General features: G+C 36.6%; 4 protein-coding genes across 6 annotated transcripts; all 4 read left to right on the forward strand.

Moving 5' to 3' along the window:
• Positions 1 to 7,552: 7,552 nt before the first annotated feature.
• On the forward strand, positions 7,553 to 23,074 carry LOC147410422 (phospholipid:diacylglycerol acyltransferase 1-like). Of its 2 annotated transcripts, none has more exons than XM_086435282.1 (7): positions 7,553 to 8,238; positions 11,120 to 11,342; positions 11,512 to 11,795; positions 14,360 to 14,687; positions 17,893 to 18,152; positions 19,202 to 19,725; positions 22,700 to 23,074. In XM_086435282.1, the coding sequence occupies exons 1-6, from the start codon at positions 7,811 to 7,813 to the stop codon at positions 19,683 to 19,685; spliced, it is 2,007 nt and encodes a 668-aa protein (XP_086291408.1). In that variant the 5' UTR covers positions 7,553 to 7,810; the 3' UTR covers positions 19,686 to 19,725; positions 22,700 to 23,074. The 2 variants fall into 2 exon arrangements, with proteins under 2 accessions (XP_086291408.1, XP_086291400.1); XM_086435274.1 differs by having other exon boundaries at positions 22,705 to 23,074.
• A 3,303-nt stretch (positions 23,075 to 26,377) lies between these two features.
• LOC147410423 (uncharacterized) lies at positions 26,378 to 29,382 on the forward strand. The gene is made up of 2 exons (XM_086435294.1): positions 26,378 to 28,432; positions 28,548 to 29,382. The coding sequence occupies exon 1, from the start codon at positions 26,534 to 26,536 to the stop codon at positions 28,190 to 28,192; it is 1,659 nt and encodes a 552-aa protein (XP_086291420.1). The 5' UTR covers positions 26,378 to 26,533; the 3' UTR covers positions 28,193 to 28,432; positions 28,548 to 29,382.
• Positions 29,383 to 31,442: 2,060 nt separating this feature from the next.
• Positions 31,443 to 43,405, forward strand: LOC147410424 (nuclear transcription factor Y subunit A-3-like). The gene is made up of 6 exons (XM_086435302.1): positions 31,443 to 31,671; positions 34,718 to 35,128; positions 38,316 to 38,428; positions 38,507 to 38,578; positions 42,025 to 42,192; positions 42,646 to 43,405. The coding sequence occupies exons 2-6, from the start codon at positions 34,828 to 34,830 to the stop codon at positions 42,997 to 42,999; spliced, it is 1,008 nt and encodes a 335-aa protein (XP_086291428.1). The 5' UTR covers positions 31,443 to 31,671; positions 34,718 to 34,827; the 3' UTR covers positions 43,000 to 43,405.
• Positions 43,406 to 45,459: 2,054 nt separating this feature from the next.
• LOC147410425 (PHD finger protein ALFIN-LIKE 3-like) lies at positions 45,460 to 56,930 on the forward strand. Of its 2 annotated transcripts, none has more exons than XM_086435313.1 (5): positions 45,460 to 45,770; positions 45,886 to 45,918; positions 49,373 to 49,601; positions 55,213 to 55,342; positions 56,460 to 56,930. In XM_086435313.1, the coding sequence occupies exons 1-5, from the start codon at positions 45,671 to 45,673 to the stop codon at positions 56,730 to 56,732; spliced, it is 765 nt and encodes a 254-aa protein (XP_086291439.1). In that variant the 5' UTR covers positions 45,460 to 45,670; the 3' UTR covers positions 56,733 to 56,930. The 2 variants fall into 2 exon arrangements, with proteins under 2 accessions (XP_086291439.1, XP_086291448.1); XM_086435322.1 differs by having other exon boundaries at positions 45,461 to 45,770; positions 56,463 to 56,930.
• Positions 56,931 to 72,089: the final 15,159 nt, after the last annotated feature.

The raw sequence follows: 72,089 nt of genomic DNA on the forward strand, positions 1-72,089 counted from the left end.
GTGATTGGGAAAGTTTTGATTTTTTACATTTTTTTCAAAAAAATGTGTTATTTTGGTTAAGTACAACTAGATTAGGGAAGTGGAGTCAAATTAGTAGTATAAAACTTTATTTAAGGTGTGGAAATTGAATTGCAAGGCAGGGAGTTTCCATTGAGCATGTTTTAGAAATTGAACAGGTTTGGTCAAAAAATAACCTTCGATTGTTGTTTTGTACTAATTACCGAACTTCCGATTCACAGATTTGCACTTTTTTGTTTCAAATTAACATTCTTGTGATATGTTCTCTTGTGTGTGTGATTATGTGTTATTGGTTTAAAGGTGACGTCGTCGTAAAGTGGACATACCAATAGATAAAAGTTGGATTCAATTGCCTAGAAGTACCCTTGAGTATGATGAAGAAGCTATTAAGTTATTAGATTTTGCATTTTCTTATTCAAGGTTTGGTAACATGATTAAGTGTCCATGCGTCAGATGTCTCAATGCGATTTTAAAGGATCGAGATAACATGCATGGTGACTTATTATGGTATGGGATGAATAAACATTATACTCGTTGGACTTACCATGGTAAGAAATTTGAAGATAAAGATAATAGTAATGAGTCTGAAGAAGGTGATGATATGCAAGGGATGTTACAAGATGCATTCAGAATCCCTAATTTTGATGATGAAGAGGTTAATGAGTCAAATGATGATGGTCCGGATGAGTCAAACGATGATGCAAACAAGTTTTATGAAATATTGAAGGATGTTGAGACTGAGTTATACCCGGGTTGCACTAAATTTTTAAAACTATCTTTCATTGTAAAGTTGTTACACCTGAAATGTCTTAACGGATGGAGTAATAAATCATTCGATATGTTGCTTGAGTTGTTAAAAGATGCATTTCCTGTTGGAGAAAAGTTGCGAAAGAATTACTATGAATCGAAGAAGATTTTGCGAGGACTTGGTTTACATTACAATAAGATAGATGTGTGCCCGAATGATTGCATGTTATTCTGGAAAGAACATGAGAATGCAAATGAATGCACAGTATGTGGTGAGTTTAGGTGGAAAACTATTAAAACCCAAACGAAGAACAAGACAAGGGTAACTTTCAAACTGTCCAAAAAACTGATTGCCCTAGTTTGTTTTTCCTTTTTATGCTTTCTGTCAAAAAAGAATGCTATATACTTGATGGTTACGATCATCCTATTAAGTTGATTTTTACTTTACAAGATCTCCTAGGTGGGACCCATTGGATGGTTCTTACCCTCTTGCATGTGCAACGAGTGTCCTAAAGTTGTGGGCAATATTTAACTGTTCATAAATGCTCAACTAATAACATTCCCTATTCTAAAAATTGTATTACATTCTCAGGTTGTGAATGACAGTCTGAATCCAATTTGGAATCAGACTTTTGACTTTGTTGTGGAGGATGGGTTACATGATATGCTAATTCTGGAAATTTATGATCACGACACATTTGGGAAGGTAACATCTTCTACCAATCTCATTTATTTGTTCTCCATTTGATAGTTGAGAATTTATGTTCCATTGATCACTGATGAAAAATGTGCCTACCACTACCATAATGACATTATCCAACTTTTTACGTGTAATCATTGAATTGCTTCTTGTGTAATTAACTACTCGACTACGTGGAATATGAAATATAAATCATTGGCATGTCTTCCTCTCATTGAATGAAGCTGAAGACTTCATATGGGTTTTCACCTGTGATTGTGTTGAGTTGTAGAAGCCAGTGAGGGGGCCTTTTGTGGTTAGAGAAAGGAGATGGTTGAGATTAGTATCGTAGGTGGTGGTGTTAGTGAATTTAGATGAGTCTGAATATTTAGAGAAAGGAGATGGTTGAGATTAGTATGGTAGGTGGTGGTGTTAGTGAATTTAGATGAGTCTGAATATGTGTAAGATGTAGTTTGCTTTTGTGGGTTTATAGGTAAAGAGTAAGAAAGAGAGACAAAGAAGAAGAAAGCTCGATTGATTTGGCTGATGAACTCTTCATCAACCACACCTCCAATTATTATTATTGTTTGACTGTCACCACTCCATTTATGATCTGCAGGTCCAAAACAACGATTACAAAAAGAAAGTTCGTCGGGTAGAGGCTTTAGAGAGTCTATTTGAGAAGCATGAAGTTGCCAAGTCTCCACTTATTGAGCAAAAGCTGAAAGTTTTATACTTGAAGAAGGAATTGAAAGGAAAGATCAAGTCAATTAGGGAAACCATGTGGTCCTCCACAGCATTGGCTTTTAAAGATGAACTAAAGGCGAGAAAATGGGTTCTTCGAAGGCTAGGGTAATAATAGTTCCCTATTTTTATTTTTAAAGATAAACAATAGCCATTTATTATAATCAATAATGGTTCTCTATGGCAAAATTTTGATTTAATGCTCTAGCTTATTTTATTCAAAGAATGATTTAAAAAATGCTTAGGGTGCTATTAATTTGCAGATATGTTACAAGTGATGATGTTGTGGAATTGAAGGGGAAGGTTGCTTGTGAGATCAGTAGTGCCGATGAGTTGACCCTGATGGAACTCATGTTCAATGGGGTTTTGTGTGGCAGGAAAAGCTTCAGGATTCCCAAAAACCCAGGGAAAAACTTGGTTGCCAAGGTTCAGCTTGAGAGCAATGTAATTATCGAACTACCTTTTTATTTTGTTAATAAAGATTTTGGTTTACATAGCTTCGTAGCTTCCATATCTTGGATAAGGTACCAGATTACCAGGTTCACTAATATAGTAGTGAACCGCGAACTGGTACAAATCGAACTAGCTCATAGTGGGTTCATAAAAAACAACAAACCTAACGAACCCCCTTATTTTGATCTTAATAGGTTTATGGAAGTGGAATTGATGGGTCGGACTGGAGGTGGAAGTGGAATTTTAGGAGAGAATTTACAGTGGGCTGGGCTGGCATTTCAAAATTTTTTTTTAACGAAATAACATATACCGACGGACTTACAAAGTCTGTCGGTATAACATATAGCGTCGATAAATAATACCGTCGGTAAATATGTAAACAAGTAATGAAAAAAAAAATTTCGCACCTTTTTTTTTTTCCAGAAAATAAGGATATTGCGACGGTAAATTTATTGCGTCGTCGGTAAAACAATTACCGATGCAATCAACTCCGACGAGTGATGACGAAAAACTAATCCGTCGATATAGTATTCTGCAACGGACTTATGGGGATTTAGCGACGAATCTAACCATCGGTATAAGTCTCTTTTCTAGTAATGAAAACATGGAGGGGTATCTCTACATCCACTCATTTTATTGCTATTTATGAGCCTACAAACTCTAAAGTGGAATCAATTTAATGGTGCGGGACCCAGAAATAAGGGTATATCTACATCTACTCATTTTACGGTTATTTATGAGCCTATAAATTCTAATGTGGAATGAATTTAATAGTGTGGGACCTAGAAACAGAAAAAAGGGCTATATATATATATATATATATAATATATATATATATATTATAGTTATATATATATATATATATGGATAGCGTTATTATGACCCCTATTACGACTCACATTGCGACTCACCGTTTGTCTTATATGGGCAAAAATGTTTGGAATGGGCTGATTTTTTGTGAGGATGATCTTTGTGATGAGGGGATCATCCTGACAAAAAATCATCCCATTCCAAAACTTCTAACCCCATCAAAATTGATTTACAAAAATTGGACGGTTTAAAATTTTTCAACTTGTAAACATGGGGCTAGAAGTTTCATAATGAGCTGATTTTTGGCAAGGATGATCTCCTCACCATAGAGATCATCCTCACAAAAAATCAGCCCATTCCAAACATTTTTGCCCATATAAGACAAAACGATGTGTCGCAATGTGAGTCGTAATAGGCGTATACGGAACCCGACCCTATATATATTCTTTTTTTTTTAATATTAAAGGGGGGTTAGGCAGACCCCCAACCAGAAAAAGAAGAACTACATTCTGACATATCTATGCTCGGAGGCGTCCTTACATACAATGTCCCTAAGATGACTTGAGAGATCCCTATACTCAAAGAGAATTCTGTCCGTAGCAAGAAGGAAAGAAGCTAAAAAATCTACTACTTGGTTGCATTTTCTAAAGTCTTGGAATTAATTTGTTGGAAAAGCGAAGCTCTAACTTTTATGGCTTTGACCAACCTCTCTTTCCTCTATAGAGTAGCATACTTCCTCTTGATGTATTCAATAGTCACTTTTTACTGCTATTTACATCTACTCATTTTACTGCTATTTATGAGCCTATAAACTCTGAAGTGAAATGAATTTAATGGTGTGGGACCGACAAATATATGTAGCCGTAATCAAAAGTTACAACGTTGGCTATTAACATTCAACGTTAGCACCCATGTTATTCGGCCCAGGTTCATTAAACACAATAGAATATACAGTGTGCAACTCCTACACTTTAATCTTTTTATCGATGCATCACCATCGTTCGAATATAATTTTATTTGATACCACCACTAGGGGAGTAAATGAAGTTGTTTGATAGAGTTACTAGGCCCACTAATTAATTGGCCAAGAACATTTCTAGGTCCATTGATGATGAAGTTGTTTAGTAAAGTTATTAGATTCAAACTCAGCCCGACCGCTTAATAGTCCTAATTTCTTTTTCATTGATTTTTGCGTGGCATTTTTGGTAATATAAGCAGATTCAGTGCCCTTTTTCATCATGACATTTTCTAATTCAAATTAGATATCATCACGTGGAATATCCGTTCCCTGTCTAGAAAAGTAGGCAAGTGTCTCCTTTTCTTTCTTTTTCTTTTTGTTAGTCTTTCTAGCGTACGATGGTGTTGGACCATGAGTATCCAACGGAATAGAAATTCAGATTTCATATGGATTAGTAAATTTGAGTTTAAACTCTCTTCCAGTTACAATTTCCTTCGGCTCGCCAATGAATTTCTTTAATCTAATGAATTGTCAATTATTTTTTTTTGCATTATTTTCTTTATAAATACAAAGAAATATATATAATTTTTTTTAATAAATATACATCAATTCAAGTAAATTGAACCAATCCGACCGTGATCCAACCAATTTAACAAATATTCAGTCTAACCGCATTGATTTCACTTGTGTTGGTGGCAGAGAGGTCGATGCATGTGTTCTGGCTCAGGGGGTGTTCCCTTTCTCTTATGCGGTTAGGTTGTCAGATAGGTCTTGATCAGGGATGATTTTTAAAATTTTGATCTTATTCTTTTCTTCCCTTGATTCACGATCCTTGCAACTTAATGAATTCTTGAGGAATCCTGACTTGAACTGAGTAGAATTGAGAAAGAAGCATTTTCAACTCGAACAAGATCGGAAGAATTGATGCCTTTCAACAATAATAAAATAATTATCTACTAATCGTGTTTTATTTTTACTAGTAAATTGCATGTGAAATATGTTGTTATTATTATTATTATTATTATTATTATAAGAATAAAATCAATAAAAATAATAATTAACTTTTAGTCAAATAAAGGTTCAAATTCAATCAAAGGGTATAGTACAATATGGTGATGATAGGCATAATCATACATTTCCTCATAAAAAACTAAAGTTAAAATAAATATTACTAGAATGACATAAAAAATAAAAATAAAAATAAAAATCTTCATTGGTGATTCCTAACCATTGAATTATTGTGTATTTTGCCATTGACTTGAAAATTACACCCTTAAATAGGTCCAAAAATTATTATTAAAAAGATAAAGTTATAAATAGAATATTGGATCTCTCTCACCAATTTTCTAAGAAAATTTCTTGTTGTGTTGCACATCTTGAAAGGAGTATCATGTGTTAAAAAAAAAAAAAAAAGGTTGCTGCTTCTTTATTTATATGTTAAGAAAAATCACAAAACATGAATCTTAGGGCATTATTTTCAAATAATTTTTTATTTAAAAAATATTTTTTCATTAATATTTTATGAAAAATTGCAAGAAAAATAATTTGATTCCAAATAAAGACATAAGTATCACTTAAATGTCTTTGCATCTAACTTTCAAATTAACAATCTACTAAGGATGTAAATGGATCGAATCAGAACCAATTTTGTCACGTAGACACTATTCCTATTTTGTAGGAATGGGGTACATTATCGGATCCTAAGTCTAAAAATAGTAGAGAGATTCTATTGTCACACCAACTTTTGCTAATGCCATCCCAAATCACATGTAAATCATGATAGGATCAACGCACATGTTTGGGTGGAGTTAGCAAAAGTTGGTGTGGCAATAGAAGGTCTAAAAAAAATATCCCTCAACAAAGCCTCCTATGATAAAAAATTCTAATTAGCAAAAAAAAAAAAAAAAAAAAAAAAAAAAAACGAGGAAATAAGAGAGAAAACTTACAAAACAACACAAATTTGAGCCAAAAGTATAAACAAGAGAAAAAGAATAGTTGTGCGCAAAAACTCTCACCCTTAAAGAGGAAGATCGATTTGAAATACAATTTCTACGTTGAAAATATCTAACCAGTAAAAAAACAAAAATAAAAAAGATAAGAGAGAAGACTTATGGAAAAAATATAAGTTTATAGAAAAAGAGGAGCTGTAGACAAAAACTCAACAACTCTCATCCTCAAAGAGGAAGATCAATTTGAAATACAACTCTTATATTAAAAGATCTAACAAATAAAAAAAAAGAAGAAATGTGGAGATAGAGAAAAGACTTACAAAACAACACAACTTTGTGGCAAAAGTAAGAGAAAGAGTTGTTGTGGGCAAAAACTTTCACCCTTAAAGAGGAAGATCGATTTGAAATACAACTCGTACGTTAAAAGATCTAACCAACCAAACAAAGAAAGCGATGAGACAAGAGAGAAGACTTACAAAACAATACGGGTTTGTGGCAAAAGTATAAAAAAGAGAAAATGAGTTGTTTTGTGCAAAAACTGTCACCCTTAAGGAGGGAGATCAATTTGAAATATAAGGGGAGATCATGAACATTCAAAAAACTCGAAGAAGATTTCTAAAAGGATATAATCCAATATTGAATCCGCTTGGAACTTTTCAAAAATAAGAAAAAAAATGAAGAAAAGAAACCGTTTCGAAGATAACGAGCATATGACTTGACGTGACAATTTTTTATTTAAAAAATTATAATAATTTTTTATTTAAAAAGTAATTAAAAAATATTAATTTTTAGTTTTTTTTATAAAAAAAAAATTTAGAAAAATAATTACTTTTTAAGAAGGTATAATGGTCCCTCACGAGGTCTAAACAATTGTCAAGTTCTTGCATTGTTATATGTATCATTCTTTCTTGTCCTTATAGTAAGTTTATTGGGCAGTATATGGATATCTAAGCTTCGTCGGACACGTAACGTCCAACAACATCAGACACTAGAATATCCTTTACGTAATACAAGCTGGTCGAGAGTTCGAGACTTCTACCATCTTTACTACAGCGTTAGATTTTAGATATGGTTGTTTCGACTTCATGAAATGTTTCCACGTGTCAAGATGTCCTTCAACAAGAAAATAATGGGCCCCATCTTACGTGAACGCAAAAGTCCAAATTACCCCTAACTCTATAAAAGCATCAAATGTGTTTCACGGTTCCGGCCAATTTCAAGTTAAACACACCGTTCTTTTGCTGGAATACTCATTCCACGGTCACCGCTGCAACCAAAAGCAAACATTCCAACAAACAAACAAAATTAGGGTTAGGGTTTGAGAAGATTAAATGGAAATAAATAAAGAAACAAAAATAATGAATTAGCAGAGAGGCTCAGGTTCAGGAGCCATTAATGATCAATCCGAGCTACCAGAGCATTTAAAGATCATAAAAAAAAAAGAAATTCTCGATGTTGAGGCGTAGAAAGGGCTCTGAAATCGAGAAGGATTCGAGTTCTCCTATTGGAAACGAGATTGAAGACAAGAAGAAATTAAAGGAGAATGAATCGAAGAAGACAAAAGAGAAGAAGAAATGGTCTTGTATCGATAGTTGTTGTTGGTTAATTGGTTTCATCTGTTCGATGTGGTGGTTTTTGTTGTTTCTTTATAATGCGATGCCAGCTTCGTTTCCTCAATATGTGACCGAAGCGATTACAGGGCCATTGCCTGATCCACCTGGAGTGAAATTGCAGAAAGAGGGATTGACGGCTAAGCATCCGGTCGTGTTTGTTCCTGGGATCGTTACAGGTGGGCTCGAGCTTTGGGAGGGGCACAATTGTGCTGATGGATTGTTCAGAAAGCGATTATGGGGCGGTACATTTGGAGAAGTTTATAAAAGGTATCACCTTTTCGAATTTTTTTCGATAGTAGTATTAGTTAAGAAAGTTTATGTTGTTTTGCATTCCATTAGTGTAATATTGGGATTATTTCCATTCTTTGGTTTAATGATTTTTATATGATTGGATGTCGAATTGTAGAGTTTTGAGGGTGACATGTGAAAGTAGTGTTGTAGTTGATTCTTGGTGGGTAAAGTTAAGCATATATCTATTTTGGGTTATAAGAGCAACTCCAATGGCAATGCTTTATTTTCCTCTCTCAATTTATTTTTTGAAACAATAAAGTGAAAAAAATGCTTTATTTTGCAAGTGCCTCTCCAATGCTTTGTCTAAAAAAAATTCCATTGATATGCTTTGGATGGTAATTTGGGGAAAAAAAATTCAAAAGACATTTTTTCTAACCCAAAAGACACTTTTATATTTTGAAATATATTAAATCCAATGCCAAATCAGACATAGGATCTAACTTATTTTGTATTTAAGACAACTTCTAGCACATGTTTTTGGGCACGATTTTCGGTGACTATGCCAAAATTTGGCTTTGTTACCATCAAATAGCATGCCATTGGAAATGCTCTAAAGAAATAAAAGTGGTTCCGATACCAGTTTGAGTCCTAACATCCTTGCTAGATACCATATATCCTTACCTTGTTATTGAAAGAGATTGATACCTTTCCCCAGGTTTTTAAAACAGTCCCTAGATCTCCTCAACCCTTATCAAGTCTCTTTGAATAACAGTCCCTATGTCTATAGTTCTTTCAATCATTTTTTTTTCTTTTTTCAGATAGATCTATCTTATCATAGAGACTTGATAAGGGTTGAGGAGATCTAGGGACTGTTTAAAAAAATAAAATAAAGATCACGTTGTAAGTTTAAAACCATAAAGAATCCTTGATCTTGGAATAATCATATAGCATTTAAACTTCTATAGAATTATGTTTTCACAAGTGGAAAAGTTTGGCTTAGATGAAAAAGGAAGTCCTTGGGAGGAACTAGATTTTTTTGTTTAACTAAGTCGTTAAACAAGATTTTGGGGACTAAGAGAGTGCCTAGTAAATGGAGTATGATGGTACTTATTTATAAAAACAAGGAGATGGGAAAAATCATATGTATAATTGGTGGATAAAACTTATGTGGCACAACATGAAATCATAGGAGAGAGTGATGGTTAGGCTTGTACATTGAAGACCAATGGCGACACTAGTGAGAAGGTCTTGAATGGTAAAAGGAAAACTGACAAAGCCAAGGATTGGTTTGCTAAGAAAAGATTGGAAAACACATGCCTTGATAAAGATGGAAATCTGGGGACGTTTGAATGGCAGACTAGGATTCATGCTGCCAATACCATTATTTGTGTACACTATAAGGCATACTACTTTTGGTGGGTGAGGTCATGTTTGCAAAGTAGGTTTAGATCAACCACTTGAGCTAGGAACTTGAGTGTAAAGTTTTCCATCTACATGCAGTCGTGCATTTCAATCTAACCATTAGTTGCCTTTTTGATGCTTGTAGAGAAAATTTCATTATTGACAAAATTGTATATCTTTGAGATTGTTGAGGAAAATGTTTCTATCTTTTTATGGTTATTTGGCTTCAGCATACTAGTTCAGGTAGAGTAACGATCGAAATAAATTAGTCCTCATTTAGGCAAAGCTGCACGGCCTGTAACTCTGATCTTTAGTCCTCCTTTTATACTTGTGGAGTTAAACAGTGCTGATTGAGATCAGTTGTCATACCACAGCTCTAACCATACTAGTTTCTTTTATGTTTTCATAGTTTCCAACTTGGTAAGTTGTTAAAGTCTTTGAATGGTAATGTTGCAGACTTGGGATCGTAACCTCACCTTCACCCGTATATCTATCCTCCACCCTCGCTCCCCCCCCCCCACCCCAAAAAAAAAAAAAACCCACAACACACATGCACAAAAAAAAACCCTGTTATGTTTCTTACCTAATCCAAGATTCTGAGTTGATATTATCTACGTAACAAGGACGCCACCATTTCCCCCCTCCCCTTTTGTTGCTGTTAACAAGTATCGGCAGTACCACACATGTTTTTGCTATTGGTATTTTGGTTTTTTTCTCTATTGGTGTAAAATATCGAGCAATTTTAGAGGTGTCTTCTTTGAGGACCTCCTTATTAGATGGGATTTGGTTTGTAAAAGTTATTGTTATACTTGTTGTGTGTTTCTTTTGGAGGGTTTTTCCTCCTCTTCTTAATAAAGAGCTTTATTTATAAATAAAAAATAGAAATTATGCAAGTCATCTACACATATATCCTGACATATATGGCATTGTGACCCTTTATTTGAATGAATTTTCCGGAAAAGAAATATTTCTAAAAGGGAGCTGGTGTGACATACATGCATTATGAAGTTGTTAAACACACCTATGATTGTTTGATAGTCTTTGCCCTTACAAGAGTACTTAAATATGTTAAGTTATCCAGGGGGATCTTTGTTGTATGAAAATGTTCATTTTACTTTTCACATAGTTCTTTTCCTCATTTTATTTAAAAAAGGAAACATCTTGAGTTAAATATAATAAATGTCATAAACATAAGAAGGGACATGTCTACATTTCGGGCTTCTCGAATGCACCTTTGTAAGACACCTCCTATCCTTGTCGAACATCGACATATCTGTTTGTGTCATTGTTATATAGACTAATTAGTATTTTTGTGGAAAGTGATGCAAGACCTAAAATAATCCTGAACGATAAAAAATAAATCTAGACCCAAATAATGACAAAATTTTCGCTGCAACCCATGCCTGTTGTCTTGATTTGCGTCCCGCATCAAAAGGTCTAATTAGGTGTCATTTTTTATCCCCCCCCCCCCCCCCCCCCTTTTGTTTGTTCTCTTATTGATTTGGACATTCTGCAGACCTTTATGCTGGGTTGAACACATGTCACTGGACAATGAAACTGGGCTAGATCCTTCTGGTATAAGAATTAGGTCTGTCACTGGACTTGTGGCAGCAGATTATTTTGCACCTGGCTATTTTGTCTGGGCAGTTCTGATTGCTAATTTGGCACGCATTGGATATGAGGAGAAAACCATGTACATGGCTTCATATGATTGGAGAATCTCATTTCAGAACACTGAGGTAACCATTTGACTTCACACACTTGTTTTCCTAATGGAAGTCTATATGGCATGCCATTGATTTATATTTGTGGAAATCACATTTCCCCTTTGTGTATTTTCACTTCCTTTCAGCATCTCTTCTTCCAACTATAATATTTTATGGATTTCTCTGAAACTGAATTGATCAGGTTCGCGATCAGACCTTAAGCAGGATTAAAAGTAATATAGAACTCATGGTAGCTACAAACGGTGGGAAAAAAGTGGTTGTTATTCCACATTCAATGGGAGCTCTATACTTCTTGCATTTTATGAAATGGGTTGAAGCACCAACTCCAATGGGTGGTGGGGGTGGGTCAGATTGGTGTGCTAAGCATATAAAGGCAATAATGAACATTGGTGGACCATTCTTAGGAGTTCCAAAAGCTGTTACAGGACTTTTCTCCTCTGAAGCCAAGGACATTGCCATTGCCAGGTATTTTTGTTTTACTACTAAGCAGTGAATTATAATAGACTTTTTTTATATGATTTGACTTTGTCTTTGCTCTCGGTTCAAAAAATTTCAGTAACCAAAAGCTTTGTCTGGTGTAAATTGCGATTTATCTATGTGTTTAAATGCATAATAGTGCTTAGGACAGTGAGCAAGAGCTGAATTTAAAACTAGAGACGTGGGTAGAGGCACTTCAATGGTATAAAGAGTGAGGTGCAAGTTTCCCGAACAGGCTTTTGTAAATGAACACTAAAATAAAAATAAAATAATAATAGCCTAAATTTAGTAAAAAGAGAAAGCGACTAAATTCTTTTATATAATTAGTGTTTATTTGCGAAGGTTTGCTAGAAAAACATTGATCCGTTTCGTGTAGGGGAAAGAAATGTTTTTACTGATGTTATTTAATCTATAAATGTTACTGCTATTGTTATTATTACCCTCCACATTGCAAGTAAGGTGCAATGACGCGATACATTGAAAAAGGCGTACAAAGTGTGAGGCATCCACAAAAGACATGTCCGGCTAGCCCTAGATTTTTGGGATGAGACTTTCATGATGATGATAATGGTGTATCAGGCCGGAATTGTTACCCCACAGGAGTGGATGTGCCACACTGAACTGTACCTCAATAAGCCTTGTGAAGTCCAATATTCGTGGCAATTATTTAAGTTCATTGAGCCATTCAAGTTTTTTTCCTTGTCAAGATGTGTCATTTGAGGGAGGCATTATTAGAGTAAGCTCGATTATAGGTTGATGCAGATATATTACCTTTTAATGGTTACTTTTTAAGATATGGAACACTCCTTGTAGGATATCATCTTGTCAATCACGTGTTGTTGTTTTTTTGGGGCAAATTGTTTAAAGAATTTAGAGGAGTTTTCTTCGAAGACTTCTTAGATTATGCCCGTTTACAGGTTGATGCAGATATATTACATTTGAAGATATGGAACACTCCTTGTAGGATATCATCATATCAATCATGAGTTATCGTTTTTATGGGGAAAATTGTTTAAAGAATTTAGAGGAGTCTTCTTTAAAGATTTTTAGTGGGATGGGATTGGGTTTGTAATTTAGTTCCGTCATAGTCTTCTTGCTTGGGTCTTGTTTTGTGGTTTCTTGTCCCTTGTTTGTGGGCTGGCCTTCTCGACTGCCCTCCTTTGTTTCTATAATAAATTTTACTAATAGTAAAAAGAGAGAAAGAGGAAGACCAAAAAGTTCATTCTTAATTTCAAATTTCTTATATACTGGTTGGATTTGCTTTCACTCTTGTCATGCAGCATTACTAGTGTTTTTGTCCCAGATTCGCACAACCTCCAACCAACATCCTTGTTAAGCCACAAATTCCTATTTTTTGACTACTGAGTAGTTCTTTGTAGTCAAAGTTTTTCCCTTTTCATGAAATATGTAAATTTTACTTTTAGAATTTGACACTATTGCATCATCAAGGCCTTATCCCAAGAATTGGGATCGACTAAGCCTTACCATTATTTTTTTTTGTTTTTTGATAAGTAAGCCGTACTGTTGTTTCTCAGCAGGAACCCTTTTGGTCCCATGAATAACATCATACGAATAATACATTTTTAGTGGTCAACAAGGTAGGTGGAGCAAGGTTCAAAAAGGAAAAGATCTTGAACTAACAAAATCAAGGTTCAAAAGCAGGAGTGGCATCCTTGGTAGAAAGTTTAGGACATTAAGCGTGAAAAAAGTGCAAGTATTACATTATATAAAAGATCGGTGCAACATTGGGGACTATGTCGCTCCATTTGCAAGACATTTGAACTTATTCTTTTGATCACCTGCTAAGTTTTCACCAGACACTGTTTGCATCAAATATTCAGAAGTAAAGTGATGCATATTTCTGCTCCCCCCCCTCCTTCCCACCGTGTGGTGAGATTGGACAAATGTTGTCCATTTATTTCCCAAATGCTTATTCAAAATAAGAATTTATTTTGATCTGTGGCACATTTAGAGACTAGGCTCTCATTACTACATTTTGTATCTTTAGACAGTGGTTGCATTATTCTAGTTTGATACGATGCTTCATAATTGGCATGCATTTGTGTACGATCCAATTTACAAAGTAAAAAATCTTTAATTTTATTTGGCAATTGATTTCTTGTCCAGTCTCTATGAATCTCAGGGCTTGTGAAGAGGTTTATTAAAGCAGTACAAAACAGTCCATTGCCATAAGTGCAGTAGAAATTGGGGCATATCTGTTACGAACTGGTCTGATTTTCCATTATATATATTTTTTCTTTTGTTGAACCTCAGTCTGTCCTGGTTCCTTTTTTTTCCTGATTAGCGATTGTCCTTGTTGGTTTCTAAAGCATCATGATTTCTTTGATTTTTTGTTCTGTTTCCATAATTCCAAAGTCTAGCAATCTTAACAACTTCATTTTCATTTGTAGAGATGTCAATTATGTAATTAATGCCCTTTCTTTGACCAAGTAGGCACTTGTTCCTCTAGATATAGTTAACAATTCGCTATCACCAACTAAATGCTTCATTTGTTTGTTGAGTTCTTGAATGAAATGCTTCCTCTTATACAGGGCAATTGCACCAGGTGTTCTGGACATGGATTTATTTCGTTTTCAAACTTTACAACATGTAATGCGGATGACACGCACATGGGATTCAACCATGTCTATGATACCTAAAGGCGGAGACACTATTTGGGGTGGTCTCGATTGGTCACCAGAAGAAGGTTATGACTGTAATCCAAAAAAGTATAGAAACAATGATACTCATGGAACAGGCAGCAATGGGATAGAGAGTTTGGATTCTCATACAAAAGGTGTGAATTATGGAAGAATTATATCATTTGGAAAAGATGTTGCAGAGGCACATTCATCCAAGATTGAGAGGATGGGTTTTAGGGTAATTTGACTGGACTTGCTCTTCTTTATTAAACAAAATTTTATTAGAAAAAATAATGATAAATCTGCTCATCTATTTCATAAGAAACAATTCCGTTGAAAGCTCTTGAAACTACTTTGATTGCGAATTATCTTATTTTTGTCTATGATTGACTTTTTGGTTTGTTTTAATAACACATGTTTTCTTTGATTTGTTTCTTGTTGTTCAAATTTTATTTCAGAATTTTATTCTGTTTTATTTTTATAGTTATTTGAGATTTTTCAGATTTCTTCATTGTTTTAATAAACATTTATTATTTATGAATGAATTTATATGATTAATTTGCATATTAGGACTATGATTTAGAAATGTATATTTTTTACTGGGTAACTCCATTGTTACTCACCCTACCAATCATCCTTTCAAGATGTTTCGGTGATCGTTGATAGGTTTGTGCATTGTGAGCATCGCTAGATAGAGTAGGTCGGTTTGTATAAAGAGAGTAGGTAAGTATATTTTTGGCAATAGGTGCCATCATTTCTTTCTGTTATATATAAATAAAGGGTGTTATGTGGAAGAATTTTTGCCTTTGTTTATTTATTGTAGTTCTTTTTTGCTTTTGTTTATGTATTGTATTTGGTTATGCTTCCGCTGCAGTATATTGTACTATTGTGGGTAATTTAGTCTTACCCCCCTGTAAAATTGGCGAAATTAGTGATACCCCCTGTGAAATGCAAGATGAGGTCTGCCCCCTTGAACTTTGTTGAGTTGGTCATACCGTTAACAGGAACATTTCTTTGTTAACATAGAACGTGAAATGATTGTAATACCCTCATTTTAGTGAAATGACCAAAATATTGTTTGTGTAAAATTATCTCATTGAAACATTAGTTCGAAACCCTAACAGAGATTGACGAAAGAGGGTAATACGATCTTCCATTTGCATCCCAATCTCATCGTTTTCCATCGTAATCGCATCGTTTTGAAGGTATCCTTCGACTTAGTCTCAATTTTGCATCGTAATCCCATTGTTTTTAGACACTTGCACAACTAGGAGTCCTGCAAAGCAGGGTAACCCAAGGTCAGTCTTTGACCCAGCTGAAACAATGACAATGAAACGAAGAAGAAAATGAAACTAGTGTTACCCCTCCCGGGTGCTGCAACGCCAAAAAAAATCATTTTTTCCCTTTATTCTTTCCACAAAAATTAATCATTGAGGTATAAAATGTTCGAATGATCTCACCTGAGAGTTCAAACCTCCACCCATTGCACGAAATATACGATCTTCAACTTGAACATCCAACCCTAAACCCAAAAATAGAGTTTGAAGTCGTTAATATTAGGGATTCAATGTAATGGGTAGTGAAGAACAAGAAATCGATTAGAAAAACAAACCCTAATATTAACGAGATTGAATGGGTAGTGAGATTTAAGCACAAACCCTAGTTACGTCTTCGTTTACTTAAAGAAGATGAAGTTAGAGATTTGGAATGAAACGAAACGTCTAAATTGGTTTAATCCAACGATTTAGATCGTTTTTATTTTATTTGTTTGATTTTAAAAGAATGGCGTTAGAGGGGTGTTTTGGGTATTCAATTATTTGCACGTTAACTGAATAGTTTCTATTAACAATTTGACCAAGTCAACAAAGGTCAAGGGGGGGCAGACCTCATCTTGCATTTCGGGGGTTGGGGGTGGGGGGGGGGGATGGGTAAGACTAAATTACCCTATTATTGTCAGAAATCATTGTATAATATGTGTTTATCATTGTATGGAAAATGTCTCACCTCGAGATTCTAATACTGAATAATGACGGTTAGCAACCTAAAACTCACATAAGGTCTGTGAAATAGACAATGAAAACTCAACAATACCCTCTTAGAGGTTCAAGTTACTGCATGCTTAGGTAAGTCATTTTCCTTGCCATTCATCTCTCTGTCAATATGTGCACCCCGAATGATGTTTGCTTGAGAACTGGAGATTGTATTTCAAAACAAATAGTTCACTAGCTTCCTATATTATTGTTAGTTTCATACTAGTTATAAAATTGCAGATGGAAGAAAAATATTCCCTTTAGATTTTGGTTGGGATACCTTTCTTGGGGAAACAAACCGTCTTCCAATCAAGTAAATGAAATTTGGTGCTCTCTTAACTTTCTATAAAAAGCTTCTTATCAAAAATTTTATTGGCTTAATTACAAACTTATGTAGAAATGAGAGGCTAGAAAAAAAAAGTGGAATGAAGTATACTGAAATGGTAGTGTGATGGGAAACTATCTACCCCGAGTTCATTACTGCAAATGTGTGACCGGGCTTGGAAATACACATTTTTGAATTTTTTTCAAGCACTCAAACGCTGTTCTAGGTTGATGTTATCCATTGAGTGATGATGCCCACTGCTTAATTCCTCATTCTATTTAGCACTTTTATGTAGCTATTGTTAGACAAGATCGAGCTTGGTGTGGGATAGATAGAAAGGCACAGGACAGGATGTTTTCTGCTTCATAAATCCAAACTTCTTTCCAGTTGTACTAGAAGCCTTCCCTTCGAAGACACTGCATTGGTATAATCATCATAGAACACAACACCCATCTGAGTTTATTCAATGACTTGTTTGAGAACTGTCTTGGTATTTTATTAAAAGAATATAAATAAATGAGAGTAAAGTATGGGCAATACCACAATACCAAGTAGTTGGAAATGATTAAATAAATACAAATAGTTGGTGGAATGAGAACTTCTTTAGCCCTTTAAGACAGTAAGAAGTGAAGGAGTATTTACTATTATTAACTCGTTATGCGGTCCCTTTAAACTACAAAGTCGAGGGGCATAAACATAAAGAAAACCTCTACATTTGAATCAAGTATGAACTGTTGTGTCTTTATGTCTATTCAAACAAATATTGAATTGTTTGGTCTAAGTCAATTTAAACTGAATGGTAATTGATTGAAACATGAGGTGTATCATTCAGGTTAACTTGACCGAGCTTCCAGTGTAATAGGCATGAGTGAATTGTTGTGCATGATGTAATTACTGGGTGGAGTCATGACACTTTCCTTCCACAAAATTTTGAACTTCATATGTATTTAGTTGTTGAAACCAAGATATTATCGCCTGCACATCATATAAAAAATCCTGATGAGTACTTATCCCACTCCTTTCATACAGAACTTTGTTACATTTTTGTGAAAAGGAATAAAACCTGACATGTATTTCGAAATGCGCAGGGTGCTGTTAAGGGTAATAACCTTGCAAATTCATCTTGTGATGATGTATGGACGGAGTACCATGACATGGGATTTGGGGGTATCAAAGCTGTAGCAGACTATAAAGCTTACACAGCTGGATCAATTTTGGATCTGCTTAATTTTGTTGCTCCAAAGATGATGAAACGTGGAGGTGCCCATTTTTCTTATGGGATCGCTGATAATTTGGATGACCCTGAGTACAAACACTACAAATATTGGTCAAACCCATTAGAAACAAAGTAAGAATCTAGACATTTGTAGTTCTGTTTTTTTCTTCTTCTAATCAATTTTGGTGTGGAACAATGTTCCCTTTTTCTTTTTGAGAGCTTCTATTGCCACACCAACTTTTGCTAACGCCACCCAAGATATGTGCTAATTCTTTGGTGATTTACATATGAATTGGGGTGGCATTAGCAAAAGTTGGTGTGTCAATAGAATCTCTCTCTCTCTCTCTCTCTCTCTCTCTCTCTCTCTCTCTCTCTCTCTTTTCCTTTTTAGACAATATTACTAATAGTGTATGAACCTTAATCACTTAAGGTGGTTTTCTTTTAAGGAAAAGCATTGGATTTCACCACGCAAGGGTGGTTTAATCATTTCACAACAATAAAAAAGTTGGAAAATTTTCGGGCAACTCTACTCCGAGATTTTCCGGGGTAAAATAGGTCCAGTCAATTTTTTCAGTACTCGTAAATGGGCTAAATCCAAACATGACATTTCATTAAAGATGTAGGGAAAATATATTTATAAACCATTTTCAGTATAGAGTATATAATTTCTTCGAGATGTGCAGAGATAAACAGGAGAGCACCATGATTCTTATTAGTTGTGTAGCTGAGGTCAAGCCATAGGTCCGTTTCAGTGCAAGCTCTGTCTTCGCAAGCGGTGGCCGATAGGCCCTTTGAAATGAGTATCCTCTCCGGCCCTGATGGAACTACACTATAAAGAAATAGGCTGAAAAGCTGTAGTGCGTTACTTGCGAACGGAGACTGAAAAGCCGTAATGCACTTGTAGCAAGCGTAGTCCCCTTAATCACAACTAAGAGAACAAACAGAAGTACATCTAAGCGATCCACGAGGATGATATTATGAACAATTAGGAACTTGGGGTGCCAATAGTTGTTTATCATTCACTTATTTTCTTTTTATTTAATTGGGGTGTAATAAGTAAAAGTTGGGGTGCCAATTGCAGTTCTCTTACTTTATTTGGTAGTTGGTTGAAGTCCATTAATTTGGAAAATTGAATTTTCCATTGTTGTTACTTCCTTTGATGGAATGGAATTTGTTTGCAGATTACCGAGTGCTCCTGGCATGGAAATTTATTCAATGTATGGAGTCGGAATCCCCACCGAAAGAGCATATGTGTACAAGTTAAGCCCCACTGCTGAATGCTACATTCCATTTCAGATTGATACCTCAGCTGAGGGTGGAAATGAGGGGAGCTGTCTGAAAGGTGGAGTCTTTTCAGTTGATGGAGACGAGACTGTGCCTGTTCTAAGTGCAGGTTTCATGTGTGCAAAAGCTTGGCGTGGTAAAACGAGGTTCAATCCTTCAGGTATCCAAACTTATATTAGGGAGTATGATCATGCCCCTCCAGGAAATCTTTTGGAGGGCCGGGGCACTCAGAGTGGCGCTCATGTTGACATAATGGGAAACTTTGCATTAATCGAGGATGTTATAAGAGTAGCAGCCGGGGCTACAGGAGAAGACTTGGGTGGTGATCAAGTTTACTCTGATATCTTCAAGTGGTCTGAAAAGATCAATTTGCAGCTTTAGTTTCAGCTGGTAATTTCCAAAGTTGCTCATAAAAAAAAAGGTAATTTCCAAAGTTGGTTGATTTTATCTATAAGATGATTATGTTAACCAACCAACTACTCCAAAAGACCAATCTGTTGGATAGGGGGAGAACTATGAATATAAGAGGGTCACGAGCTTAACTTGGATACGAGGCACCCAAGAGTGGAGGAAAATATACACTCAACACTCCCCCTCACCCATAAGGGTGGAAATAATCAAACCCGTGACCTATACGAACCTAGCATTCTAATACCATGTTAACCAACCAATTACTCCAAAAGACTAATCTGTTGGAGAGGGGGAGAACTATGAATATAAGAGGGTCATGGGGCTTAATTGGGGTATGACACAGTCTAGAGTGGAGGAAAATATACGATGACTGGTATCTATTAGACCATCACTTACAATGCCAAATTATTGCACTTAGGGCTTAAAACGGGTCGGCTTCGGGCCAGATATGAGTGTGTCCATATCCATATCCGAATTTTTTTTATCTGGATTCATATCCGAATTCGACTCGGATCATACTAGCTAAGACCATATTTGAACCATTTTATTTTCATTAAAACCATATCCGGATTCGATCCAACCGAATTAATTGATTCGGGTCGGATAATGTCAAACTGTTTAAGGTTCTTTCAAATAAAATAGTTAAAATGTGACTAAATAGTGACTTGAACTAAAGACCTCTCCATTTTGAAGAGAGGCCTTCACCACTACACTCAACCACTGTTGGTTGATAAAAGATGACTTAAAAAATATAAAAATACAACTTTCAAAGTAATATATCATTCTGATCTTGACGGATATAGGGATGGATCTGTATCAAACCCGGATCCGATTTGGGTCAAGAGACATCAACCCATATCCGAACCATATTTTAATTCAGGTATACTTGATGAAACCAAATCCGCTAAATTTGGATTTGGATTACTTGGATTTCAAATAAAATTTGTACCATTTTAAGCCCTAATTGCATTGGTCTCTTCTATTTGTTATAAGCTTACAATTCATTCCATTAGTGTATTAGGCAACCTTTGTTAGACTTCTTTACCAATTGTGTAAAATTTTGTTTATTTCAAGGGAAAATTACTTTAAGGGCCCTCGTGGAAGGGTTTCTTTCTAAATAGTCCCTAAGCTTTGCGCGGTAGCTTGATAGGACATTTAGTAAATTTGTTCTTTCTTAATGGTCCCTCGTTACTGGTGAACTCACTGCTTTTTTATTTTTTATCGAGTTCACCACTTTTTATTACTGACGAACTCGACTCTTTTTTATTTAGTGTCAAGTTCACTATTTTTACTGTCTAGTTCACCACTTTTTAAATAAAAAGTGGTGAACTCAACACTGGTAAATATCTCTTTCTGCTACACTTCATTGTCATTAGATTGCTTTGTTGGCCTCAATTTTGACTAATTTAGCGTTCAATTGTGGCCAATCATCTAAAGAAGGAAACACTGGAAATTTACTTACTCATACATGGTTACTGTGTTGAGTTCTGAGGATTGAAAACTCAAAGTTACTCACCAATGGCATTTTAACCTTCATTTTCTATTCAGTGGAATTTTTATTACAATGTGCCAAATTTTCTTCCTGTGTCAAGAACTCACACGTCACACCTTGTCTTATTTGAGCGTTTTCATTGATATCCACTGATTACCCGAATCCTTTTTACATTGGATCATTTTCTGCATGGCTTGCTTCTAGTGTAGCTAGTTACCTTAGTCTTACCAGTATGGCATTTTTCCAGGGTATGGTTGTTGAATTCCGACATGGGTACGAAGAAATAGGACTCTAGGAAACAATTTAGAACAAAGTAATTCTCTTCAGGGTATTTTAGAAATACCCCCTGTTAAATTGGTGATATTATGTTTACCCCTTGCAAAATGCAAGATTAGGCTTACCCCCCGTTGACTGTAAGTCAACTTTTCGTTTTCTTGATGATTTAACAGTGAAATTTTGATTTTATTCAAAATGCCCTTCAATTACTTTCATTGCTAAATCAAATTTTATTTTATTTTATTTTTTTTGTGCGGAGGGTGGGGATCAAAATTTCACTTTTAAATCATCAAGAAAAAAACATACTTGACTTACGGTCAAGGGGTGTAAACCTAATCTAGCATCTGGCAAGGGGGTAAAACTAATATCACCAATTTAACAAGGGGTGTTTCTAAAATACCCTTGTTTTTATATTATAGTAAGAACAAAAATGGATTGTGTGATGACATATATTTAAAACTATATTTGCAACGAAGGAAATTTATGTCGATGAGGGTGGAGGTTATTATCTTGCATAGATATCAATCATTATCTTGCAATTAGAACAGAAAAGCCTAAATTAAAAGTGGAACTGTGGCACTAGAATCTGGAGTGCTGGAATTCAACATGTCAGATACTTCACCTTTTTATAAGAGTTCATGCTGCATGGCCCATAACTCAATTGGATGGTGCAGCGACTCGTGATTGCAAGTTCACAGCTGTCCTGGATATATACTCCTGATCATCCCTCCACTAAGGACAACATAGACTATATGTCTGTATATAAATTTTATCTTTTTTCTTGTTCAAATTTTTTCTTTTTGATAGATAAAGATAAGTTTATTAGAAAAAGAGGATAAAAAAAGGGTGGTCCAGGTGACCATACCAGAAAGAAAGAACCTAAAAAAAGAAAACCCCCACAACAAGTGCTAACCTGTAAACAAGTTACAAACCCTTTCTCATCTAACAATAAAATCTCCCAAAAGGATCCCTTTGAACTCCACGAAGAGTTTGCTCAATATAGTTCTCTGAAAGGGTAATTTTTTGGCCTCTACAATTTTGATATGTTGTACATTGGAGTTATTTTACCTACTTAATTTCCCATTTCAAACTTCTTCGCCATTGTCTTGTCAGGGCCAACTCCAAATGCCTCCTGGCATTGTTGTTGATTCTTACTTATCCTACTTTTGTGAATCCCCTTAACTCAAAGTTGAAGCTATAATTTAATCCTTGTCAGTGCAGGATCCGAAACATGGAGCATGGCAGAGGGGGACATTATTGTGGTGATTTTTCATGTTCTCAATGTGCATCTTGAACTGGATAGAAGAACCAAATCCTCTGGCAATCAGCTCTCATCTGCTTTGGATATTGTACTTCAATCAGCATTATGGCTATGAATATGGGGTAATCACAGGTTCTGGATTCGAGAACTCGGATCTAATGTTGTACTTCGATTTTGCTCGTTAGTATGGTTTTTAGTTACAATTATCTTTTTCCCGATCATACTAACAGTTCATTAATTATTCCTGTGGTTAATAATGTTTAATATAATTAAATTAAAATTCTACGTTGTACATTACCTGTTCAATGCACTTGTTACTTTATGCAGTGATGTTGTTGCATTTATTTAGAGTGATAATCTACTGTCTTCAATCTCATTAAACCAGAACATCTATTGATGACATTGCTATATGCATGGTGAACATATTGGAGGGTTGAATCTAGGATGGTTGCACTAAATTTCTTCTAAACCAGATGACTGCTACTTACAGGAGCATTTTTTTTTTGTTTGGATATCTTTATTCATACATTTCTGATCATTCAAATCAGGTGGTTTTTGTTTTTTTTACTTTTGATATATTTATACTTATTTGCTTTGGTGGGATAGGGTTAGTAGTCAGTAGGTGGAGTTGGTTTTAGGCCCTGTTTGGTTTGTTGAGGGCTTTCTGTTCTAAGAATCACAGAAGCCGGAGTATTGGGGGCAAAAGCAGTGAAAGGGTGGATGCACAAATTAGTGTTTGGTGACTATATCTAGGAGGCACTTTATGAAATGGTTTCTTTGACATTTGGTTATTATATTAAAAGTTTTTGCTTTTTTGTTCATTAATTTGTATCATATATTATTTTGTGAGTGTTTTAGTTAGGAGTTGTCATAATCTGACTACCCCACATGGCATACTCAATCGACTACCTGACGTGACAAGTTCAGGAACCGTAGATCTGTGCTCCTTGGGACACGGTTCCCTCGAGATACTCTTTTTATGGGGAAGTACAGCCATGTATCCTGAGGAGTGCATATCTATGGTTTCCGAACTTGTCACGTCAAGGTAATTGATTGAGTTTGCCACGTGGGGAAGTCAGATAATCAGGATTCTTTAGTTATTAACTAAAGATAACAAGGGCATTTTGGTTTTAAAATGTTGTAATGTTAAGTTCTGTCATATTCTTACAAAAACAAGTGTTGGAAGTAGAAAGTTGGTCTGTACAGCTTCTTGCTTTTGGTTATTTTGCGAAAAGCAGAATACTCAGCTTTCCCAAACCATAAATATATTTTGAGAAGTGCTTTTCAACACTAGATGTGCTCTTCAAGCTCAAACACAAATATAGGTTCTCTGGCCTTCTTTTCCATTGGTGTAAACTTTGTACTGAATTCAGAGGGGGTTTTCTTTAAGGATTTTATTTTTCGTTAGGATTCCTTATGTGAGGGTTAGGTACTTTTGCTGTTTTTTTTTCCTTTCGGTTGGTCACCTCGACCGATTGTCGTATATTCTTGCTTTTCTTATTCTCTTTTTGAATAAATTTATATTTATCATTAAAAAAAAAAAGCCCAAACACAAATGGGTATTTAGCACTGCTCGAATCTAGAAGAAGAAAACTGGCCTTATCAGGTTTAGTTCTGGTTTCAACTTGAGTATTTCTTTGAATCATTTTTGTAAGAATTACGATTGGAACTTAGTTGTTTCAATGATGGTATTTAGAATATTGTGGAAGAAATTTTATTGAGAATTCTTGGATGATAATTACACAAATCCTAGTAGGATATTTATAAATATTACATCAGCCAAGATATAAAAGATAAGTCTAATATAAAAATCTTAATTAACATAAATAACTCTTAATATTTAAATTTAATAAGCTCTAACAGCTATGAGATGTTTGGTGAAATCGACTAAAAACAGTTTGTAGGTGTAGATGGAAGAGAGATGTATATTCAATTTCGACCCATAAAATCAGTGCCACATAACTTTAAACCAGGAGCCAAACATGTCCCATAAAATTAGTTTGTGAGGAGAGATGTATATTTAGTTTGAAGTACCTTCCTAGGTCAAATGATCAAACAATCTCAGCCATCAAACTCTCATGGATAATGGTGTTGAATGATCCTACAATCCAAAAGAACCATGAAACATTCTCTTTTAGTGATTTCTAGAGAGTGGATTGGAACATTTTTCATTACCCATCCATGGGCCAATCATTGATCCATATTGAACTAGTACTCAAATCGGATAGGATTTTGGTGTGTGGGCCGGAACTGTCAATGGATTGTATCAGACCCAAAATCTAATCCATTTCCATTCTATAACTTCAGATTTTGGATTGAGGATTTAGTTTGCAATAAGGATCCAATTTGATATCATGTAAGATTGATTTTGGATCAATCATCCCCCAATTCCATAGGGGCTGAATTCAATAAAATAAATGTGAGAAAGTGTAGAAATCAATTTTGTGATAAATCGACTTCGATTACAATTTCATCATTCAATCCACAAAATAATAAAAAGAACATTAAAAAAAAAAAAAAAAAAAATAGAGAAGACAATAATTTTTTACGTGGTTTAGCAAACATGCTTACTTCCACGGATTCGGAAAGTTGTTTTACTATAAATCTCATGATTACATGGTTTCCTCTTCCTATTCTTCTACCTTTTCTCCCCCTTTTTACAAAGGCCTCAAGGCCTTTAAATAGAAAAATCCTAAAAAGAGTCTTAATCCTAATTAAGTTACAATTGACCACATTGTCTTTTATCCAAATTAATAATTACATAAAAATGGGAAGAATTCTCTTAAATTGAGATTCTTTCATTATAAGATAGAGTTATTTTTAAATGATGCTATATGTCTGTCCTGAGATGCATGTTGATGGTACGAATGAATGATCCGGATGAGAGATGATTTTATCTCTCCACAGAAAGTGTGTAAATTATTTTAGTAATTTTTAAAAATATATGGCGTTTATTCAAATTCGAACCAATTATAATTTTTTTAATCAGTAAACATGTTTCTAATAAGTTCAGTAACTCGGTATTGACAGGATTTGAAACTAGATCTTTGATATCATCACCCAAAGATTTTACCAACTAAGCTAGGTGACATCTTACCCGAACCAATTGTTCATGGATTGAATTTGAATTATAATATTGAGATCTGATAAAATATGTACTAATGCTCGTTGAAACCATATTGGGTTCAATCCTGGATTGGTCCCAATCAACCCAATCCAAACTTGAACCGACCCATTAACAACCTATGCAAGGTCCATCAAGAGGTGAGATGAAATTCATAATCGTCATGGTTTCAAATATCATTGGTATTATTCACCAACGAAACTGATTTACACGATGTCTCAGGCTTTACACCACCTCAAGAGATAAATTAGATGACTTTGGTAATATTTTGAAAATCTCAATCAAGTTAATAAAACTCACTTGAGTAAATTATGATTTTGTATTTTTTATATATTATAAAATAATTATTCTTTATGATTTAAATTAAAAAATTGATCTTATAATCTTCTTTATTTTATAAAAAAAATTTATAATTATTTATATGTGAGGAATAATGATCCCAACCGTTTAAACACAAAATCAAATGGTTCCGAGATATATTTTATTAAATCTCAATTGTTAGATTTTGCTTCTAAACGATTGGGATCATGTGTTCTATTTCACGAGTCAACGGATCCTAACCCATGTTGTAAACCGAGTTAAATGGTTTGTCTCATCCGAGACGGACGACTCGTTCGAGATATCCACTACGTAACAGCGAAGCTCAGAAAACCAGAGCAGCAACAATGGCGATGACAGCTCGAACTGTAACAAGAAACCCTCAAACTCTACCTCTGGTAACCTCCATCTCCTCAATTCTTCAAACCCTAAACCCCCCAAACCCTAATTCTGTCTCTTTTTCTCTCAACCAATTCTCCCCAAATTTAAACCCTTATTTGGTAATCGAAGTCATTAAATCCCAAACTAACCCTCACAATGCTCTCTTCTTCTTTCGATGGGCCTCAAAACCTAACCCTAACCCTAACAACTACTCCCACACTCAACGCTGTTACTCTGCCATGATCGATCTTCTCATCTCTCACAGTTTGTTCTCCACAGCTGTAAATCTTCTCGAAAAATCTAACAATCTCTCCGATTTCATGATTGGTAAGATCATCAAAGCTTATGGAGATCGAGGTGATATCAGAGGAGCTATCCATTGGTTGAATCGTGCAAAGGTGATTGAATCGGGTCGTTGTTTGTTCTCTTATAATGCAATTTTAGGTGTTCTTGTTAGATCGAATCGTATTAATTTAGCTAGGGCTTTGTTTGATCAAGTTCTGAAAGAAGGTTTAGTTAAACCTGATGTTTCGACTTATACTGTAATAATTAAGGGTTTTTGCAAATTGGGTATGATCGAAGATGCAAAGAAGGTGTTCGATGGAATGATTTGTAAGCCAAATTTAATTACGTATAATACCATTATCGCTGGATTATGTAGAAAAGGGCAAATGAAGAGTGCACGAGAGGTTATCGATCGAATTATAGTGAGCAAGGATTGTTTGCCCGATACAGTGACGTACACCACGATGATAGATGGGTATTGTAAAAGGGGTGAATTGACGGAGGCGGAGAAATCTTTGGAGGAAATGGTTAAGTGGAATTGTGAGCCAAATGTGTTGACGTACAATTCGTTGATCAATGGTTTGTGTTTGAATGGGAAGATTGATGAGGCAATGAGAATGATGACGAAGATGAGGTTAAATGGTTTGAAAGACGATGTTACCACTCACACGGCTTTGTTGAAGGGTTTCTGCATTGTGGGGAGATCCGAAGATGCCACAAAACATCTCAAAGAGATGATAAATCTTGGATTGAAGCCTGATGTGAAGGCGTATGGGGTTGTGGTTAATGAGTATTGTAAGCTTGGGAAACCCATCAAGGTATTATCCCTTTTGAATCAAATGAGAATGGGAGGCATCAATCCTAGTGTTTCCAGCTTCAACGCTCTCTTTAGGTTACTTTGTGATTTGGGTGAGCTCAATAGAGCCATTTATGTTCTGACGGAGATGCCAAAATGGGGTTGCTCGCCGAATTTCATATCCTATAGTACAGTGGTTTGTAGCCTTTGTAGAGTTAGAAGTAGGATGAGAGATGTGGAAGAACTTGTCGTTGACATGCTTCGGCGAGGCCATCAGCCGGACACGTCTATGTATAGTGCCATGGTTAAAGGGTACTGCGAGGAAGGTGATGTGGAGATGGCAATGGGCATGTTTCATGACATGATGGAGAAGGGCTTTACAATCAATCTTGAGAGCTTTTTGGTGTTTGCTAAAGAGTTGTGTGGAAAGGGAAAGGTGTCTGAGGTCAAGAAAGTTTTCGAGGAGATGTGTAGGAGATGCCCAGTACTCGATGTGGATAGTTATAGAAGGATAATGAATGAGCATCTATGCGATGTGGGCTGATGCAAATTTTTTGAGACTTGAGATGGAAGCATGGATGATAAGTGTTGGTCTTAAGTCTACCGAATATAAGTGTTGGTCTTAAAGTGTACCGAATATAAGTGTTGGTCTTAAGTGTACTAAATAGAACCATTGATGTAAAGGATTTACTCGACTCACCATGAAGGGTACATAGCAACTCAGCCAAGTTGGTACCAAGTCTACTAAGACTCAAGAATTGGCTGAGCTACACTTCAAAACTAGGTGTATAAGCTTTGCCCAAGATATGATATTGCAAATGCCTAGGAAAGAAACTTCATTCTAAATGAGGAGATGGTTCTAATTTGGGGAAACTAATAGAAGATTTTTTGTGTCGTAGGAGCGTAGGAGCACGACAAGCATCCTTGTCATCAGGACAAGACTTGGGGTATCTTAGAGCCAGGGTCGGTCTAATTTGCTTGAACTTTCCAAGCCAGGGCGGTATGGCTTCTCCTTTAGCTCATAAGTCTATAGTCGACAAGCCAAACTTGTGCAGTATGTAATGTGAAGTAGTACTTTAGATGCCTAAAAATACTTGTCATCATTGATTTATCTTGACTTGAACAAATGCAGACTACTAGGATTTTTGTTTTTTCTTTTGAATCTTCATGAATCTTCATGAATTGACCAAAATGAATCCTCTTCTATGTTGAACTAGTAGTGTTTGTAACTGGTAACTACCAGCAAGGTTTACGAGTTCTCGGTCCTTCTCATAAAAGATTGCCATTGACCTCCAATAGGGGACTCTTGAGTTATAAGCCAAAATGATGGTTGCATGCGCTTTAAACAATAGACGACTAATCACATAAGACACCACATGCTTTGAGAAGTTTGGCAAAGGGGAGGCATTATTGAGACATGCATTGGGCTGTCTCAATAAGCTTATTTCTTGTTTGGACTACGTCAAATGATTGCAATTCGGTTGGTGGTGGTGATTTTCTCATTACAAAAATATATGATATAGTCAAAGATCAGCTTTCACTATATATAAATGACTTCTAAAAGTAAATGTGTATCATATTTTATTTTAAAACTCGTTATTCTGTCAAAATTATCACTAACTTAATCGAGTAATAGATATAAGATTCACATGCAAAATTAAAAAATAAGTACAAAAAGAATTTGAAGATTATTTATTTGAGATTTGTGATTTTTTACGACCTCATATATTCCTTTGACCCTGATGTGGCATGTGTTAGAATTATAGATCTTTTTCCTCAGGATACATAATTATACATTTTCATAAATGTGCAATTGTGTATCTTGAGAAAAAATATTTATGATTCTAACACATACCACATGTCAAGAGAGTGTACGGGACATATGCAAATGGGCTTTTAAAAAAATCATTATTCTTTTATTGGGCACTTGTTAAAGTGCAATAAATACGCTTTGAAAATTGGAATCATTAGTGGTTTGTGGGTTTAAAAAAAAACTTTTTAAAGGCATTTTCGGTGCTAAATTCAATTTTGGAAGTGTATTTATGTCACTCTAATGTGTGCCCTTAGGGCACACGTTAACAAGAGTTCGATAGTTATTAGTTGTCTTGTGGTGTATGGTAGTGTGTTTGCAATCGGGAGTACCGTAAAACGATGTCTTCATGTCTAAGACAAACAAAGTGGATATTTTCGTAATTTTATGCATTGATTTGATGGGTTTAAGCGCGCTAGGTCAATGCGTCAACCAGGCTTGACTGCCGTCTACAGCCTAGTTTTGAAGTGTCAAAGGCTATCATAGTCTCTGTTGTAACAGTAGAGCCATAGAAACCGTAATTTGCGTAAAGATTATTGCCCTTCGTTCGCTTTAAAATTACAATTTCTACTAAACATCCCCAATCAATTCTAAAGGGTATAAAATGGGCCGGATTTGACCCAAGATCTGAGTGAAAATTGAATATAACGGGTCTGGATCCATGGAGTAAATCAAATTTGAAAAATGGGTCAAAATATAATTTAACATCCCCTATAAAAAAAATTCAAGGATTTTTTATATTTTTCATTGGCCATTAAGAGGAAATCAAGGTCTATGGGCATACGTCAAGGTTACTCAAATATTCTCCAATTCATGTAAAAGAAAATAATTCTTTCAATTGTTCGAAGTGATTCATTCAGGTCAAGTTTTTTTTTTTCCCCATCTATAGGTAATTAATCTCTTAAGTAGGACCATAATTACAATGTTTGAATTCGATATATTTCTGATGGGGCTTTAATTCAGTTAGTTTGACTACATTTAAAAAAAGTCGGTAAAATTTCGAAGGTTATAAAAAAATATTTTATTGAATTTTTTACCAAAACTTATCATCTTCAATCTCTCAATAAATCTGATCTCCTTTTTAATGTTTGAATGTTGGAAAAACCTAAAATTTTGGAGGTGAAGAGTAAAAAATATTATCATATTCCATGATGGATTAAGGATTCGTCGATTAATTTGTTAATTCATTGAACTAATCTATTAACCCCTAATTAGGAAAATTTTATGATTTTTTTGAAAAATTTGAAGAATTTTGTGACTATGAATAGGACTGGCAATAGTTCGGGTGTGGGTTGGACGAAGTATATATCCATATTCGTATTCAATTCATACCTAAATTTTAAGTTGATATTCGAGTCAGAGATATATACCTCAATCATTGTGACGAGAATGAAAAAAAAATCATAATTTTGAGTTATATGTATACCTCATTATCGATTTACCATTTTAAATTGAAATAAAGGGATGTTTTGTTCGGGTATTATCCATATTTATATATTGAATTCTTGATTTTAAAATAAATTTGGATCCAATAATTACAATAATTTTATCAAAATCTTTAATCTATTAAAAAAAAGAGTTGTTATTACCACACCAAGTTTTACTAATGTCAAACCAATTCCTAAGAATTGCACACAGTTGGTGAGGCGTTAGTGACAGTTGGTGCGGCAATAGTAGTTCTCTATAACCCTGAATAATATGGGTCGGATTAATTGGGTAATAACCCATTGCCGACATTAGAAGAGGGGTATTTTCGAAATTAGACAAAACTCTGATGGGGAATAAGTAAGAAATTATCAAATTTCATGTTTTTAATTAAATAAAAAATAGGAAAGAGAGAGGAGGGCGGCTGATGTCTGAGCTAGCATTAAAGGAGAGAAGAGTGAGAAAGTCTGGCATGCTTACTTAAACAACTAAAAAAACATTAAAATATATATAAAAAAATTAAATAAAAAAAACAATAAAAAAAGAAAGAAAGAAAGAAAGGGAGGCGTGGTGGATGTGATTCCTATTGGGTTTTATTTATGTGTATGTTTAAGGTGTCAAGCAAATCAAATCAAAGCAACAGAGAGGAGAGTTGTCTTCTAGAGATGGTAGAGATTTATTAGCAACAAAGCGAGGAAATAGAGAGAGAGAAATGGGTGGTTTCAAGTGAGGAGACATGCCCAGATGCTTCCCAACATTACTTCTCCTTACTTTACCAAATCCCAAAGGTCTCTCTCTCTCTCTCTGTTTTTAACTTTTATTTTTATTATTATATATTTTTTATTCTCTCCTTCTTATCCATTTTTTTTTCTTTTTCTTTACTTATCATTAAAGTAATGAAGGTAAATTTAGAGCTTTGATAGTTGATGATTGGATCATTTTTCCTATTCGTTTTGTAAATTTTTTTTGAATATTTTTGGAGTTCGAAATTATGTGATCATGTTATTGTTGTTGTAGAAGCATGGGAAAGGACAAAGGAGTTTTGGGAATATTTGTTAGATTTTTTTTTTTTTTAAGTTGTTTATGGGTTTTTAGTTTTGGGTGTTTTAGTTCTAACTTTGGGTATGTTTTAGGCTTTTTTGATTTTTTTTTAAAATTTATGATATATTTTTTTGGTGATGATGGATGTAATTTTGCTTAGTTTGATGTGTTAATCAATGGGTTGTTGAGTTTTCTGTTACTGAGATCAATCTGGCTGGTGTTTGAGCAAGATTGTCTGTTGTATCTGTGTTTTATTGGATTCGTTTTATGGCTTTAATGGTTTGTTTCTCCAGGTTTCTTAGTTTTGCATGCCAAATGTTTTTTTTCTTTCTTTTTCCTGATAATGCTTCATAGATGAGATTCTCTGATGAGTCTCTAGGAATATAAAATGCCTATTTAGAGAGGTTTTAATGGGGTGATTTGTTACCCAACACTAAGATTGTGGGGTTTGTTATCTGTTTGAGTTTAGAATCCAGATTGGTTGGATGTGTTAATCATGGGGTCTCATTGGTTTTCTACAAGTGTCAGTAAGCACATTGAGAACAATATTTTGTCATAAATTTATTGATTTAGTTATTATAGTTGTGGATGACTAGGGTTATGGAGTCCTTTGTAGGAGAGTTTCTATGAGATTTTATGAGAGAAATAGCTAGGTTGATATTCTCCATGTTTTATTTATCTAAACTTAACTTTATCCTGATATTTTCATAATGAAAATCTAAGGTTGTATATAAACTTTCGATATATTTTCATGAAATATGCCAAAATATTTCCATTCCACAAGGTCCGACACAAAATTTAATTGATAGTTTCTTTTTTATATATATTTTGGTTGAGATAACTGTTCATTTTGCAAAATATTTAGATGAATAGTGAATTTTGATATAAATATTCTTAAAATATTGATAAAATTTATAAAAACAACACGACTTGTAAATTGCTTGTAGAAAATACTTATAAATTAAACATAATAATAGTAGTTACTTTAATACATGATTTCAATTGCCATTATAAATGAAGCAAAACCTAGTTAGCTATCTATAGCAACATACTTGACAAAATAGTACATGCATATAAGCACACACAATCACCTATGCTCTAATTGGTTGGAAATATTAATAACTAGAGTTTGCATGTGTTGGCATCGCCTTTGGGGTTAAAGGGGTAGAACAGGAAAAACAATAAAGTTGGGGGAGTATTATTAAAAAGGGAGGTAGTAGGCAAAAGACAATAATGTTGGAAGGGCATTCTTGGAAAGGAATAGAAGAGGAAAAACAATAAAGTTAGAAGTGGTGATCTTGAATGGATAATAAGTGGTGATCTTGTCATCAAACCTAAGGTTGGAGATGAAATATTCTAAGGGAAAAATAAAGTGTTCTTGACAATAGGTTAAATACAAGGGTTAAGGCAATAACGTTGGAGGTGTATTATTGGAAAAGGGTATGAGTGGAAAGAGAATAAAGTTGGAGGGGTATTATTGGAAAGGGGTATAAGAGAAAATGCAATAAAGTTGAAAGGGTATTGTAGAGACCGAATTTGTGATTAACCTCGAGATTTGATTTGAAGCAAGATCATTCACCAATAAATTGCAAGAAGAATGAAAAAAGAACGAACACAAAAGGGTTTTTTATGTGGTTCGGCACGTTGTGCTTACATCCACAGCTTGGGGAGCCGTTCTACTATAAATCTCACGGTTACATAACGTCTCCTCCTCAGTCTCCCCCTTCCTCTTCTCCTTTCCTCTATTTCACAATGGCCTTAGCCTTCTTTAAATAGAAAAAAAACCATCCCACCTAGGAAAGAAATCCTAATTCTAGTTCAATTACAACTTCCCTTCTTACCTCCAAATTAAGAAATCTTGCTAAATTGGAGTCCATTTTGAATTGGTAACATTCTAGCAACGAAATCCTTCCAAAATCACGCTAAAATCCCACCAAATAAGGGATTTGGCTTGATCCGTTATGACACACCATTCAAGAGAGAATTCCCCCAACCCTGACCTTGGGTCTTCTGGTTCCAAACTTGACCTTGGGTCTTCTGGTTCTGACCCTGAATTCTCCCGACTTTATATTTTCTTGTTCCTGTCCTTCCTTTACCCCTTGCTTTATGCTGATCTTCCTTTGCCCCTGACATTCCTACCCTTTTGGTTCTTCAACTCCCGACCCAAATAACTCCATGTTTCTGCCTTGAGATATGTGTTGATGGTGCAAATAAATGGTCCGGGCGAAACTAATTTTTTTTTTCCTCCACAAGTATTCTTGGAAAAGAGGAGAATAGGATAAACTGTAAAGTTAAACGTCGTCCTCGAGATTCTAGCAAATTAAATCCCAAACCCTCTTTATGTGGGGGATAAAGGGAATGGCGTCCACCGTTGTGTTTTAATATATGTATATATTTACTTGTGAGGTCTTTTGTATTTATTTATTTATTTATTTTACTTCTTCAAATAATCTTTGTTTTTACTGTGATGAATAAAACAGTTATCTCCATATTGAAAGACTGAATAATTGTCTTTTGGTCATGGTACTTCACATTTCATGGATAGTTGTCTTTTGTTTCTTCATTTCTTTCCAGGGTTTCGTTTTGAAAGCCAAGTTATTATTATTTTTATTAGTTTGCTTAAGAGATTGCCACTTTCATTACTTAATATGTTCGTTATAAATTTTGTTTGCTTGTCGTAGATAGCTATATGTTAATTGAGGATACATTCTAGTAATTTTTTGAGGGAGGGGTGTCAAGTTTGAAAATTTTCTACTGGTTAAAACTTATTTGTGTTGGGATTTCTTTGAGCAGGAACTTTGAAGAAAGTGGGAGAGTTCTTCCAAAACAGTGGTGAGGTTTTGGAAGGTTTTGCATCGTAATTCAGAGAATCATTGAAAGAGTTAGTAAAAAAAGCAAGAAGAATGCAGAACACATCCAAAAAAGAGTCTGATCAAACTTCTGTCCATTCAAGCGCTCCCTATGTTGTTAGTTGCCAATCGTGGTGGAATTCAACTGGATCACAAGTTCTACAACCTTCCCTATCAAAGGGTTTGAGCTTGAACATGGACTCTCCACGTCAACCCTGTCATGGTGCCAAGCAATTTGGTCTTCAATTGCAAGACCATGATTCATCCTCAACACAGTCAACTGGTCAATCACACCACAAAGTGGTCGCTGTGGGGGGAGGCAACCCAAATGGGCAATGTGTTTCAGCCCAATCTGGTATAAATTTCTCTACTTCAATGGCATCTCCAATCATTCTAATTATACTCACTTCTCTATTATTTTCATAAATCAATATTTTCATTTTCTAATGAGAAGAGAGAAGAAAAGTTTGTTATGAACAACTTCAAACCTTTAACCTTGATTGAATTTATAACCTAATTGTATTGGAATGACGAGTGAACTTACCTAATTATCCCAAATAATGCTCCCAATACCTCTCCAGCCATTATTTCCTATCGATTACATCTCAAAGTTTTACTCCAGATTACCCATCCCGAATCTATTTTTCTATGAGCCAAAATCATTTTTAAGCCTTTATTTTCCACATTCAGTTTTCAGGGGACCTCAAGGTCTTCTAGTTCGTAATGTCAATATGTTTTTTTACATTAAAGGTCCACCCAATCAACTTAAGCTTGATTTCGGGACACGAAGAAAGGTTTCACCTTCCCTTTTCAAGATCCTCCTATTTTTTAACTTTATTATGCCCCAACATAAAGGGGTGAGTAGAATGGAAAGTCTTCGAAGAAACTTTTTTGACGTTTAAAATCTATGTTGACCAACTATATCCAGAAAATGTACGCCTTCTAAGGAAAGAACATACTTAGTATGAATGTCACAAAAAGTTGGCCATACCTTCTAGCTTCTTTGTAATGATAAAAGGGTGGTGGCCATCTGGTGGTTAAAATCATCGTATAATTTGCAGATAATGCTTTTATTAGGACCTGTTTTATGTGTAAAATTCATTGAAAGAAGAAAAATGATGCAATCATAACAAGAAAAGAAACCAATTTTTTTTTTTTTTTTTGAGATCAAGGTAACTTCTTTAGAATGTTTCAAAGTTTTGTTCTGTTTCGGTGGAACGTTACTGTTTTGGGAAAGATTGGAATGAAACTTTGACTTAGAAGCATTGAATATTTTAGAACTGTTTTGGATTGTTTCAGATTGTCTCAGAATGTTTCGGTTGGGATTGTTTTGGCTATTCTCTTGAAAGAAACATTGCCTCGAGGCAAGATTTTAAACCTTGATCCTAAGTTGAGCAAAGAAATAAAAGCTAATCCAAGAGAAACTCAATACCCGATACAACAATGTCCTATCTAAACACAAAGTCCTCAAAGAAGAGACCTTTGCATTTGCAAAGTTGCTTAGTGCAAAGGAAAATTAGTGATTCAATATTGGAAATGATAGTTGAAATGTCTAATCTCCTTGCCTTCAAGTTCCTTGTATTTGTTTCCTCCCAATTCTTAAACACCTAACAGCTTTCAAAATCTAGAGGCCTTTAGAATCATCCTTACCGTTGAAGAAAAAAAGAATGAATTCTATCTAAGAAAAAGATTATTACCTTTGAAGAAAAAGTGAAGCCTACCTAAGAAGAAGATCAACCATTGACCATGGGCAAGTCCGACTAATCCCAAAATCTAGAAAGGAGGAAGTCAACACATGTCGTGCATGCACATTGATCCTCTTGGAGGAAATCAAATGATCAATAGTTAAAACATGGTTTAAGGTGTTCGCCTAAGAGGAAAAGGTTGTTTAGAAGAAATTTCGGGCCACCAAATCAAGACAATAAGGTAATCCGAGCGTGGAATAGCAAGATTTTCTAACAGGCAGATAAATCCGAATAGAAAGGATGAACTAAGAAAGAGTTTGGAGTCTCACTAACCAGCAAAGCTCTGTACTCAATCTAAATCTAAGGTCATTAGAACATTCTAGTCTTGCAAAGTCTAGGGTTTAGGTTTTGGACTGTTTAGATAGGATAAGATAAGGGAAACTCTACCTGAATATTTGCTTTTCAAAATTTTTCTAGCAAGGTTTTATAGATTTGAATGGGGTTTAAGCCAAGGTATTGCTTGTGTGAAAAGTTGTACATACGTAGGAGCTTTCTGAAATTTCTGGACAACGGGTGTCAAGGATTTGAATGGGGCTTTAGTCCACAGATTGATTGAATGGGATTTATGTCAATTTTGGGGTTATACAAATTGTATAATAATGATGGGATTTGAAGAAAAATAAAACAAGAAAGATAGTAGAAACATTACGGAGTACGACTAGGAGACTCCCATGGTTTAAGGAAATGCTCAGAAACTAATATCGGCCATGACTTCGACGCTCTTGGCCGAATTCCACTAGTCATTTTCTATCTTCATAATTTTCTGAGGTTTTATTTATTTAACCATCGTTTTTTAGAAACAAAAGCTATTCTTCTCTCCATCTTGTTTCTTAAACACTAAAAAAAAATCCAGAATAGACTGGAATATTGCATTTAAGATCTTGAGAAAAGGGATGACACATGTATTCCCATGTTGGGTTTGCATGTCTGTGCTGTTGATTTTTAGAAAACTTCTGGAGTTTGATCTATTTTATGTGGCTCATGGTTTTTTATGGTTAAGAAGCCGAGACATGCTTTTGATTTGACTCAAAACTTTTGTTAGTAGTTGATTCTTCTATATAGTGATTAATATCATTGGGTCAAATTACTTAAAATTAATCTAAGATCTCTATAACTATAAATTTCCTTTTAATTGCTTTTTGCCTCACTTAACAAGAAGCCTATATCGAATAAAACTTGCAAGGCTCGAGTTTCCAATGAACAAACATGGTCTTTTCCTGAACTGGTTCATGTTCTGCTTTTTCTTAATTCAAAACACTTTCCTTTCAGTTATGGAGCGGATTCATAGATATGTGGTCTTCTTCTACCTTTTTTTCCCCTCCCGTCATCCTTGTGAATGGTCCATATCATTGGTCTTTATTCTCCATCTCAAAGTCCACCTTTTTTTATTGGGTGCCTATAGTCATATATTAGTTTTTAATTGCTACCACTTTTTACCTCACGTTCTCCACTCTGCTCTTGTTTCATTTCCATCCTAATGGTATTCATAAACGAGTATCTTTTTTCACCAGACAAACTTGCGACCCTAGTGTTTTTCATCAGTCTTTGATGAAATTTTCCCGAATTCTTCTCAAGCAAGGTTTAAAATATCGTATCGATTGAATGTTTCGGTTAATGAAAAAACCGATACAGTATTGGCCAATACATTCAATACAAACCGATACATTCCCGAAACATTCAATGTTTTGATACATTCTAGTAGTTTAAACCATGTTCTCAAGTGAGGAATTAATTGCATATCTTCCTTGTTGTCATGTTAGCAAGATGTCTCATTTAGATTTTGATCCACTCACTCAGGATATGATGAAACTTATGGGAGGCAAGTGGAAGGCCACATGCAATCAGTTGTATCACATGGAGCTCAAGATTTTACCTTCCCCCTATCACAAGTTGCTTATAACCAATCAATGGTAAGAGGGTGTCATCTATGTTGGTGGTTGGTTTTGGGGTGTGACGGAATCTAATGCTTCTCATCATTTTCATTTTAGGCTCGCATTCAATACCCTTATACAGATCCATATTCTGGTGGCTTTTGGGCTGCTTATGGGCCACAGACTAGTGTAAGTATCATCATCATGTATCTTGTCTTCTATCTTTACCATTGAATTACGGATAATTCCTGCAAGGTTTGTTTCTTACTATAAAGATTAGAGACTAATGGTTGGAAATTTTCTGGGGTTGTTGAAATTCTTCCAAAATTCAGTTTTTGATTGCAGAAGTTGCTTCTTGAATGTATGCAATCACTACAAAACTAACTTTGTTTGGTTAACTTATTCCCATTTGGTGCCTTTTTTCCCCAGACATTCTTTGTTTTTGTGAACTCCCTTACTATTCACCTACTGCCAATTACTTATTTGGCTGATATGAGAGGTTCATGAGTTCTTTGTTTTCTGTTGGGGAAATTCGAGCGAGAAATGTTGAGTAATGTTTAGGCCGAGCATGTGATATGGCTCAGAGTTACTCAATTTGTTATTAAGTACTGACCGCGAACTGGTTCAAACCGAATCAGTTCGCAATGGGTTCGTGCAATCTAGTGAATTGAGCAAACTTCATTCTACTTTAATTTTTTTATATCTCCTTCCACAATTTGATAATTTTGAGATATCCCCCTAAAATTTTAAGTTGATAGCATGCCTGTTTGATTAAGAGACCAATGACCGAAAACCCTCATCTAAAAACTTGATTTTTTTCTTCTCCAAATCTGTCATCTTCTATGTCTTTTTTTTTTTCACCCCAATCATCATTCCAACCTTCTAATGCCCTCATCTCCGTCTACCCCTACGAACCGGGTGCATTCTCGAGTGGTGAACCACGAACTGCGAACCCACGAATCAGGTAACATAAGTATGGCTAATGAGGCCATTGCAACCACTAGAGTGGTATCCACTTAATTACAAAGCTTGTCTCCCATGGTGGGACAGAGCGACTTTAGGAGATTGTGATCATGTAGTCAAGGGTGGTATGAGATACTTCCAGACACCATTGTTTGTTATGTTCGTGGCGAGGATCAAACTGTATATGGAAAAATTACATACTTACATGGTTGTGTTTACACGAGACTCACTTGCGGTTGATGCAAGGGGCTGCTATTTTTGGTGAGGATCTCCTTGCAATCGGCACATTCTTCACCAAAAAATCAGCCCAATATAAACTTCTAACCTTATGAAAAATGGACTCAAAGTTAACAGTTAAATAAATGGTACATAATGGTTTTTTTTTTTTTTGTTATTTTAGAAACACCCCCCTGTTACATTTGTGATCTTAGGTTTACCCCCTTGCAAAATGCAAGATTAGGTTTACCCTCCTTGACTGTTTTTTCTTGGAAAAAAATTCAAATTTTGTAGAAATATAAAATTTATTGAGATTTCTTAGATGAATATTACAAAAGCCCCAATAGGGTATTTATAGACATTACATCAACCAAGATATATGAAAACTACCTAATATAAATATTCTAGAATATCCCAATTGATATCTTCTAAATATCAATATATATTCTAGAATATCCTTCATCACAACCTTCCATTTGTGAGGAGATACACTAACAATGATACAGTGTATCTCATGCATCTTATTTTCTAACATCCTCCCGCAATTGCATGGTCCTTTGAAAAAGGAATATGCTATTGATTTTTTTTTGAATAATTGCTTGATCTCATTAATGGATATGTTCATTGATCGTCAAAGTGCCAATCGTGCTTGCTGGTAGTCACTGTCTGTCTATGAAGTCAATCATTATCGCATCCTGCTCTTTTTGAGTTTGTCAGAGCCGGTGGCTTATTAGACCAAATCTATCATGATCTCTCTCAGAAGCATAAAAAGTAAGATTGTGCTATTTAAATGAAAGAACTCTCGTTAAATGAGATAGTGTAACATGAATGTGTGAAATTGGGAGATTTGTAGAGATATAGAAGGAGTTGTGATTTTTATTGGAAAAACAAAAAACCTAAAATAATAGCAAAGAAGAAAATAAAAGATATTTAGGTTCGGAACATAGAGAAAGATGGTATTTTTATTGAAAAAAATTACTAATAATGTAAACAAGATGATTAAGGTTCGGCGATGGCGTCACCACCATCGTCGAAGAACGGCGCACCAAGATCGATGTGCGCAGTGGAGCTTGAGCTCTGATACCATATAGAAATATGAAATTTATTGAGATTTCTTAGATGATATTACAAAAGCCTCAATAGGGTATTTATAGACATTACATCAACCAAGATATATGAAAACTACCTAATATAAACATTCTAGAATATAACAATTGATATATTCTAAATATCAATATATATTCTAGAATATCCTTCATCACAACCTTCCATTTGTGATGAGATACATTAACAATGATATAGTGTATCTCATGCATCTTATTCTCTAACAAATTTCACCATTAAATCATCAAGAAAAAGAAACGTTGCCTTACAGTCAAGGGGGGTAAACCTAATATCACCAATTTAAAACCGGGGGGGGGGGGGGGGGGGGGGGGACCCTTTTTCTGTGAGAAAACCATCCTAGAATTACTCCTTGATTCATTTCGATGTGGGCCCCACAAATCCATACTAGAAAAATTATTGTAAAAATAAATATTCCACTCCTTGTATGCATGTGTAGTCGTCCAATTCTTTAAAAGAGTCGTTTACATATCTTAATTTTTCATTCCTTCGTGCCATTTGCAATCTTCAAAGTTTGTTAACATTTGATCTGTTTTGACTTCTGCACTCACTTCTTGGTGATGCTTGAAGTTAAAATGCTAGTTTCTATGTTTCATTTAGTTTGACTATTCTTTCTCCATGACTTCATCTCTGTCATTCTAAAGTTTATGCACATTTTATCGTTTAACATCTGCTTTTGCTTTGCCAGGTTGAATCAACAGTACTTGAGATTCTCCCTTTAATAATTCAACTATTCCTTTAGTATCACCTGCTGAAGCATTCATGCAAACTCTTACTACAGTGAATATGCAATAAATAATATTCCATCTGTTAATATTCTTAAAATTCTTAAAAGAGATTCCAAGATGTTTTATGCCATTGTAAAGGTCGTTTACTACTTTTGCTTTGTGCCTATGTGCATCTACTTTTGTTTATGTTCCTTTTTCAGCTCCACCTCAACCTGAGATGCTTTGAAGGAAGTTACCATGGCTTTTTGTTTCATTTTGAAGTCTAGACTAATATCAACTATCACTTTCTGAAGCATCCCACAATCTTATACAATTTTTTATAGTGGATCCCACAATCGTGACATTGGTAACCAATTAATATGTAGCTTATGTCATGAAGCTCAAACAACGTTGATGGTAGGATTCATTTGACAGAATAAATGTGGATGGAAAGTGAGAGTTTGAGATGCAATTATAGGTGGTCAATGGCATAAACAAGTGGTATCAGTCTCTTGATATAGATTCTGATTTTTCTTTTTTTTGCTATGGAATTTCAACTGCTTTTTTATTTTTTTAATGCAATTATTCTTTCCTTCTATCATGTATTTATTGTTGCAACTTAAGCAGATTCATCCACAAATGGTGGGTATGGCACCTGCACGAGTACCGCTACCTCTCAGTCTTCCCGAAGATGAACCCATCTTCGTCAATGCAAAGCAGTACCGTGGGATCCTCAGGAGGAGGCAGTGTCGTGCCAAACTCGAGGCTCAAAACAAAGTTGTGAAAGCTCGTAAGGTACGCCGCCTTCACCTTTTTTAGGAGTTGCTATCCTGAACAGTGTCCCGTTCCTATAACAAGATACAGTGTCTACGTGGCACTTTTTTGGTTGGAGATTAAACACATTGGGCTGCATGTTATGTAGAAAACAGCTTGATTATGGCCCAATGTCTTCTAAATTCATACCAAAAGGAGCCACGTAGACACCATTCCTATTCTATTGGAACGGGACACAATTCCTACGTGGCAGTTTGAGAACTGCTAACTTTTACGTATTGCACTTCAATTTCTTAAATTATTTATCACACCCCAATTAATGATTAAACCACACTCTTCAAACATAACAAGGGTTTGGCTCAAATTATAATTACAAAACATTATAACAATTGCTTCAAATAATTTTTTAGTGGTTGTTTACAATTATGATAAAGCTCATAAAATCTCATTCATCAAACTTTCCATAATTTGCAGCCATATCTGCACGAGTCTCGGCATCTTCATGCATTGAGGAGGGCTAGGGGATCTGGTGGACGTTTTCTTGACGCAAAAAAGCTGCCGCAATCCAAGCCAACTTTCACTTCTGATGGCCAAAATGCATCGGACTTGGCTTTACTTCAAAAGGGTGGAAATATTTCGGAATCCGAAGTTACTCAGTCTGACAATGGCAATGTGGGTGCGTCTTGCTCCGATGTCACTAGTGTCTCCAATAGCGACGACATGTTCCATCAGGTCTCAGGCTACTCTCTCCACATGGGTGGGGACATGCAAGGTGGAGGGGGTCATATGCATAATGGGTCCAACCATCGTGTTCCCGTCATCCATTGAGATATGGGTGATGACGACCATGTCAGCGGTTCAGTTTTGGCATCATGCATGATGATGGTTGAACCGGGCTGTGGTGTTCCCCTGGGCAATTCATCCTTGGCTCTGTTACATTTAGACATGTTTGATAAATTGGTAAAGAACATATGACAGACATAGAAGTTAGTAAATTACTACAAACGGGTTTTCTAGGGTTTTGGTTTTGGCTATTGTTGTGGTATCTTGTTGTATCAGGTGCAACTTAGAAGATATATGCTGGGTTTGATATTGTGGATCAGGTGCACTTATACTTTGCTGTTGGGCCTAACATATGGGTGAATGAACAAACCTGATTGATTTCAATAGATTGATTGGGATCCGTTTGGAACGGATCAAATAAGAAATTTATTATGAGCCCGATTTGGATGTCATTTTAAGCGATTAGATCTGATATAATGTATTTTTCAGGATTGGATTTGATCCAAGGAATCAATATTCCGATTACTCCTAAACCAATCCAATATAATAAAAGTATATATGAAATATAATATATATCAGGTAGCATTTGGCAGCCAATGCTTATGGAGACCATCCTCACAAAAAGTCAGTCAATTCCGAAACTTCTAACCCCATCAAATGTGGTTTACAAGTTGAAGAATTGCAGACCTTCAATTTTTACTGTTAATTTCTAAATCACTTTTGACGGGGTTAGAAGTTTCAGATTGGGTTGATTTTTTCATAAGAGAATGTGTTGTCTGCCAAATGGATCCTATAATTCATGTATTTAAATAAAATATATAGTATAAATACACGTCAATATTTATATTTTTATATAAAGGGCAGTTGCATCATGGTTTCACAATTTGGTTCTCTGGACGAGACTGAGATCTCGAACAAGATAAGTTTATCTTTATTTATATTGATTGATATACATATATTTAAATTAAAAAAACTATATTTTTTAATAAAATAAGATATTAGAAAATAGTTAGTGATCAAATCAATTTGATTTATATAATAAATATTTAAATTTAAAAAAAAATAATTATTTTAATCAAAATTTAAAAATTCCGATTAACTTGATCGAGATTTTCAAAATATCATTTGAGACATTTTGTTAATCTCACAAGATGATGTGAATGTAGAGACACTGTGTATCTGTATTGTTGTCGAACGAGGCCAAGATGACTTGGACAAGATTTAAAATCATGAGTTACATACATACCAACCAAGTTTGGGTCGGCAATTATCGGATAGGTTCAATCAAATTAAATTGCCATCTTTATAATCTCCAGAAAAATTCATCTTATTTTCGAGATTTTTGGTTGTTAAAAGATAAAAATGTCATCTTATTCAATAATAAATGGATATATTTGTTGATTCATTGAATTAATCAATTAGTCCATTATTTAGAGAATTTTACTATGTTTTGAAAAAAGTTGGAGAATTTTATGACTATTTAAGTCAGATTTTTACACCTTAATGAAAATCAGGGGCGAAGCTAGTAAGTAGTTGGTGGGGGCAATTGCCCCCACAGAACTTTGAGACACCCTTATATTTTAAACTAATTACATTCCCCATTTGTCCCCACTCCCTCACCTCTCTCCCCACTTGCCCCCAACACCCTCAAAACCGTGGTGTGCAGGTTAAAGTTGTGTGCACAGCGGTTCAGCTGACGACGTGAGAGAGGTGGTAACTAAAAGGTCAAATCAGTAAATTCAGAGTCTGAATATATATATCTAATACTGATTGATGCGATGGTTGTGATCATCAAAACTGGGTCCACCATCCCCATCACTTACATGATTACATCAAACTCGCGCAGCACATTATCTTTTTGATGGATGGTTAAGATTCTCTCATTGGCTCGGATTTCAAGTTAGCTAAGAGGATACGGATGGCTCATGTTAGACTGGCCATGGTTGTAGTTCGTTTTACGTTTTTATGGTCATCTATTTCAAAAGTTTGATACATCCCCATAATAAAATGCCACGTGGAATACCTCATCTAGTATATTGATATCATGGGCATGGAACCCATCCATGAACATCTTCATGAAGTACATGATAAAGTTAATAATAATAATAATAATAAAAATAATAACAAAAATAAATTTTAATATTTGACTCTATGGATGATGATTTTAAAAATCATCCAAGATCTGAAATCAAACAAATAGAAATATAAAAAAAGAAGAAGGAAAGAAATGGAAAAAAAGAGTTTCGATTGGCACTCAAACTTTTACTTATTATCTACCATTGTTTATTTTTTATTTTAATTGAGATGTAATAAGTAAAAGTTGGAGTGCTAATAGCAGCCCTCTAATAAAATTTAAAATAAAACCTTATAAAAACTACGATCACAATAAATAATAATCTATGACTCTAAACTATACATTAGGTATCCATCAAAAGTTTGAAAAAAGTGGATGTATCGAAGTTTTTTTTCTATCTTATTCTCTCTCTAACTCAAAAACCCCCATCTCTCTCCTTCTTACTTCTTCAACCTCTCTCCCTCTCTCTCTCTCTCTCTGAAGTATATTTGTTGATTTGACTTATTGACCCTTGCAATCTTCAAATCTCGTCAGATACCCCTGAAAAATTACTAAATCCTGATTCCGTCCTCTCTGGTCTTGGTTTCCACCTTTCTTCTTCATTCTCTCTTCGTTTTCTGTGTGTGTGAGAGAGAGAGAGAGATGGACGGAGGTGCCGCACAGTACAACCCTAGAACAGTTGAAGAGGTTTTCAAAGATTTCAAAGGTCGAAGAGCTGGGATGATTAAAGCTCTCACCACTGGTATCTCTTTAATGATCTCTAAATTTTGTTTTTGAATTTGAATTTAGGGTTTTTCGATGTTTATTTTTTGAAACTCTAATTTATATATGTTTTTCTTTTGGTTTTGATGTTGCAGATTTTGAAGAATTTTACAACCAGTGTGATCCCGGTTAGGGTTTCTGCGTCTCACTTGTATTTTTGAAATTTGTTTTGTTTTTTAGGTTTTGATGTTGGTAATATATCTGCATGTTTCATTTTCTGGAGATATTGTTTGGTTTTGGATGTTAGAATGTGGTGAAGATTCTTAGATTAGGGTTTTTTAGCAGAAAAATGTTTGGTTGTTCGAAAGATATGGTGTTCCTCATTTTCTGTTTGTGCGGTGATTTCGGATACTGTTATTTTATTTATTAATATATTAATATTATAAATGAATAATAATAATTAATAATATTAATAATAACTATTATTATTATTGTTGTTGTTGTTTTGGGTTAATGCTGGGTCATGGTTTTAAAACTAGTTTTGACGTCCCGTCCGTGAAGAGACCGAGACCATGTTGTCTCGGACAAGTTATCCGATACGTTTGAGACGCCTCGTTCAACAATGAGAAAAATGAGCGTGGATTTTAAATCTTGTCTGATACATTGACTTGTCCATCCGTCTTGTCCATGCCTGATTCCGAGATGACTTGGCCTCGATGAGTTTGAAACCATGTGCTGGATTACTTGCTTGGTGTGTGTGTGTGTGTGTCGGTGTTTTTATTATTATTTTTATATATATTTTATTTTTTTGGTGGTCTTGTGGGTTTTGTGCTTGTTGTTGCATTGTAATGTGTTTTAGCTACATATTGTGGGTACTGAGAATATTTTATGGTATTTTGGCAACAACTATTGATGAACATGAATAACTAGTAGTATCAACTAATACTTTCAAGTGCATACTTCTAACCATTAGGAATACTCCCATTGTCTGAATTTCGGCTGCCATTGATTTGAGTTCAAAGTTGAGTTGTGTTGTATCATGTATTTGTCAGTAATGTTGTTAAAGAACAAAAATGTTTTATGAATTTGACAATATTATTAATAGGAGCATGACACAATACGAGACCCATTTATCTCCATTTCTATTTGTTATGTATAACTTCCAAAATTCAAGTTGAACGTTGTGTGTGCGTGTGAGTAGCATTAATAGGATTTAGAGTAAAATTCAAAACACCAATGGCGGCCATTGTTTTCTTTGACATAGGACTACCCATCATATCACCCAACATGAGCAAGGCAATTTTGGACCCAATTATAGAATGTTTAGGGAGAAGAATATGATATCGATTTTTGAGATATTTATCAAAAGGAGGAAAAGTAACATTCACCATGAACAACCTAACAAGTATTCCAGTTTACTTCCTTTCTTTATTCACTATGCCTTGAAGTGTGGAAACTCAGACCGAGAAGTTGTTTCGTGATTTCTTGTGGAATGATGGGGAAAGAAACGTAGTTTCATCTTGTTATGTGAAATTGAATTTATTCGACTATGAAAACTGGGTGTTTGGGCATCAAGAGAATTGGAAATGTGAAATGTGATGTTAGGCATTTTAATGGCTGCCTCTTGATAACCAGTTGTCCTCTATTAATGGGATTTAGGCATTCTCAAAAAGGGGATGGAAATTGAATTAAGATTGTAGTCTGGTTTGCTCTTGATTGAGGGTTACTTGCCGACCTATTCTGTTGTCTTTGGAGACTTGGATATTATAAACCACAAAATGATTTAGCTGAGGATTTGGATAAATTTTCAGTTTTTTTTTTACTGTCATAAACCTAAGAGAATGCAGTGCCATTAGGCTGGTGTCCCAAGAGCATTTCTTTTCTTTTAAAGAAGTCCTCCATCCATCTTTTGCTTATTTTTATGTTCATATACAGCCACAACTTTTCTTTCTGTGTTTAATTGCATTGATGTCATTTTACATCTATTCCAGGGCGACACGATGTCCTTAGGCCTATGATTTTGTAATAGCTTACTGAAAATGTATATTATGGTTCAGTGCTAGGTATTTAATACTTCTTGTGATGACTGTTTGCTTAGATACAATTTTTATTTAAAAATTTTATGCCGTCTTTTTCTTCTTCTTTTCCAATTCTTTTTCAGTTTATGACCTCATGGTTTAGTCTGCTTGTAGTTCTATTATTATAGCAAGTTTCATACAATCCTTTTGAGGGAGGTGATAAGTGAATAGTATGGAGTGAAGGAGTTTGGGTGGGAGAGTGGGATTGCAAAAGGGGCCTTTGGATGCGAAGTTTGGAAAGGTATTCTCAAGAGAACACCTACATTTTGTAAGAAGCTGAAATTCAAGGTAGGCAGGGGTGGTAGAGTTCGCTTTTGGGAAGACAGTTGGTGTTGGATGTGCCCTTGTGAGACCTATATCCAGATCTCTATGAGTTGTCAACCAAACATGAAAAGCCTTTTGAATCATTCTTGATCAACAGAGGTGTGGACAAGTCTTGGGATTTTGGGTTTAGACGGCATTTTAATGATTGGGAGGTGAGTAGAGTGCAAAGACTTTTGGAAATGCTAGATACGATGGTCCTTGGTACAAACGCAGAAGACCATAGAGTTTGGAGTAGTAATGGAGAAGGAGTTTTTACGGTGAGGTCCATGTATGCTATTGGATTGCCGCTCTCGACCTTGGTAGCCTTCCCGACCTTGTTCATTTGGGGTACTAAGGTTCCGTCAAAGGTTTCTGTTTTTGTGTGGCTTTTGGCGTTGGGTAGAATTACTACGTTGGATCAGCTGATTAAAAGAGGATTCCATACACCCAATTGTTGCTTACTTTGTCTCAGTGATGGTGAGACAATGGACCATTTGCTAATGCATTGTGCTCGTATTAGGTAAGTATGGTCACACTTTCTTGGTTTATTTGGGTTGGCTGGCTGCTTTCCTTGCACATTCAAGGATCTTCTTGGGTCTTGGCTTGGTTGGGGTTCACACTTTAGAGTTACAAAGCGGATTCTTTGGAGTTTTCTTCTGTTCACTATCTCTTGGGGGGCTTGGAAGGAGTGGAATAGACAAATCTTTGAGGATAAAGAGTGCGATCTGCAGGACCTCATTTTAGACATCTTGGGATTATTGTTTTTCTGGGGAAAGTCTTTCAAAGAGTTCAAGGGAACTTTCTTCGAGGACTTCATTGTTTGTTGGGACACTAGTTGTTCTTTAGATGCTTCTTAGTCTTCTTATATGTTTTTATTTTTCCTTTTTCTGTGTTTGTATTTGAGGACTTCTTGTCCCCTTTTTTCACTAATAAAATTTTAACTTATCAAAAAAAAAAAAACAATTCCTTTGAACAAATTTTGGAGCTGTTATCGGTCTTGTAATTTTGCGTTGTTTTATTCAACGCTTTTGTTTCAACTGGTTCAGTTACTTTTTCTAACTTGAGGATATTATTCAATTCATCTGCTTAATTCTTAATTGTCGTTATTATTTCTTCTTATATATATATATATATATATATATATATATATATATATATATATATAGAGAGAGAGAGAGAGAGAAGAGAGAGAGAGGAGAGAGAGAGAGAGAGAGAGAGAGAGAAGCAACTCTGTATCTTACTAGATTGTTATCCTGTGCAGAGAAGGAGAACTTGTGTTTGTATGGAATACCAAGTGAACAATGGGAGGTCACTTTACCAGCTGAAGAGGTTCCTCCAGAGCTTCCAGAGCCCGCATTGGGTATTAACTTTGCCAGAGATGGGATGCAAGAGAAGGACTGGTTATCTTTGGTTGCTGTCCATAGTGATGCATGGTTACTTGCTGTGGCATTTTATTTTGGTGCTAGATTTGGCTTTGATAAAAGTGACAGGTATATTATCTTTTTATTTTATTTTTTATTTTATAGTTTCGTCCATACTTTGTTACATGCCCAACTTTTACCTGTTTGATTACTATTTTTTTTATGTGAATTATTTTGGATTGTTGCATTAATTGGAGGAAACTTTTACAAATTCTTACTTATCTTAATTTGATGAATTGTTATTTAGATCTCGTTACACTTTTTATGCTATTAAAATTTCTAGATCATAGACCACCTTTAATTTCTTTCAATTGTGAAGCTACTTTGCTTCTTTAACATTGGGAAGGAGGTGGATAATGTAATTCACTATCGTTGTGAATGTTGTACATAATTGTGCCCACATTGGATAATTCATAGGTCTTCACTAATTTACTTTTTTATGTGCTAGTTTACTAATGCAGAACGCAAATCAAATCAACCGTCAAGAGTTCTGATGGAAAAGTTGTAATCATTTAGGTTTTCACTTATTTGGGTTTAGATTTATCGTTTGAGATTATTTTAGATTAGTAGTTTTCTGGTTTAGGGTTTTATTTTATGTTTTTGGGGCTTGTTTTCATGTTTTATTATCCCATGGTCTTAGTATAAGATTTAGGGGTAGTTTAATAATTTTAGTTTACCTTTTATTTAAGTTTACTAGGGTTTGAAAATTAGGAGGGAGAAAGTTACGAAAATTAGGTTTATTTATTTGGTATTTTAGTTTGACTAAGATTCTTGATTTATTTTCTTTATATAGATTGTATTAGTGTTTTTTTTTTTAATTAATAAAAAATGAAGAATATGATGAATAAAAAAAGAAGCTTAAGCTTGATCTTCCCAACAATGGGTGTGGTGTGAGGCCATTTTGGAGTGAGTTCAATATAATATTATTTTCTTCTAATCTTTATTTTTCTTTTCTATTCTTTTGTTTTTATTGATTTTCTTTTAGTTCATTGTTCTTGATTTTCTTGATTCTTGATTCTTAAAACCTATAAACCTCTACCCTTACTCTTTTCCCATTTTCTTTAACCTTTATTTCATTAATCTATTTTTCAAATTTTAACCCTTAATCCTTTCCTTACCCTACGAATCTTAATCTTTAACCCTTATCTATCGTACAATAATTGATATAAAATTTTCATTTTACCTTTTCGGCTTACTCAATCCTAAACCAAATTCCCTTAACCCTCATATTTTCTTATCTCCCCTCATCATCCTGCATCACTTACTTAGAGAATCCTCTTATTTTTATGGAACACAATGGCCAATATTCACTCCTTGGTTCCTTAAAATTCTTGGTACTAAATTTGGGAATTTCAAAGTGGTAGCAAAGAGTAAAATTTATGTATTTTATCAGTTGAAGAGACATTTTTCTTTCATTGTAGTTAAAGGACTTTACTTGTTTGACTTATGAGTTTAGGTTTCTTTGATGCAGTGGCATCTTTAGATTATACACAAAGAACGTGGAACTGTGTCCTACAATGGTATATTTCAATTGAGACATTAAATGTTTCGGGTTGTCTAGGAATGTTTCGAGATGTCTTAGAATGTATCGGAATGTTATGGTTGAGACAATCTCGGTTGTTCTCCTGATAAAACATTGCCTTGAGACAAAATTTTAAATATTTATGATCTATTCTTGTAGGCACGTTTAACAAATGCCGAGCAACATGAAGAAGAAAGCCCACAATCTTATAGAAACTTGACAACCTTCTAGAAGCATGCGATTCATTTATTCCCTACTCTTGCACTATTAATCAATAACGATCTTGCAATTTACATCCACTATCAAAATTTTCTCCAAGTACGTGGTTCACACAAAAAATGCCACCTTTGTGGGGGTTGTTAGAGAGCCCCAAACAAAAGAGAGGGAATTGTTAAGGGGAAAGTTCATTAGAAAAATGTGATTTAGAGAAGGTCCCTTTCTAGACTCTCTAGAAAATGTCAAGTCTAGCCTGTCTTGCTCTCATGGCTTCAAGAGTCCCTTCCAAAGCAACCTCTCTTATCGGAAGTAACACACAAGAATTCCAAGAGTTTGTAAAAGGCCCCAATACACCACAACCTAAAGGATATCTTAGTCTCTCCTACCAACCTTGAAGAGAACATGCAACTGTGGCCATAAAAAGATGCCTTCACATTGCTCTCCCATCCACCGAGATAACACCCATACTCACGAGAACACTCCTCTTCTTTACTGAACATGTTGACCCCACTTTCCCAATAGGGCTTATGTTCATTTCTTTTGGATTTCTCACCTCTCAAATGACCAAGTTCATTGGGATACAAACCTTCACCCCCATGGTTATATTTCTCATCTCCCTGGACCATCCAAAGGAAATCATCAACAATCCCATTTATAGACCAATCATTGGGAATGGAAAATAGACATGTAATAAATCGATGAGCTTAATAAAGTGCTCTTATTCAAAGTATTCTTGCCTCTAGGGGAAAAAAACAATTATTCCAACCTGCCAATGTTCTCTCAACTGTATACACCTTGGATCCCATATTGCCTTAGAACTACAATCTGCTCCTAAGGGAAACCCAAATAAATTGAAAGGAATCTCCCCAAGTCCTATATCGTGCTAAAGTTCTATGGTTATTAACTTTCTCTATTCCAAATTTGAATATTGGATTGGTTTACTCACTAGCTCGAAACTACCTCAAAACTTCTAAGAAGTTTGAGATGGAAGTGAGATTATTGTATAGAGGAAAAAGAATTGTTTGCAAACACAATGAGTGATCAAGTTTACATTCTCATCTACACTAAATCCATCCACCCCGCTGTCTTAGACTTGATCTTCCCTAAAGCTTTTTCCACCACATAAAAGAGTAGCGTGGGTAATGCGGAACACAAATCAAGTCAATAGTCAAGGATTCCAACGAAAAATTCGTAATTATTTAGGTTTTTTACTTAGTTAGGTCTAGATTTATCGTCGAGATTATTTTAGATTAATTGTTTTTTTTTAAGCTTTGAGTTATTTTAGGACTTTATTTTTATGTTTTTTGGGTTTATTTTCATATTTTATTGGCCCATGGTCTTAGTGTAATATTTATGGGCAGTTTGGCAACTTTAGAATGTGTTATTTAAGTTTATTAGGGTTGAAAATTTAAGAAAGAGAAAGTTACGAAAATTAGATATTTTAGTTTTATCAAGACTCTTGGTTGATTTTCTTTATTTATAGATTGTATTAGAATTTATTGAAGTAGAATGAATGGAATAAACAAGAAGTTTTTGTTTTCTTTTGAATGTTTGTGCATTTAACATGGTTGATGCCATGGGAATCATTGTGGTGATTCTAAGGTAAATATCAATTTTTTATTATTTAATTTTCTTTTTATCCTCTATCTTCTTTTTTATTTATTTGTGAGAGATCAAGAAACCATCAAGAACTTTCTAATCCTTTCAAGAATCTAACCTATAAATTTTGTTTTCTTTATTTTTTTCAAAAATTCTTGATTTTTGATTTCTTGAAGTCTTGGATTCTTGAAACCTACAAACCCCATTTTGTTTTATCCTTTAATCCTTTCCCACTTTCTTTAACCCTTACTTCATTAATCTCCTTAACCCAATACCCAACCAGATTTTCTTAAATCCCCTATTTTTCCTAAATCAAATTTCATTTTCTTATCTCTCTTATTGTTGTCCAAATCCTTAACCCAACCCCCAACCAGATTTCTCTATTGTTGCCCAAAATTTCTTATCTCCCCTCAGCGTCTTGCATCAATGGGGCATAGAATACCATCGTTGCAATCGTCTCATGCTTCTAAAGTACCTGGCTGGTGGATATCCATTGATGATAATGGAGAAGGTGCTGAAGGCGCACACAGACATGTTCATGTGATTGTGTGAATCCACATCCTCCGTTGGTGCCTACATGTTATCGAGGAAATTCTAGCTAATTTAGTCGCAAGGCTTCTCCAAATCCAATTTGCAAACAACTCCATGGTTCCTCAATTTGGCTCTCGCGTCACTGCATTCATTTACTCGCCATCCCATTTGTAATTCATCTATTCTTCACAAACAATCCTTTGGATAAAAAAACAACAATCTTATACCCTGTTTTGCACCTGGAGAACTTTTACTACCACCATCCCATCCAAAATTACTCGATTTTTCATACATTCCTGGGAGGAAAAATAAAATAAATGAGAACTTTTTCTGTTAGCTTACATGCAATAGTCACCATACTGGTGGACTAAAACCCTTTATTTCTTCTGTGCTTCCTTCTTCGGAATTAGGTTAAGAGATTTACTACCCATAGAAGAGTCCAAAAAGGCTTCATTGTCGTATCTATAAAATCCATTTTCATTATCTCCAAACATTTCTTAAAAAGCAATAGTGAAACCATCAGGTCCATGAGCAATAGCTGTTTTCAGCTCCTTAATCGCTTTCTAAGTATCTTCTTCTATTCGGGACCCGTTGGTCTTAGCTAATCTGGTCAAACATTCATCAGAGCTTGAAAGGTTGATGTTCCTGTAAAATTTTGAGTAGAATTCGACAACCTACTTCTTGATTCTGTCCTCGCAAATCAATTGCCTTCCTTCCACTAAACAGGGATATTGCTGTTTATCGAATCATATACATAGATTGGAAAGCTCATAGAGGAAGATGAAATGAATAAAGGCAAATTTTGATGAATGGGTTGAGCTCTTTGAATGATGGACAATCCTGACATTTATCAATGTGGTGGAAGAAGTTGATATTCTTGTCCATTTCTTTCCACCATCTAACTCTAGATTTCTGCCCTTATCTAATCTTTTCCAATCTAGTAGCATGCTTATGATACTCGACTGTCAATGCTATCCTTCCCCGAGGATGGGTCCATTTTCCTCGTCCTTATCAATGGCAGCTATATCATTTAGCAGCGATCCCATCTATTGGTCAATCCTACCAAAACCTCCGGTCGCATGTTTCAAAATCTGAGAGGAGATGGCCGGTGGAAGTTGTTTTGGAAATAACCCCCTGAGATACATCTGTAAAATGTTATTTGCACCCGGTAGAGACCAATTTAATTTAATTTGATAAATTTGAAAGGAGATGGGTGGTGTGTTAAAATTTACTACCGTAGCTACAAATTTATTTCCTTTAGTTTGATTAGTATTCGTTTAGATAGCTTTCATATGAATCACATCTCCATTTTTCCATCATCTAATTTATGAGATGTGCATTAATTTGCTCATCTTCTCAATCTATGAATAACTGGACCTAGACAACAGAAACGATTGCTACTGGGTGTCTATATATACTTAGTCATGACCTGGTTTATTTAAAAGTCACTGGAATCCAAAGGGAATCCCTCCATAGTTTTGGTTTTGTATTTGCTCTTCTGTAGTATCACCAATCGACACTTCATTTGCATATAACATTCACAAAATAGCATGCCATTGAATGTGCACAGTTAATCAGCAAAAAGATATAGAGAGAGATCAATCAACACTTCTTCATTTGCATATTAAAGTCACAAAGTAACATGCCTTTGAATGTGCCTAAATGAGCATTGATACCTGGTGTAAATCCACTGCAATTAAATGAGCATTATATTCTACATGGATCTTTTAATTTGTTGGATATTTAGTATAAGTAGCATATGTTGGAATGCCGTGGATCTTTGTGACAATAATATTGATATTTGTTGTGCAGGAGACGCCTCTTTAGTATGATAAATGATCTCCCAACAATATTCGAGGAAGTTACTGGAAAGAAACAGGTGAAGGAGAAGACATCGGTTTCAAATCATAGCAGCACCAAATCCAAGCCAAACTCGAAAGTGGTAAAAAGCAATTCTAAATCTACCACTTAATCAATTGATCTAGTGAATTTTATATTAGTCCCTAATGGGGTAGTGAATGGACTGTTATGTTAGCATAACTTAGTCCAGATTTAGTTCTGTTGTGTTTGTATGGCCTAGCTTCTATACGGAGCTCACGATAATTTACCAAGAGAATCAGCTTTGTTGGTTCATAATATCTGATTAACGCTACCATGAATCACTGACTGTTCAGGCAAAGAAGAGCATAGTCCACTTATGATTGAACTCCAAAGATCAATTTTCAGCCTAACAATTGTAGGTAGTTAACAAAAATAAAATATAAAAATCGCGACCATGCCTATTTTTGTTTTCCTTGGCTCTCTTTTTTTGATATTGTTTTGTTGCTAACCTATGTTACCTGGTGTGTTGGTTCACTCGGTTCGAATTCTGGTTTGTGGTTCGTCACTCTTGAATGAACCCGGTTCGTGGCAGATACTGAAGTCATTTATGTTAATCTTATAGAAGAAGACTCAGGTTAAGGGTGCATATCCTCAGTTTAATAACACAAAGGGGTAGCTTAATGTTGACCAAATCTTGGGATTTCTAAAATAAGGGTTATCTCTAATATTGACCAAACCATGGGCAGATCTTTAAAATTCACCAAAATAAGGGAGTTTGTTAGGTTTGCTGTTTTTGATGAACCCAATATGAGCCGAACCTCAAACTGGTTCGGTTTGTACCAGTTTGCAGTTCACTACTATATTAGCGAACCTGGTAACATAGTTACTGCCATCTTGAGTCAAACTTTCAGCATTGATCTAGATCACTGAAGAGTCTTCAGGATTGACACCATATGACTTCCCCATAATGCCTCTTTTGTTCTCTTCTTTTTTTCTTCTTTCCTGAAACTAACTAGTGCTAGCAATTTTAATTCCATTCTTAAATTTCTTGTCTCCCTTGGTTCTTTTTGTTTCATATAAGTAACTAATTCAAGCAAGTTTAATTCCTATGTATTAAATTTGTTGTACTTCTCCAAATTTTAGGTGCGTGTTGGGGGTTCAATCCAACTAAATAATTCACTCACTGCAATTATTTGTTTCATTTTTATTAATTCTTTCTTTTGGCTTGACAACAAAAGCAGCAGCGAGGCTCCGAAGCTCAGGGAAAGTATGCCAAGCCGATGCAACCAAAAGAGGACGAAGATGCATTGGAGGAGGAAGAAGAGGAGGAGCACGGGGAGACCCTATGCGGGGCATGTCAAGAGAACTATGGAGGGGATGAGTTCTGGATCTGTTGTGACATCTGCGAGAAGTGGTTCCATGGAAAATGTGTGAAGATCACTCCAGCTAGGGCTGAGCATATCAAGCAGTACAAATGTCCATCTTGCAGTAACAAGAGAGCACGCCCTTGATCTCCCCCATCAGGGTGTTATCTGTATTCTTCATGGTGGATTCTGCGCTAACTATCTAGTCAGTCAGGTTTGTTCTTTTTTCTTTCAAGAGCCATATCTTGGCCACCCATGTGTATGAAAACTTTGGTTTTTGAAGATCTCTCTTTGGGATTATAGTACTGCTTATCTTCAAGGCTTAAAAAGTGGCCCTTATTTGCATTCTCAATTAGGAAATTGTTTTTTCTCCCCTGTGGTGATGATTGAACACCTTGATTTAATTAGTTGTTTGGCTACTTAATCTTGCACTTTTTGTGTGTGTGTGTGTGTGATTAATTTGATACTTGAGTCGGCATGATTTAGTTTTCTATGGTGCACCTTAAGCCATTGTTTACTGCAGTAACCTCATTTGTTGCTCTTTTGAGTTCCTTCTTTGTCTCTCCCTTTTTATTTTCTTTTGTTTATCCAAAACCAAGAAAAAATGGCCAAGTGGATAGCTCTGATTGAGATAGAATGATAGGATTTAAGTTTTTTGTCCCGCAAAAGCACTTTTTAGTACTGAAACTTTCTTATTCTCACAAAGGATGGTAACCTAAAAGGAGCTAGTTGAAGCTGATTAGAGAAAATTACTGTATTTTAGGTATATTATATTCCCAGTTTTTTCAGTAAATGATGAGAATGCTTGTTTCTATGGTTCTCTTTCAAAACGTCTTTGCTTTTTTTTTTTTTTTTAATGAATTTAGGATGCAGATGTTGCGTTTTAGTCGATCTCTTCAAACACCCGACCTTGTGTGATTGTTTCTAAACCCCAAAATATTGAAACAGCTATTCTTATAGAAGTAATACAAAGAGTAGCGGTTCTAATAGAATCAATTTTTGGTGAAAGTAGAATCGTGCCAAATAAGAATATTTTAGGGACCAAAACGCATTCCCTACCCAGAGTGTCATTGAGTATAATTCATGCGAAAGCTCTACTTGTATATTGAAGGATCGTAATCTTGACAGTTTGGAACTTCTTTGAGTAGAGAGTACAACTAGGGAAGATTTTCAGAATTTTTGAAACCAAAATATGCTTCCTACTTTCATTTTTATCATTAATCCGAAACCAACTAAAAATTACATGACCAAAGAATAAAAAGCTTCATCATCAAATCAAGAATCAGAAACACCCATAATCCTTTTCTTAATCAAGACAAAATATTGCCAACAGTCTTATTTCTGCAATAACACCTTATGAATTATCTAGGATCTAATGGAGGTTATGAGTGGGGACATTTTTAAATCTCATTCGAGACATCTTGGTATCGTCCACCAATGAGACGGATAGACAAGTCAAAACGTACTGGACAAGATTTAGATCCATGGCTTATTTTTTTTCATTGTTGTTGAACGAGACAACTCAATTGTATCCGAAAACTCATTCGAGATGACTCGGTCTTGTTCACGTGTTTTAACAATGGGATTAGTAGATGATGGGTAATAATTAGTCTTCCCTCCAAATTTAATATCAAAATGGTAAATCCAAGCTTACCACCAAATACTAAACAAGTTTTTTACCCAATATGAGCATTAATTCCTTAGAGGCCACCCGTTGGGGCGCACCCTCACTTTCCTGGTATGTGTGATGCGTTGCATGTTCCCCAGGACTAGTCCTTGGACAAGACCATGGTCTATGGACTGGGCAAAGCCCAGATATGGGCTCGGTCCGCTGTCTACAGAGATATCCAGTTATCAAAAAATAAAAAAAATAAAAAAGTTTTATAATAAACACATATATACTAGAAATTTCTTCTAATTAAGAGGGATCATGGGATTAGTAGTTAATGGGTAGTAATTAGTCTTCCCTCTGAGTTTAATTTTAATAAGGTAAATCCAAGCTTACCACCAATAAGTTTTCCCTCAGTCACACAGACAAGTACAAGAAAACACAGAGAATCAAAACAAGATTAAGAAACATGGTTGTGGTGTTGTCTGTCTAAACAGCAAAGATTATGGAATATTTCCTATCGAGCCAGCCAATTACATTGCAACGCAAATTATTATAAATTTCTTTTTGTGATCAATCAGATTAATATTTTCCACTATCATACAAAGATCAAATCTTCCCTTATCAGGACAAGTAAGATTGTCAAGACTTCTCCAAAATTTTCTATAACAGAAACTTGTATTGTCTATTGTAGCCAGGCAATTAAGTATTTTAGAAGAAATGCAACTTAAGGTCTTTTTCTATGGTATGGAACTCTCCTAAAATACTGTTGGTAGGACTTTATCCCAGACTAGAAATTTGTACTATATTAGATTGATGCGCAGAAAGGCTGGAATGCTTGTTTGGGTGGCTCCAACTCGAACTCAATTGATTGATCACTATGTTGAGCTTGACTTGTTCAGAACAATGCATGACGAAAATAGAAAACCAACAAAAATCAGAGTAAAAGAACACCAAAATTTACATGATTCGGCTTTATAGCCTACATCCACAGGCCATGATCAGATCTTCACTATGAGAATCAAAGGAGAACAAGTGCAAGAAAAACACTAAGTTTGAATACCAAACCCCAGCCCTGAACCCCTAGTACACCCCTTTTCCTTTCTCTCTCAAGCCCTAAAAGAAGAATAGCTAATAATACATGAAAACCGTCCCATCCTAACCATTACATTAAAACCTCATCAAACGACATGTATAAAAGACACAAATAACAGGCAATGGGCTCGACGATGCATCCTGCGTCTCTTCTCTTAGTTCCTTGGATTCACATGCTAAGTGTCACCATCTTCAGAATATGGACAAATATCAATACATGACGGTGTATGAATCTGGGAAGGCAGGGGCGGAGCTACTAAGGAGACATTGGGGGCAATTGCCCCCACTCAAGTTTTTTTGGGCATTTTAGATATCCTTAAATTTTGAACTACTGATATGCCCCTTTTGATCCTGTTGTCCCCACTCCCTCATCTCCCTCCAAAATTTGCCCCCCTCCCCCTCCAATTAGCTATAAGTTTGCCTCCACTAAAAGAAAATCCTGGCTCCGCCCCTGTGGGAAGGAGTGGTGTTAATTGCTTCTAACGGGGTCATCGCTACTTATATCAATGGGTATTAGGGTTCCACATGTTCCTGTCAATATCCAAGAGTGGTTAAGCATAAGTCAGTACAAAAACATTTTTTTAAAACTAAAATCTACAAATGCCTAGTGAGATACTCACAGTCACATTTCCACAATGTAGCTTACCAAGTAAAACCTAAATACTATAAATTAAAGAGTACCTTTCATAGCATAGATTGAATACAATCCACCATGCAAAGGAGGGCATGAGATCCTTTTCATTAGAGTAATGGGTTGTACTTCAACCTCACAAAAGAAGAATATATGTGTCAACATACAGTAAGTTTTACAGAGGAGGTAAGAAAAGAGTAATAACAATGTGTGTCATACCATGAAGCCTTCATATCTTCCCATCATAAATTAATAGCTTAATTAGAATCCCAATTGGCATGACAACACGGTCGAAGAGCCATCCTTGCATTTTATCTCACTATATGGTTTAGGGCCTCCTCGAAGTCAGACCATATCTTTCTTCATCCACTCAGATAATCTGCATGGAGTCCTCTCTCCAATGTTGCGCATTTCTTCTCTTAAGGAGATGAATAACCATTGATTCATTGTGTCAAGCGAATCAATGAATTACTAGGAACTTAGATTAGGAGAGAGAGAAATTGCTAGGAAATCATTGAACCTTTTACCAAGGACCTACTTATATGAAGCACTATTTGAATCAGTTTCTCAAAAAAATAATTAAAAAAAAGAAAAGAAAAAAGAGAGAGAAACCAATTTACTTGAAATAAAGACTACATGCATGACTATCATATGAAAGTTTTAATTCATGGATAATGAAATTGCGTATGAAATCAATAATCAAATTATTAGAAGGTATTAGGTGTAAAATAATTGAATTACATAATAGACGTAGATTAAAGAGATCTTACTTGGGATTCTCAATTAGTTCCAATGATAGGAAACAAAATTTGACAAAGAATACAAAAGACTATTATTTGTGAATCTTTAACTATCAATGATATGAGATTTAAAGTATAGGATTGTGTAAAATAAAAAACACACGTACTTCAAATGGATAATAGATATTGTACGTGTGACAAATAAGTTCAATATCAGTTTTGTTTTAATTAGTGTTGAAATATTTAGTTAGTGTTATGCAACTTATATAGAAGGTATTTCAGATCCATATGAGTTAGAAAATCTCATGCTGTAGACACCCAAATTTGAGCGGGCCCTCGACGCAAAGTGCCCCAAAAATAACAAAAATCGGAATGGTTCCGAAGCCCCAACCTACCAAAAATCCAATAAATTTTGTCATCTTATTTTTAATAAACGGCCCAAGTCCTTTCACGTGGCCCACGGACCAAATCTTTTACCATCCGCCTAAACCCAACGCAACCCAAGTCTAAGCCTATTCAACCCAAGCCAAACGAAACCAGCAAAACACCAAAGCCCAAAGGCCAAGCAGGACCCAAAGCCCAAGGCAGGACCCAAATCCAACGCAACCCAATCCAACATCACAACCAAGCACCACAATCATCAAGGGGGACACATGGCATCACCCCATCGCACCGCCCGCAGCGAAGCAACCAACCAACGCCAGGACTGGGCGCCAAAAATTAATTCAACCCAAACCCGACCTAACCGAGCCTATCCAGGCTCCTCAAGCAAATACTTATAACCTATCACCCTCCCCTAATCTACTCCCATCAGGCCCTACAAAACCGATCTCTACAATCTACACCTATACCCATCATCTCAAATCAAACACCCATCCTTGCATATCATTCATCTCAACCCTTCATTTCCACCCACTTTGACACATGTCATCATCTCCCTCACCCTCCCAAAATATCATCAACCACCCTCTTAAATCCTCCATTCTCTTAAATCAAATACCACTTAATCACAACCACCAATTAATTACCCCCTTTAAACAATCTCATCCTCTCAACCACTCTCATCAATTCTCCTCACCAAACACTCAACCTAAATGGGTTGGGTTGGATCCAACCCATTGGGTGTAAACAACCCATTTAACCCCCCTTCCCTAAATACCCTCCAACCTCCATCAAATTACACCCACCCTTCTCTTAAACCCCATACCATTCTATCACTTCTCAATCCTTCACCCCATTATACCCCTAAAATAACCCTCCAACTTCTATAAAAACCCACCCATTCTCCCCTTACAACAACTAATGAAAATTTGACAAAAATCTCTAAAAAAAAAATAACTCTCTACCTACTCTACTCTCAACACCCAACTCTCAACTCTCAACTCTCAACCTTCTCTCAAACAAGTCAAGCAAGGAAAAAAGAAATCAAAGGAAGTCAAGGAAGGAACAAGGTGGGTTGGACCAAGAACACCCCCCTCAACTTCCTCCTCTACTCTCCCTTTCCTACACACTTGCACACACACTATGGTCTAAATCACCAAAGGGCCCCTTCTTCATAAGGGTGCCCTCAATGATTTGAACCTATATCGAAACCCCTCACACTTGAGGGCACATATCAAATGTTTTTTTTTAATTTCATTTTTTTTCTATTTCAAAAAAAACCGAATCCGAGGTTACCACCTATGGTGGGTGGAGTAGGGTGCCTAACACCTTCCCTACTCCATAAATGGACCCCCTTACCTTGAATCAAGGTTGGACCATACACCTTATCTTACGAGAGTCAACAAAAAATGGCAAAATGACATGATTTTTCAAAAATACAAATCCGGGTGACCATTCACACCCCTTTACCAATTTGAATGGTGGCGACTCCAAAACACCCCAAAGTGGAGGGATGTTTCAAAAATGTTGAAAATCTCATGTCCACAGCTTGGCGACTCCGCTGGGGAATCATACTAGTAGGTCCGACCCTCTTCTTTGATTCGGTTATTTAAAAAAAAAAAAAAATGTGTTCGCCTTCCTTTTTGTTGTGTTTTCTTTTTATTTATCTACTAACGTTTGCTTTGTTTGTTTTGTTTTATTTATTTCACAAGTTTCACATGGGAATGGTTGTAATATTTATTTACATATGTTTTTGTTTTATTTTTACTTTTGAACAAGGGATGTAAGGATGGATACGATTCAAAAAAATGCACGCACATGCACATGCGATTCATACCCCTATGCATAAGCCACCCCCCTCCCATTTAATTTTCTAACCACGGATGCCGGTACTCTCAAGCCCCCGAGATTGCTATTTTGGGTGGCTGGGAGGAGAACATCCACCCCATTCACCAACCCAAGATGTGTGCACTTCGGTGTCCATCAAGGTTTGAAGAATGGGTAGCCGAAAAACCACCCACAAACCGCATGCATCGAAGCGTAACTAATAGACAAAGGACACTAAGGTTTCCAAATTTAATTCCGTATCCATCCCACTTGTTGTGTTGTAATTTTATTTTATTGTTTTTCTTGTAGCCCACGATGGCAAGTTGTATAGATTTTAGGATTTTTATGTTTTGTTCTCATTTATATGTCCCCCTAGGTAAAAGGGGGAAATCTGTTTTTTTTTTATGTCATCATATGCATCATCAAAAAAAAAAAAGTGACCTTTTTTGTGGCCCAAGCCAAAAAAAACAGAGGCTATGTGCCTCAAAACCCAAGAATTTCGGGCCAAAATGGGATGAGGATCAAAAACAGAGCAAGGTTGGAAGGCCAGAAAAGGTTCTGGTCCGTGCTTGAAGCACGGACTCAAGAAATATTGTCAAGTCCGTGCTTAGAAAACGGACTGGGCAAATTCTCTTAAGTCCGTGCATGAAACACGGACCAAAAAAAAAAAAAAAATTTGATGTTCTGGTTCGTACTTGAAGCACGGACCAGCCAAAAAGTGTTAGGTCCGTGCATGAGAAACGGACCCAAAAAAAAAAAAAATTTTTTTTGATGTTTTGGTCCGTACTTGAAGCACGGACCAGCCAAAAGGTGTTAGGTCCGTGCATGAAAAACGGACCCAAAAAAAAAAAAAAAAAAAAAAAAAAAATTTTTGATGTTCTGGTCCATACTTGAAGCACGGACCAGCCAAAAAGTGTTAGGTCCGTACTTGAAAAACGGATCTTAAAAAAAAAAAAAAAAAAGAAAAAAAAAAAAGAAAAAAGAAATTTTTTTTTTTTGCTCATTTTGTTCCTAATGTCAGTCTTAACAACTTTTCTTCTTGAAGTTTTTTTATTTGAGTTTTAAAGCTTGAAAATGATCAAATGATTCACTTTACTAGAAAACTCAGGGCCTACCACTTGTAATCGATCCCGCTCCAAACGAATTTTGCCCAACGCGGCTAACTATTGATCTCGGTCATAATCAAACTTTTCCTTCATCGAGTATACACTTCAAAATGGGTCCATGACCCAGATCCATTCCGAACTGGGTCCACGACCCAGATCCGTTTCCAACTGGGTCCACGACCCAGATCCAACCGAACTGGGTCCACGACCCAGATCCATTTCAGCTGGGCATGACCCAGATCCACTCCAATTGGGTCCACGACCCAGATCCATTTCAAACTGGGTCCACGACTCAGATCCTCATCAAACCGGGTCCACGACCCAGATCCAACCAAGCTGGGTCCACGACCCAGATCCATGTCCAACTGGGTCCACCACCCAGACCCATTTCAAACTGGGTCCACGACCCAGATCCAACCAAACTGGGTCCACGACCTAGATCCGTATCAAACTGGGTCCACAACCCAGATCCATTTCAAACTGGGTCCACGACCCAGATCCGCATCAAACCGGGTCCCCGACCCCGATCCATTTCCAACTGGGTTCTCAACCCAGATCCATGTCCAACTGGGTCCACGACCCAGATCCGTTTCCAATTGGGTCCATGACCCAGATCCATTTCCTACTGGGTCCACGACCCAGATCCAATCAACTGGGTCCACGACCCAGATCCATGTCCAACTGGGTCCACCACCCAGACCCATTTCAAACTGGGTCCACGACCCAGATCCAACCAAACTGGGTCCACGACCCAGATCCATTTCAAACTGGGTCCACGACCCAGATCCGCATCAAACCGGGTCCACGACCCAGATCCAACCCAACTGGGTCCACGACCCAGATCCAATCCAATTGGGTCAACGACCCAGATCCATGTCAACTGGGCACGACCCAGACCCAATCCAACTGGGTCCACGACCCAGATCCATTTCAACTAGTTCTGACCCAAATCTATTTCAACCAGATCTATGACCCGCATCGAATTAACAAAGATAACAACCGATCAATCAATTCAAATACATGCAACTTTCTCAACAAAAAAAAAAAAAAAAGATTTCGGAAAGTACCAATTGCAGTCCTTGATCAAAGTCGGTGCCTAGAAAGATCTTACCCTGTTGATACGAGGGGGATAGACTACGTCTATTCAGGGAACAAGGTGATTTAAGAGTGCCATTGTGCGCCGCCTCTTCCTTGGAGATCGGCCTGGCCGGCGATGATTTCATAGAACTGAATTGGAGGCTACCACAAACATGGGTTTTTCCAACTCGATCTATTTCAGAAACTACCATTTTAAAATACTTTACCGACTCCGTGTCGATGCCAGCTCCGTGCTGATGAAATTTCCTTTCAAAATATTTTACCGACTCCGTGTCGATGCCAGCTCCGTGCTGATGTAATTTCTTTTTTTGAAAATGTTCTCCCGACTCCGTGTCGATGCCAGCTCCGTGCTGATGTAATTTCTTTTCAAAATACTTTACCGACTCCGTGTCGATGCCAGCTCCGTGCTGAGAAAATCTCTTTTTCAAAATGTTTTACCGACTCCGTGTCGATGCCAGCTCCGTGCTGATGTAATTTCTTTTCAAAATGTTTACCGACTCCGTGTCGATGCCAGCTCCGTGCTGATGTAATTTCTTTCAAAATGTTTACCGACTCCGTGTCGATGCCAGCTCCGTGCTGATGTAATTTCTTTTAAAAAACGTTTTACCGACTCCGTGTCGATGCCAGCTCCGTGCTGATGTAATTTCTTTTCAAAATACTTTACCGACTCCGTGTCGATGCCAGCCCCGTGCTGATGTAATTTCTTTTAAAAATATTTTACCGACTCCGTGTCGATGCCAGCTCCGTGCTGATGTAATTTTTTTTCAAAATGTTTATCGACTCCGTGTCGATGCCAGCTCCGTGCTGATGTAATTTCTTAAAAAAAAAACGTTTTACCGACTCCGTGTCGATGCCAGCTCTGTGCTGATGTAATTTCTTTTCAAAATGTTTTACCGACTCCGTGTCGATGCCAGCTCCGTGCTGATGTAATCTCTTTTTCCAAACTGTTTTCCCGACTCCGTGTCGATGCCAGCTCCGTGCTGATGTAACTTTCAAAATACTTTACCGACTCCGTGTCGATGCCAGCTCTGGCTGATGTAATTCTTTTTTTCTTCCAAACGATCCAGCTCTGCGCTGACAAACCACGTTTTTAAGTTCACCTAACTAAATTTCTTTTTTTAGCAGCATCCCTAATAATTACCGGACTTAATAAAACATCATGCATTTTCCTTTTTTGTAAGTAAGATGGTAATGCTTGGTCTTCTATACTCACAGGTGGCCAAACGAAAGAAGTACAAACATCCTGAGAAGCCTCCGTATTTCCTTCGATCTTCATCAAGTATGAGTAACCCAGAAGACCCACAACCTGCCATGAATGAACTAGCTGAGGCTAATGCGATGATAGCAAAGCTGTTAGAAACAACGAAGAGGGGAGGAACAAATCTTGACGGCCGTTTTGAGTAGCACTAATTTTTGCAAGCACAGGCAGCTCAGCATCAAGCATCTGGGTCAAATCCCGAACTCCCTGAACAAACCCGACCAGATCAACAAACCACCCAACCTCCCACTGTGCCAATATACCAGGGACCTCCACTCTACATCCCACAGAATCAACCACCTCCGGTGGTGATCCCAGACGATGAGTGTAACTTCAGGGTTCCCGAAGCCAAAAGTTCTACAGATGACAAAATGGCCCAACAGATCGAGTCCCTCCAAGAAGAAATGAGACGAATGAAGGGTACAAATACTTTAGGAGGGACCAGATTTAGGGACCTTTGCTTTTACCCTAACGCACAACTGCCGGCTAAGTTCAAATGCCCGGAATTTGAAAAGTATAACGTGGGTTGGGTGTCCTTTGTCGCACCTCAAATTGTATTGTGGATCGATGTGCCAATATGGCGAGGACGACAGATTGCTAGTACAGTTATTTCAGAGAAGTTTAACAGGGCCGGCACTCAAATGGTTCTCGGGGTTGGACCACTCACTTATCAAGAACTGGCAGGACTTGGCTGAAATGTTCTGGCACAACTACAGGTTTAATACAGATGTTGGTTTAGATAGAAATGACATGGCACGAATGACGAGGAAACACAAAAAGAAACAGTGAAAGAGTATGCCCAGAGGTGGCGAGAGTCAGCTTCCCAAGTACGGCCAGCCATGACAGAACAAGAGATGAACACCACGTTTATCTCTACACTGGGGCATTCATTCTACACCCATCTGGTAGGGCATACCACAGGCACTTTCTCCAATTTGGTTCAAGTAGCAGACCGGGTCGAGGACGGGATCCGAACCGGTCTAATATTTGACTTCACAGCCCTAAGCACAGCAACAGGGACTTCGACACTCAAGAGACCAATGCCATTAGTCAAGAAAAAAGATGAGCCTCACGTCAACAATGTACAACCCAGCCAACCTATCTTTATTCAAGCACCAGTTCAAAGGCCACAAGCACCACAAGTCCCTTGGACACCAGTTCCTCGAGCCGCCTGGGCTCCGGCGCCGCAAAATCCATTCCGGATGGTTCCTCCACAAGCCATGCCAGCACAGCCAACGCAACAGTATGGGCAGAATCAACAAGCAAGACCGAACAGGGTTAACAGAGTGTTCACCAAGTTACCGATGACGTTGTCAGAACTACTTCCCACATTATTACAGGGAGAGTATCTTACTAAGAGACCACCGAACCCAGAAGCTTCTAAAGGAGTGGGGTACAATCCCAACCTCTTCTGTGAGTTTCATATGGGTGCACCAGGGCATTCCACTGATCAGTGTTGGCAGCTCAAGCACCAAGTGCAGAATCTGATTGATCGAAAAGCCATCATATTGGGTGGGCCTGCCAACCTGCCCCAAACACAGAATATAATCAAAACCCCCTGCCTACTCATAATGGGGAAGGAGTGGGCACAGGGTGAATGTCATTTGTGGAGAACTCGACTTCAATCCCTCAGATTTGATAGCACCTATCAGGGCAAAAATCAGGGTACACTTCACAAACGAATCAAGGATGTCAACGGTTAACACAGTCAACCACTATGCAGATTCATCGCAGAATTCACAGCTGCCTTTCAGAATGGCCAACCTCACCATCCATCCCACTCATCAAAATACTACCACCCGACCACCTTTAGTCATACCTTACGGATTATCCCATCATCAAAATTCAACCCGGCCTCCCCTTGTTATACCCTACACACCACCATATTCCCAAGGATCAACTCGACCCCCCTCCATATACCGTACATTTCATCTCCACGTCCACCACTCGTCATTCCATACACTCCATCGACTCCTCACATAACTCCCCCTACCATCACTACATCCAAATCATTACCACCACCTCTCATTCTCAATATGAAGCCCGACCACCTCCCATAACCATACTCTCACCTAAATCATTCCCCTATAGTTCCGATCAAGCAATTCCTTGGAGCTATGAAACCACTATCACCACAACCAACGGGGTTGAAACAATGAAGAAAGCAATGGTGGCTGATATCAGCCGTATAACCAGGGCAGGAAAATGTCAGAAAATATCAGAAAATGGGATAAAAATCAGGGAAGAAAGCAAAGAGACTACAAAAGAGGTGACCGACGAAGAAAAAAGGGAAGCAAAGGGAAAGGGTAAACTGTACAAAGAGGAGAAGACGGAAGAAAAAGTGAAAGTGACAGACCAAGAAGCTGCCGACTTCATTAAGCTCGTTCTCAAGAGAGAGCACAATATCGTGGACCAGCTAAACAAACAGCCAGCTCAAATCAGTATTCTGGGTTTGATGCAAAAGTCGGAAGAGCACCAAGAGGCATTGTTGAAAGTCCTAAGGGGATCACATGTACCTTCGACCACGACACCGGCGCAGTTAGAGCAAACAGTCGGCCAGATCATGGCCTCCAATCCTATTATCTTCACAGAAAATGAGTTTACACCTGAAGGAACGGGGCACGTCGAGCCACTAAACATTATGGTCATATGCAAGGGCATGATGGTCGCCAGGGTGCTGATTGACAACGGCTCAGCGCTTAATGTTTGTCCACTTGAGACCTTTCGAAAGCTGAACGCCGATTGGTCGCATGTGAAGCCCAACAACAAGGTTGTTCGAGGGTTCGATAGTTCGAAAAGGGACTCGCTGGGCGAAGTAGAACTACCAATCACAATAGGACCTTGCACCTTTGAAGTGACGTTTGAAGTCATGGAAATACCAACGACCTTCAACTTGTTACTGGGCAGACCTTGGATCCATACTGCCGGGGCTGTGCCTTCCTCGTTGCACCAAAGAGTCAAATTTATCATGGGGCAGAGGATGATATCAGTATTGGCAGAGAACCTTATTCCAGCTGGGAGAGCCCCAGACGTGCCTTTCATTGATATCGAAATGACAAAGGACAAGGCACTCTACCATTCGTACCAATTCGCGGCTGTCAACCACATCGAGAAGGGAAAGGAGAAGGTAAAGGCAAAGCTATCGAGAGCGAACATTATGGTTGGTCGGGTCATAAAAAGGGGAGGTTACCGGCCCAAGCAAGGGTTGGGACCAGGGGGAAGAGGAAGAGCTACACCAGTCGAAGCAAGCAAATATACTCCTTATTTTGGTCTAGGGTTCAAGCCCACAAAGAAGGATATAACAGAAATGAAAGAAAAGAAGAAAGAACTTCGACTAGCAAGAAAGCAAAATCGGGAATCGAATGTTTGGAACCCGGGCCGAGTCCCTCACATTAGTGTTAGTTTCTCAAAGTCCCATATCAGACCCGACAACTTATCAGAACCACCACGGGCAAAAAGGGTAAAAACGGTAAATATCGCACCAATGCACAAAGACCCAATCGTCGAGTCCCAAGCATCCTTCGTAGAAGGCATTGACGTTTTGTTCAATGGGGATTCCGAGGAAAGTCTATCGGAGACCGCTCCAACATCCATCAAAGTGGAAATCACTACTGACCATGGGAACAAATCACCCTTTCCAAAGGGTATTGACTGGGCATCAGTCGTCATCCCACCAAGTTTGGGAGGGACTATGCCCCAACCTGACAACAACAACAATCATTCGGAGATCATGGTTATCTCCGAACCACCAACCAAATCACCCAACACATCACTTTCACATCTCATCCGCCCCCTCAGAGAAGGGGAGACACTACACAATTGGGAAGAATTCCCATTGACACTTGAGGCTGTCGAGGCCTCAAAAAAAAAACGCCGTTAGGCAACATCAGTTTGCCCGAGGATCATAACGAGCCCTCGTCCTCGGGTAAAGACTGTTTTGAGGGCTCCCTATCTTTACTAATGCATGATTGTTCTTCTTATTTCAGATGTCCGGAAAATAGCACTCAAAAATCAAAAAAATCAAAAATTCTTCAAAAACCAAAAAATCAAAAAGTCTACAAAAAAACAAAAAAATCAAAAAGTTTTTAAAATCTCAAAAAAATAGATATATTCCAAAAACCAAAAAAAGAGTTTTCTCAGAATTTAAGGGGTTTGTCTCAATCGGATGGACCTTTGGACAGAACAGAATATGAAAATGATGAGTATGACTTCGATCTCGAACTCGACTTCGATCTCATGGGAATTGAGGAAGAGTCTGAGGACGAAGTGGAATACCCTCCTAAAGAAATCAAGGACCTGTTAGAACGACATGAAAAAGGTGTTCAGCCAAACATTGAGGATACAGACTCGGTCAATCTCGGCACTGAAGATGACCCACGTGTTGTGAAAATCGGAGCCTTGTTAACCCCTCAGCAGAAAGAAGAAATGATTGAACTATTGCGTAACTATCAAGACATCTTCGCCTGGTCCTACAAAGATATGCCCGGTTTGGACACAGATCTTGTTGTTCATAAGTTGCCGATCGCACCTGGGAGCAAGCCGATCAAACAAAAGTTGAGAAGACTCAAGCCAGAATGGACACTCAAAAATCAAAGATGAAGTGATGAAACAGTTTCAAGCAGGATTTCTCGCCGTCTCCACGTACCCCGACTGGCTAGCCAATGTCGTTCCCGGTACCAAAGAAGGATGGGAAAGTAAGAATGTGTGTCGACTATCGGGATTTGAACAGAGCCAGTCCTAAGGATGATTTTCCATTACTACCACACATCGACACTCTAGTCGATAGCACAGCGGGGCATGGTATGTTCTCATTCATGGATGGTTTCTCCGGGTACAATCAGATAAAAATGGCAGAAGAAGACCAAGAGAAGACAGCATTCATTACACCCTGGGGCACTTTTCATTACAAAGTCATGCCATTTGGACTTAAAAACGCAGGGGCACCTATCACCGCAATGCAATGACGGCTTTATTCCACGACATGATCCACAAGGAAATGGAAGTCTACGTAGATGATATGATCGCTAAATCGAGCATAGAAGAAGATCATCTGATAAATCTCAAGAAACTGTTCGACAGGCTAAGGAAATACAGCTTAAGGCTCAACCCAGCAAAATGTGTATTCGGGGCAACATCAGGCAAACTGCTAGGCTTCATCGTCAGTAGAAGAGGCATTGAGATAGACCCAGCAAAGACCAAGTACATTCTCGAAATGAAAGCACCGGTATCAGAAAAGGACGTTCGAGCATTTCTGGGTAGAATACAGTATATCAGCAGATTCATCGCGCAACTCACGCCTATTTGCGAACCAGTATTTAAGCTACTCAGAAAAGACATGCCGAAAGCATGGAACGAAGACTGTCAAGAAGCCTTCGACAAGATAAAGAAATATTTGCTCAATCCACCAGTCTTGGTTCCTCCTACGCCAGGACGACCCTTACTGATGTATATCTCGGTGCAAGAAACGTCTATGGGCTGTGTACTGGGGCAACACGATGAGTCAGGCAGAAAAGAGCAAGCCATTTACTATCTCAGCAAAAAGTTCACTGATTATGAGGCAAAGTATTCGGCACTCGAGAAGACTTGCTGCGCACTGGTATGGGCATCTCAACGACTACGCCACTATCTCCTCAGCTACTCGACCATGCTCATTGCTCGAATGGACCCGCTCAAGTATCTCTTCGAAAAACCAGCACTGACAGGTCGTACTGCGGAATGACAATTACTATATCTGAGTTTGACATCACCTATGTCACTCA

This window comes from Akebia trifoliata, chromosome 1, assembly GCF_017979445.1.
Source record: "Akebia trifoliata isolate Shusen 1 chromosome 1, ASM1797944v1, whole genome shotgun sequence".
NCBI classification, from domain to species: Eukaryota; Viridiplantae; Streptophyta; class Magnoliopsida; order Ranunculales; family Lardizabalaceae; genus Akebia; species Akebia trifoliata.

Coding starts and splice junctions, on each gene's coding strand:
- LOC147410425 (XM_086435313.1), top strand. CDS start 45,671: ATGGACGGAGGTGCCGCACAGTACAACCCTAGAACAGTTGAAGAGGTT. Junction 45,771..45,885: donor GATTAAAGCTCTCACCACTG/GTATCTCTTTAA, acceptor TTGATGTTGCAG/ATTTTGAAGAATTTTACAAC. Junction 45,919..49,372: donor TTACAACCAGTGTGATCCCG/GTTAGGGTTTCT, acceptor TATCCTGTGCAG/AGAAGGAGAACTTGTGTTTG.
- LOC147410424 (XM_086435302.1), top strand. CDS start 34,828: ATGCAGAACACATCCAAAAAAGAGTCTGATCAAACTTCTGTCCATTCA. Junction 38,429..38,506: donor TTGCTTATAACCAATCAATG/GTAAGAGGGTGT, acceptor TTTTCATTTTAG/GCTCGCATTCAATACCCTTA. Junction 42,193..42,645: donor AAGTTGTGAAAGCTCGTAAG/GTACGCCGCCTT, acceptor CATAATTTGCAG/CCATATCTGCACGAGTCTCG.
- LOC147410422 (XM_086435282.1), top strand. CDS start 7,811: ATGTTGAGGCGTAGAAAGGGCTCTGAAATCGAGAAGGATTCGAGTTCT. Junction 8,239..11,119: donor TTTGGAGAAGTTTATAAAAG/GTATCACCTTTT, acceptor GACATTCTGCAG/ACCTTTATGCTGGGTTGAAC. Junction 11,343..11,511: donor TCTCATTTCAGAACACTGAG/GTAACCATTTGA, acceptor TGAATTGATCAG/GTTCGCGATCAGACCTTAAG.
- LOC147410423 (XM_086435294.1), top strand. CDS start 26,534: ATGGCGATGACAGCTCGAACTGTAACAAGAAACCCTCAAACTCTACCT.